This window comes from Gymnoscopelus braueri (genome assembly GCF_963280865.1).
Source record: "Gymnoscopelus braueri genome assembly, chromosome: 23".
In the NCBI taxonomy this organism is placed as follows: Eukaryota; Metazoa; Chordata; class Actinopteri; order Myctophiformes; family Myctophidae; genus Gymnoscopelus; species Gymnoscopelus braueri.
In genome coordinates, this window is record NC_137625.1 from 10,989,846 (window position 1) to 11,061,934 (window position 72,089).

The following is a 72,089-nucleotide window of genomic DNA, read 5'->3' on the forward strand; positions in this document are numbered from 1 at the left end:
CACCTATATCACTGTCAATGCCCTTTCTCCTCAGGTTTGTCATGCGTAGCCGTTCTTCCGCCGCGTCGCGGGTCCTTCTACGTGGAGAGTGGCATGGGCATGTCGGTTGGCAGCGTGTTGGCGTTCTGGTGCCGCGAGGGATACCAGCTGGTCGGCAGTGACAAGATCTACTGCAGCATCAGGAACGGCAAGCCGCAGTGGAGCAACTACCTGCCCGTCTGTGAAGGTAAATTCCAGCTTATAGCTGAGGATTTTACTGCAGAGGTCCTCCAATCCTGTGCCATGGAGGCTCCGGGGGGGGGGGGGATGCAGGCCTTTGGTCCAACCCAACAGTCCTCATCTTCTCCAGGTGATTTCCAGTGGTATAGACAAAGTACTCAACCCCAGTACTTGAGTCAGTTCCATTTTGTACACACTCTGAGTTAACGTAACACTGAAGATTTTACTGGGGGGTTCAGAGATAAGAAAGAAAAATGGCGGGTCTGTGGCCTAATGCATATGAAATTGGGATTCCACATTTTGTGGTGTGAGTGTCACAAAGTTTGAGTGTAGATCGGCACAAAGTCAGTAAAAACCATGTGGCTGTAGTATAGTATAGTAAAGTCTATCTTGGGGTAATCATCGCTTACATTATGTGGTGAAAGAGCTTGGTATTTACTCTCATACCTAAAAAGGACCTTGATACACACTTGCTTGATAATAATTGTCCTTACTTTTCTCATGTTGGATTTTTACTCAAGTGAATGACACAACCAAATAAACCAGATTTCAAGGAAAACATTCCAATCACAATGATTCCATAAGAACACCTGAGTTGGACAAGAATAACCTAGCCGACCTGATTGTAGCTGCCACTTCAAAAGTGACTGCAATTTTCTCATGAATATAAGCATTTCATTCACAACAACGGCCAGCTTGTACAGTATGTAAGCATACTTGGTGAACTTGTACAACCCAGTACTGCTCAGGAACATTCCTAGTTGGTCAAATGTCAGGTGAGATCAGCGTCTTGCTGTCTGGAGAGTTTACACATGACGTTTCCACTGTATTCAAGAAGGCCAGGTACAAATAAACTATTGATCCTGCTACTTAGTTTTTCCGTTTGTTGAAAGATGTTTTTTTTTCATCATTTAAATCTAAAGATACTGTACATCAAAAGAACTACTCGCTCCATTAGAAATTAAAACTTCTATATTAAAACGGACACATTGGTGCTCCATGGATCACTGGATGAAGACACATACAGGGCTCACGAGTTTATCCAGCCCATGTCATAGTAGGCCTACATCACATGTCATGTCCACTAGTCACTCTTCAATGTACAGTATCCAATAAATCACATAGCAGAAACACCATACTGTAGGATAAAAGACACATTATGTTTTAAGAACTCCCTTATTCTTTTTGTCTTTTCCGCTGACCCATCACTCCCACTCCTGCCATAGCCATCCCCAGGCCAGAGGACAGGGGTCTGCGCGTGGCGGTGTTGGCCTCGGTGGTCAGCGGAATCGTCATCTTGGCCATGTCCTTGTCCTTCCTCATCTGCTGTCTTCAGGAACGCAATGGCCGAGATCGTGCCAAGAGAGAGGGACGGACCAGGTGGGGATTGACCGTGTTCACACGGTGGCCATTTTGCTCTTACAGTATGTCACCCTCAGGGGATCGGGGGTGGGGTTTCCGGCCCAGAGTGTGACGGAACAGCACAATGTCTACTGTGTGCTTTTGTTCAATGCACAAAGTAGAAATCAAGCTGTAACAAGGATCTTGTCATGTCTGCTGATATTGTTTTATTTATATTTATTTATTTTTGCTGTATAGAGCATCTTGATATAGGCTACTGTTTGTTTGTTTGATTGATTGATTGAATACTTTATTAATAGTTGCTACTATTAATACTTTATTAAATACAGAGGTACAGTTATACAATAATGCTAAAAGGATAACACTAAAATTCCTGAGTGCTTGTTTCCATTGTGGTCCTGTGTATGTGTTCAAAACATACGGATGGATGACGGATGTTTGTAATTAAGGTATCATGACACACGTGTCTCTCTGGCGTGTGTGTGTGTGTGTGCGTGTGTGTGTGTGTGTGTGTGTGTGTGTGTGTGTGTGTGTGTGTGTGTGTGTGTGTGTGTGTGTGTGTGTGTGTGTGTGTGTGTGTGTGTGTGTGTGTGTGTGTGTGTGCGTGTGCGTGTTTGTTTGTGTGTGTGTGTGTGTGTGTGTGTGTGTCCAGGCGTCGAGAGACGCGGTCAGCCCGGCGTAGTGAGTGTTGGCTGGAGAGGGAGGAGGGGGACTGGGATGCGTTCCCAGCTCCGAAGATCTTCCATCTCTCTCAGCGGATGGACCCTCGGCTGGCCCCTGACTGCCCCCTCTACCTGACTGGAGGACTCACTGGATACGAGAACAGAGGATACCAGAGGTAACCATGAATAGACTGATGCCTACTGTTTGGGGTCTGATGCCAATCCCTGCCAACTGGTTCTCAACCTGTGGGCCGGGGCTCCAAATGGAGTTAAAAGGATATTATATCATGTCTTTCGGTGGCTGAGTGGATGAGACCCCCACATCTGGATGGCTTAGGATTGAATCCCACCACTGCCTTCCTAATGTGTCTTATCCTACACACCTACACTGTCTCCCCCTCAACCTTCTAAACTGTCTTGTACAGTCAAAAATAAGAAATCAAAGAAATTAAATGCTTTGAAATGTGTTGAATAACAACAATCCTTCTGCTCTCTCTCTCACTTCTCTCTTTTCTTCCAGGAGTCAAGAGAGTTTGTTGAAGGCGCCGCTCCCTGGCCTGTACCGCTCGGACTCCCAGCTCTACCCCCACGTTGTCCTGCAGCGAGTACCCACCCCGACAGCACCGTCTGCCCCCTCTGCTCCCATGTACCTCCACCTCCCCTCCGCTTCCACCCCCTCGTCCTCCAACACAGCCGCTCAGCCACAGACGCATATAATGGCGCCCTACCCGGCCTCCAGTTACCCGCCCAATGCTAATGCCTCTGCCGCGCCTCCCTACCCTAACCACGCCCCTGCACCTGTTTACCACAACCCTAACTCAAACCAACAGCGACCATGGCAGTAGGGAGATTGTTCGGCCACTACACACGCCAAGTTGTATTAAAAGTGGACGACGAGGAAGCCTGGTTAACATCGACAGCAGATTTGAGAGACTGTTTTCTTCTTCTGTTTTTTTTAACATTTCTATGCTTTATTTTAAATAGGTCAGAGTAGAGAGACAGGAAACCAAGGGCAGAGAAAGAGAGGAGAAACAAGATGGGGTCGTAATCGAGCCCGGGTCCTTGTGCTCACTTGGAGAATATAGTTGTGCATTTTGCACGTTCACTATAGCTGGCTGAGCCACCAGGCACCCAGAGGGAAGGATTTCTGTCGTTGTGTTATCACACAATCAAGTCAGAGGAGGAAGCACGAGGAACAGCTTGTGAGAAACGTGTCCAGATACTTGGCCTGCTTGGACACTCTGAAAAACACTCTGAGGACATCTTGAGGCATGGTTGGAAGACGTGCAATGTCACTGTGAAGGGGACTTCGATGTCACTGAAGGGGGCTTCGATTACACCTTTGTTGAAACGCGAAGTCTTAATGTTTATTGTAATCCAATGTCTCCCTTGTATGGCGGTGGATATGGTTACTGTAAAAACTGATCCTAGGGCTAGGCTGTGTAATACCTAAAATCCTTCCCATCATTTAAAAAAAAGCAACAGTTGAAGGGAAAGTTGCAAGGAACCGAAAATATATGCGGTTTAATTGGTTTTTTTTATTTCTACTTTTTTTATCAAAGAATCCTTTTTAGCTAACAAATAAACAAGCTAGTCTTCTGAGAGCCTACACAACCTACTGTAGATTTCAAGAAACATTTTTCTTTAACTAGAGACTGACTGCAGGCGGTGGGCAAAAGATTGGTTCTGAAGCTACAGTACAGCTAAAGAGGCTATGTCTGAACTTTAACCCTATATCCCTTTACCGTGCACTACTTTTAAACATAGCCATATGTAATGAAAGATTTATAGAGATGACTCTTGCACTGTACATAGCCGCATCTACCCTGCACTTCTATGTGGGGAAGAGGTTGGCACAGTTAGTGAAAGCACTGTGATTTAACTGCTAATATTGCTGCTAGAGCTACAAGACAAACCACATCAACAGACTGGACAAATGTGTTGTACAGTATATATGGACTCTATAGCAATGGTTCTCAAACCCTCTTAAGGACCAGCGAAGGACCAGTGGTTCTTGAGGGGGTCCCAGGGGGTCCCCGGTGAAATTAGTTAATTATCAATTGTCAAATATAAAAGTTTTGAGAACCACTACTGTAGAGGGGCATTTTATTTATCACTTTTTTATCAGCCTTTCATTCTCGCCAAAACAGCTGTGATAATTCTGTTTCAGAGCTGCACTGTATGGTTTTCGCCTAGTTCCTTCCCTCTGTTTTTGCCAGAACTCATTTTTGTGATGTAATTTTTTCCACAGCTTGTCATACCTTGTTTTGTCTGACATTTTATTGGTCAAACAGTCCAACTTTCAGGACCATATTGTCACTGTCGGGCAGAAACCTTGTATCTTCATAAATGAATGCCCTATTTTGCACAAAAGTAGCAAACTTGAACTACAAGCTCACATAGCTTGTAGAGAAGCTATTTTTTGCTATTTTGGGAAATCTTTGAAATATTTTGACATTTTTTGTAAAGAATTTGAACATTTGGGGAAAACTTTCACCTATAATGACATGGCTAAAATAGAAGACACCTAAAGTGCTTAAGTCTGTCTGTGAAAGTGGTTAAGTCACAGATTCCTTTTTCCATGTCAGTCTTGGACATACAAGGTTTCCACCTGACAGAGGCGATATGTGGGCATATGTGATATTAGTGGCAGCGGTGGCCTAGTGGTTAGAGGGGCGGCCTTGATACCGGAAGGTCCCTAGTTCGATTCCCCAATTCATCACATCAATCATGAATCACCGCTGAATAGCCCTTGAGCAAGGCTTCCATGCAGGGCCTGGCTGTAAATAAGTGTTAACTTAGTCCAACACCCTGGGTAAACAACAAACTTTGCTTTGCTTTGCTTTGCTTTGCTTTGCTTTGGGTGTAGTATACAGTATACGTGGAACATCCACAGTGGGGACACAGATCAGTCATCAAACAGGTGGGGGTTTGCCACATCAGGATAATTCTGATGGCAGATGCTGTACAGTATGTATGACAAAAGAGCGCACTAAATTAACTTTTAACTCTTTAACTGCCAGAGTAGTAGCGTAATAGTGTCACGCCACTGCCAGCGAAAACGAGCGATTTTACTGACCTCTGAAAAATCCTGGAATATCATCTGTGATCACCGTCCTCACGGAGATCACCTGATTAAAGCAGAGAAACATGGACTTTTATAAATCCTATTAAAACTACACCAAACCAGCTTCATGTTGTTGTGATCACGTGATTTCTGGGTGTACTCTTCTTAGGTGATCCTGGGATCCTTCACAGCCATTAATACAATTAATATAATGCAATTAATACAATTAATAATATATTACTTTTTCAGAATTCAAAAAGTATCAAAAGTAGCAGATCTACAAGCTCAATACGCAGTGCACAGAGCTTGTGGATCTGCTATTTTTGGTGCTTTTGCGTGACGCTGTAGTTAGTATGATCAAGTATGGCGCTACTTCAGTCCCTGATTGTAAAGTCCTATGCAGCAAACCAAACCCACCAGGTATGCCAATCAGGTTAAAAAATTATGCTGATTTACTTCCAAATACTGTTTTAACAAGATCTAGCTATCTATTTAGTGAAACTGGTCAAACGATTTGTCATACTGTGCTAAAGATGAATTTGAAAAGGAAATAAGCAAGCACTGTTTCCTATTGAACGTTTCATTTTCTCTTAGCAAGAGAGGACTTGAAATACTGAAACAGCAGCAAGAGATCACTTCTAATTACAAAAAAGAGGATAACTTGTTCTCAAAGACTTTGGAAGTCTGAAATCACTTACAGTATAAATGTACTCTTTGTTTACTAATATTTTTGAATCATTAACTGTGGCGCAATCACTGTTACTATTGTTTTAGATTTGAATGTTTTTTTTTGTTCAATTTGTCTTTTATTGGCTTTAAGAAGCCATCACACTAATAAATCTGCACTTTATGGGCTTTTGGTTGGGTTTACAGTGGCATGGACTTACAGTCCTAACTAGGCCTATTCCTTGCAAAGTGTTTATTGTACAAAAAACGTGACTGCCATGAAAACTGAATAAAGTGATTTTTGTTTATCTGAATGTTTTGACGAGTTTGTCTTTTTCACATATTATTGTTACTGCAACATGGTCTTTTTTCTGTCATGCAGAGTGCTGCTGGATTGGCCAGGCTTTGCGTGACATTTGTGCCACTGTACCAATATAAGTGGTAGCACTCAGCAATATCACTCCATTCTACTACTTTACATTCCTTTGATCTGATGTGCTCCTGCTGTGTGAAATGTTACACTGGACGGTGCATCTGAACATACCGGAGACTAACAGCTATGCTGCTGTGGCAGCGGGGCACAAGATGTACTCCTTTGGAGGGTACAGTCAGGGGCATGAATACAACAAAATTGATCAAATTGATGTGCTTATCTTCAACACAGTGTCTTTATGCTGGATGATGTTGCCCGCAGTGACAACTGAAAGAAGAGAACGTTTCCTTGATGTTCCCCCCATGCGCTACGGCCACAGAGCTGTGCTGATAGAAGATATCGTCTACATCTGGGGAGGGTGTACATGGGATCACCACTTTTGCACCGTGCTTTATGCATTTGATGTCAACTCCCACAGATGGTTCAAGCCCAAGATTTCTGGTACTGTTCCAGAGGGGAGGTGGGGCCACTCAGCCTGTGTCTTGGGGAAGGTTGGATATATTTTTGGAGGATCCTCATCAACTCAACTTAGAGAGAGATGCTTTAATGACATGTACAAGTTGGACCCCACAACAATGGTATGGTCTTTAATTAACACCGGGACTAAAACACCTCCTTCAGCATGTCACTCTGCCACTATCATCAGGAAAAAGATGTTTGTATTCGGGGGCTTAAACTACAACTCCGACACACACAACAGCATCAGAGTGTTTGACACAGAGACCAACTGCTGGCTGAGCATTCCTTCTGCACAGATTCCAGAAGGACGCAAGCGTGAGGGTCATTCAGCCTTTGCCTACAATGGAGAGCTATACATATTTGGTATTTGGGAAAACTTTGATGATCTGTGGAAATTCAATCCAGAGACCTTCTCCTGGAAGAAGATTGAGGCCAAGGGGAAAGGCCCATGTTGGAGGATGTGCTGTTGCATGGTGGGAGATCGTATCATTGTCTTTGGAGAATCCAGACCCAATGACCTGTACATCTTAGACTTAAGTCCTAGTCTGAAGACGTTATGCAAGCTACTAGTTATTAAGTATGGTTTGGATCATCAGTCGGGACTCCCACACGACATCAGGTGGGAACTGGTAGCCATGACTACCAACAGCAATCCAGGCTCGCTTCATCTACACAGGAATGTGATCAGTGATACCAACCAAAGTGATGGCATGGCTGCAAAGGAGATTATCTCTAAGAATAGAAACTTCTAGAATAGAAACTGTTCCAGTTGATCTCCAGCCGGAATGAATCTTGAAACAAAGAAATGCTTTGGGAAAAGCTATGGACAGTTTGTGAAACGTGTTAAGAACTGGGAGTAGGAGAGGAAAATAGCCGCAAAGGTGAAGGAGACCTTTGTGTTTTTTTTATTGTCACAGCTGTATTGTGAGTTTTTTCTTGTTGCCCGTTCTCTGAATATTTTTTTTTACCCCTCTGTCATGTTGGAGGCAGTATTAAGCAAGCAGTATATAAGGGGTTCTCTAACGTTTTGATTTCAAAGACGCCGTAACTCTGAGAGGGTACAAATTATCTCAGAGTTACAGAGTAGACCTGTAAGGGTCTATTTGGAACCCCCTCCTCAAGGAACCCTTAGGTTCCCTGGAGCCCCGCTTTGAGAACCACAGTAGATGATGCTGCATTTATTAACTATGCCCCTAATCTGTGGAATACATGACATCCAAAAATCAGCGATGCAACATCTTTAAGCGCCACTTGAATACCCATCACTTCAATCTAGCTTTTAATTAGTATCTTATAAGGGGATTTATTTGTGATTAACAATTATGTTTTACTTTTAATTTTTGGTTTAGTCCTCCTTTTTTATCTATTATTCTGCACTGTATTGTATAGCACTTTGCAGGTGTTTTTGTTTTTAATCTGTAATTTTTCTTTCTTTTTTTCTGTAGCACCTTGAGCTGCATTTTTATGTATGAAAAGTGCTACAGTTCATATCGTTATCAAATTCATTTTATAGTTAGGCGGGAAACTGAGAAAATTGTTCAGTTGGTGATACAAGCATGAAATTTGGCACAGATAACCTATTTACCAACCTAATTGATAATCAATCTCGGGCTACGCAGAATTCCTCCACTTTTTCAAGATGGCAGCCAGTTTTCAAAATATATATACATAAATAAATGTAACTTGACTTGACTTGTGAACAGTGACATACGCACGGTGTACTTTTGGCTCCGCCCTCTAGGCTGCTGCATTCACTAGAATGGGGAATCTCACTTCCAGCTGAAACAGACATACCGCTCTATTCTGTGCCAAGCTATACCCGTACCCGTTAACCATTACCCGCGATTTCCTACCCATTACCCGTGAAATACGGATAATGGAGCTGGCGCTGTCCCTAAACGCTATTCTGCACCTGCTATACCCGTTCTCCATTATGCCGATCCCGTTATTTGCGGGTGGAGGCGTGCCCGTGGGTGTGTTGTTGCTATATCCCCAAAATTGCTATTCTGCCCACACACCTTTGGGACAGCGCACAGCGGATTCTAAAACCACCCACAAAAGCACACAGACTGCAATGGATTCGTGGAGACGGCCAGGGCACACAGCGCGCACCTCTCTCTACTAGGCTATTATTGTCAACAAATCTCTGTGATTCTAATCAATCAGCAGAGGGGAGGGTGTCAATTCCTTGTGTCAATTGTGTTTATATAAGATGATAGTCTATTTAAAGAATACAATTTGTGCATCCCGCAATGCAATGCTCCAATTTACACACGTCAGTTTTATTAATCGATTACACAGGAAATAATGAAAAAATATATAAAATTCTCTCTAATCAGTAACATGTAGGTGCACCATGTAAAATCTCCACAGTGCGGCTGCAGAGTTGTTGCCAGAATTTGTGAGAAATAAGCAACCAGGTCTATGAAAACAAGGCCAAAAGAAGCGACTATAATAGGCCACATGAGCACTTCAAACCTATGTATGTCGTCCATTAAACAATGTGCATATTTATATATGATCTACAAGCTCACAACCGTTCTAGCATTATTTACAAGCAACTTCAGAAAAAGAAAAAGCCCAATGTGGCTTATAAAATAATCATACCAGGCAACAATGCAGACAGGCAGGTAGCTTCAGCCTTTACAGACTGAAATCTATCAAACAGGTAGTTATAAAACAACTCTAAAGCTACATTATTACAACCAACATCATTATACTGGTCTGCCCATCGTCCTCCATCACAGCAGACATGTGCAACACGTGTTGGCGGCGTTGGTCCCAACAGCAGTGTTCTACCTACCGGTCATGCTGCTCATCCAACTCTTTCAGAATGTGCACTACAATGACAAGACCTGGTGCCATGTCAACATCTTGGAGTGCATCGAGTTCTTATCTAATTGTGGCTTGTTGGCTTGTAGGACCCATGTTCTACCTTGCCAGTGCTATGCAGACATCATGCCTCTGGGGAAAAGGTACGAAGACAGGGAGGCATTATTTTCAGAAAACCATAGCTATAGCCTACCATTGATATAGTGACTTCATCGCCGTTCTCAATTAATAAGTTAACATTAAACACAAAGCTATCCATGATAATAAAAAGGATTTCAATAAAACTTAGATACAAATATTGTCAGCTGTCTGACTCAGCTAGTCCCGTTTGTGACCTCCCCCTCAGGCTCTAGCTCTGGAGCAACAGCGCAGGGAGAGGGCACAAATGGGGCTATATGACTCAGCCATGTCTCTCTCTCTCTCTCTCTCTCTCTCTCTCTCTCTCTCTCTCTCTCTCTCTCTCTCTCTCTCTCTCTATATATGTATATAGTTGTAGCTGTAGTTGATCATCTATTACGCAATCGGTGTAGATTAGTGGTGGTCAATCGCCATGGCATTGCCATTCTCCAGTATTGTCATGAAAGCTTGCTAAAAGTTTTTTAAAGATAGGGGGAAAAAAGGAACACATCCCATGTAAAATGTAAAACAACTTTTACTTTCAAAGACCTTTATCTTCCTTTCCTGAAGTACAGCAGATGAGAACAATTTGCACATAGAAACGTTACATGAATCATCTGTTGACTAAAATCACAGAGTACATCCAGTACAGTTTTCTGACACACTAGATGCAATAATAAATATCCCAAACTGTATTACAGTTTGTCAGTTAGGGCCAAAGTAAGCACAAAACAACTGCTTTGTTGTTTCCCATTTAAAGGATGCAAAATCACATTATGCATTCAAGACAAGAGGAACCATTGGTAACCAGAGTTAACACATGTGGTGTTGGATGGAAATGTTCTCAAATACATCCATTTCCCTGGAGTTCAGTGTAGATTACCTTCACAAAGAGTTATGTAACGTGATATGTGAACATACAGCATAGGCATACCATGGCTCGGTCCTTTAGTGCACATTCATCATGAAAAACAGAAAGTCTATTTCACACATTCAAGCATCATGGATACATAAAATTTAAAAAAGAAAATGTAAAAAAAAAGAAAAAAGAAAACAATCAAACCATGTGAGAAAGACATGGTAGAAGTCATGGGACGACATCCGACACCGGCTATCTCAGCTTTACAAACATCAACAGAGTTTATACAGCCTCTTCAAGAAGCAGGGAACATTGGAGTTAGGAATGCTTCCGCAGGCAGACCTAGGCTGTTCACTGATTAAAATCCTCACAATTAATTTAATTATTTTTTGCATTAACCCACCGCAAATAAAACATGGAGTGGGTATGCCTTTGGTACTATCTACATGGTTCCAATGTGCCAAGCAAGGTTGTTTAGCCACAGAAGAGTAAACCGAACCAGCTTGTAGTGTACTCAACCAAATTCCTCGAGAAAACACTGAAGCAAGAGTGTGGGAGTATGAAGAGCCAATGCGTTCCCTAAAGAGGCCAGCTAATATCATCGAAGTCTACTGTTTGACCCAGGTTGGCGTCCGTCTCCAGCAAGCTCATGATAACAGCCATGGCCGCCTCATCGCTGGTGAAGTTGGCCAAGCCTGGCACCACCATGCTGTCTAAGTCCAACTGGGATGCCTCACCTGGATGAAACAAGAGCATGAAAAAATAAGACTTGGTGGTATAGAATATAAACACAATGTATGATACATGTATATCACATGACTCCAGATCCACATGCCTAGAATGTGACACAAAATAAAATGTCATGACACACCTGTCATTGCTGCAGGGCTTTTGCTGTTAGTGGGTGCTGCTGATCCAGACGAAGGTTCAGCTTCTTTACTGGCCACCTAGAATCATTCATATTAGCCAGGTAACAAAACAATATGCCATTGCTCAGTCTGTAATATGCATTGTGTATGCATTTTCTCTGAGGTATGTGCACTGAGGTATGTTAACACTGATAATGATGATCACTCACAGTCCTACTAGTTCGTGGGGGTGCTAATGGAGATTTATCTTGGATAGGGGCGAAGGGGCTGGCAGCTCCGCTTGATGGAGAGGAATTCAGTCTGCTTAGACACAGAGGGAAACAGAAGCCACAATAAATGTTTTTGTTGTTCTTTCTTCACTCCCTTGTTGATTATGATGGCAATTTATGCACTGTGGTGTGCCTTTTAGGCTTAGAATACTGTACTAACAAACAAAACACACCTGTTGGAGTCAATTAATTCATTTGCGATTTGGGTCCCAATGCTGCCAGCATAGATCATTGTATCTGACTCACTGGAGATTCCTGGAATTATGGGCGGAACCCATTTAGTGTCATCTAGGAAGAGATATTGAGAATATGACCATAAAATAAGTCAACAGCAAGTCCAAATGTAAAAAAACTAAACAAAAACATAACATAGACATCTCTTCTTACCCTGTAAGGCTTTTGAAATGCCAGACTGTTCGCTTTCCTCTGTGTGACTGGGCCCCCTACTGGTAGGATGTAGAAATCACGTTACCATACTCAAATATGTTACTGCTGTGATCCAATAGCATTATATGAAGTCATATGGCATGCATTAAACATTGGATATCTTATTAACAATTTATATACAGTATATATAGCAGTTTCCAAACACATTTAAAAATCACATCCAGTGTGAAGTGAGCGTGTTATTTAGAAACAACAGTGGTCATCACAGTGATGGAAGCTCACTTCAAAAAATATTTTTTTTGAAGTGCGTGGTGCTATTTATAGGTTTATAGGTTATTATTATGCGTCTCGCTAGCCAATCAAAGCAAAGGGTCTGAATAGAGTCAGCCAATCACGGTACGGCGAAAAGGGTGTGAATAGAGTCAGCCAATCACAGTACAGGGAAAGACAAATTCCCAACCCCACTTATACTGTAGGAGCGGCTACACCGCTCAAAAAGTAATTTATTTAGTATTTTTCTCCCCAATCTTTATGTCAATGAATTCCTCCCCACACAAATGTCTGTGTGTTGTCACCTACTGGCTAGTGAGGAGCCCCCACCGGAAGTCCTACTCTTCCAGCCCAACACTCCCTGCTGACAGGTGCCTCCCAGCCCGTAGGTGTACGTGTAGTGACAAATATGACCCTCCCCGCCCAGCTTCCCTCCCCCGAACACAGGCCAATTGTGTTGGTATAGACGCTCGACAAAGCCGGATGCACCATGGTGGATTAAAACCCCAGACTCTGCAGTGGTGGGCAGGTACTTAACCACTGCGCCACCGAGCACTATTTTAAAGAAAGATCTTTTAAAGTAATTTATAGACAACAAAACAATAAAAAACCAACCAGGTCAAGCAATAATAAAGATAAACACTATCAAACATATAATATTTGATGAAATATTATGTGAGTGTTATGAGAATTATAAGAAACAATACTTACGAGATAACTCTGTTTATTGACACGATAAACTCAACATCTTTGGTCCATGGATTTATAAAACTAAACCACTGACTCTGGAGAGAAACGTAGGAGCCATATTTTGTTTTGAACTTGTAGCAGTTGGTTTCAAACTTCTCTTTGCTTCGAAGAACTGTCAAGAGATATCAAACAACAGTATTGTCATCACAAAGTGTAAGTGAAGAGTTTGATACTAAAATGCTTTATATTACTTTATATTATTCTGTTTTTGTTTTCTTTTATTAAGAAGTCTTCATGGTATTAGTCTTCAAGGAAAGACTGCTTTCATGTATTATGCTCCACACAAATGGAACAAACTTCAGGACTCTCTGAAACTGGTGCGATTGGTCTCATTTAGAGACATTCAGGGTGCTTCTTGAGGACACACTACATAGTGACTGCACCTGTTTCATGTAACACTGTGTTTATTTGCATCTGTGACATTGTAATGTGATTCAAATGTTTGTTATTGTTTCTCATTATGTATGTATTTTATATGTTGTTATCAGGGCGTCCTTGAAAAAGAGAGCTTGCTCTCAATGGGCTTCCCTGAATAAATAAAGGAAAAAGAAAGACAGAAAGATTTCAGCTTTACGGTGATAAATGGTATGGGTCACATGATGACAGGTTTTCGCTCGACAAAAATGACCAATTTTCAACCGAAAACAGTTGTGAAAATACCTAATTTCAGTTGAATCAAGTTGAATCACAAGTAAGGGTTGGCAGTGACAGGGACTGCATGGGGGAATTGGATATTGGCATAACGACTAAATTGGAAGAAAATGAAAAAATGGTAACGTGATAATGGGAAAATATGTCATTTTTGTGGTGCGAGTAAGTATAAATTAGCCTTTAAAGCTCATGAATAAAAAGACTGACTCTGATCCATCACCTTGCCTGTGTTTTTCAGCCAGATACTGTAGATCATCCCGGTGGAAGTACTCGTAACACGATGTGCCAAGAAGTTCTTGTGGTAGATAACCTGTGATTGTTGTGGCTCTGGTGGAGAAAAAAAGGACATAAAAAAAACAAAGAACACTATTTACTTTCTCTCTTACTCTGCTTTTATCTTTTCATCTTATTGAGGTTTGGTACCACCACAGTCATACTTTGAGTTCACTTCAATTCAAGTGTACCACTGTAATGGAATGCTTTCTTGCATGCTTCTCCCAGACATATTAATTAAGAAAGGCTAGATGTGACTTTTAAAAGAGACAAATTAAAACAAACATGCACAGAACACTGCCTTGTGTAACATTCATCAGGAAAATTCATGTAAAATTCGATTGGGTTACGCACTATGCTCGTGGCATGTGATGTCATCAAGAGATGCACCATTCCTTTTGAGAAACAATGGCAAAGACAGAAAACGTTACGTCAAACGACAGTGAAGTGATGAAACTACTGAACTCCTGGTTGTATTCTCACAAACAATTTCAATGCCATTTTTCCCCCAATGGAACAGTGTGTTGAGAAATGACAAATTCAGCCGTTAATCATAAACAGGACAACAGGGTAGAGCAAATAACAAAACTCACTGTTGGTCTACGAAAGTGAACTTGCCGTCGATGCCGCAGCGTGTGACAAATTGAGTGGGCTTGGCGTTGACCTCTGTGGAAGGTGGCTGGGGAGTATGGGGATGGACGCGGCACATGGTCACCAAGCAGGTGAGATGAGAGGTCCCTTTCTCTGCTTCACACTGTATATCCAGCAGGCTGGTGGGCAAACTCCTCATGTATCCAGTGCAGTGAACAGTACAGTATCTGTAAGAATCTATAGACACATGGAGAACACAAATTAAATGTGTGTACTGTGTATGTATTATGTGTGCGAGTGTACAACAATATAGGCTACACCCCAACAACTTTACCGCAACCAATGTAGCAACCATATAATGCTGCTGTATTTTAAGTGTATGTGACAATAAACACCTTGAACCTGTCAAGTTGCCCTTGAACTAGTGCAGTGTTCAAGGCCGGGGCGCCAAAGATCACAGGGGCATTGTCTCATTTGGAGGTAGTACAACATTTTAAACACGTTGCATAACATGATAGCTAATTCCAACGTGTAAAATCATTGTGGAATACACTAACATTGTTAAAAACATGTTTCAAAATGGTTAAAAAATAGCAAAAATAGATAGAAACACTGCTGTCTGGAGACAGATCTTGAACCTAAAATTAAGGTCCTTACACACCGGGGCGAATTCTTCATGTGAATAAATACGTTTTTTTTTAAAGTCAATGCAAGCGTCCACATCAGTTTCGCGAAGCGAAAAAGCGTCTTTTAATTATTCGGAACAAGTCCGAATTTTGCGTATATTCGCATATTCGCCGGTGTGTAAGGACCTTTATGGTTGCGTATTTCAACTCTGGCTCCAGATGTGAACCATGTTGTGCCACCCCACGCACATAACCACACAATCCATAGCTCAGTAAGTAACTCAACTAGGAACGGGCGGGTATACTGCAAAAAGTGGTCATAATTTATTGTGATCTGAAATGGGGCAGAGTACAGTATATATGCAGCTGTAGAAAAACACTAAACATTAGAAAAGAATCTCCAGTATTTTGAATTGAACATAATGTTTTTTTCATGAACCTCTAGTCTTAATTAAAAACTGAATGTTCATCAATCTTTCAATCTATCTACAAGCTCACAACGCGTCTCATTGCGACACATTGTGAGATTGTAGAATGGCTATTTTTGCTATTCGTCATACGGGTAATAGGGCTCAAGTGGTTAAAATGTTAGAAAAACACAAGTGTGCGTGTGTGCGCACGTGTGGGGGGTCTCAGCTTTGTCAAATGTAAGAAGGGGGGCTCCAAGGAAAAAGGTTGGGAACCACTGAGCTAAGGTACTTTAATACTAACGATTGCTGCTCTTTGTCCAACAGTACAACAGTACAACACAGTGGTAGTACTGGGCTGCTCCCAGTTCAATGTGCATACATACTATATGTACTGTAGTAACCCTACCTCCCCATACAGTTTGAGTTTGTTACAGGTGTTATACTGTACGTATGGTTAAGAGCGTAGTCAGTCAATTTACCTGAGTCGGCTGCTTTGTCCTGTGGACAGTTTGATCAGTAGTGAAAACTCACTACTATCTCACAGCCAGAGGAAAAAGAGAACAGAATGTGAATGAGATTACAAGTCTTGATTTCACAGAGACAGACCCATATCCATTGCCAATAGGGCAGGTATTGTATCAGGCTTTTTATCAGTATTGATATTAAGATATATTCATTTTTAAATACAGTAGTCTTCAACATTAACAATGGCTCACTCTGCCCTATTTGGAATGCTGTTAAAATAGATGCATTCATGGAGTCAGAGTAATATTAGTTCACCATCACATGTCAACAATAATTGTGATCTTGGGTATGTAAAGTTCTATCACAGTGGTTTTAAGATACTGAGGTTCAACGTTTTCCTATTCGGTGATTAGGATATAATAGATACAACCCATTGAACAGTGCCCTACAGTATAAACATATTAACATTAACATTTTTTTTGTCAAAGATATCAGTACTAAATATCAGAACTGTACATATCGCATAATGTTACTGTTCACACTGAAAGATTATAACATTTATTTCCCTTGTAAAATTACCATTTGGTACAAATCATAAACTTGACCTCACAGCCTTTTTAAGTTTCTAAGAAAGCATTCCATTGATTCATTAAATCAGTGCACTTGCTAAGCTGTACCTCTGAAGGGCGCCAAAGCTCAATTTCTTTGTACAAACTGTGTAAGTGCTAAGTGGTTTGAGCTATCTATCATTTTATCAAACTGACCCACTTCCCAGACTGAGATACAAAGACTTTTTTTGACAGACATTTTTTTATTTTATTTATTCTGGACACATTTGATTTAGCAATAAATGATATGGTCACAAAGACAAATGTTAATACTTTGTATTGCATCATGAACTGGAATTTCAACCTACGTATGCAGCTTTTCTAAATTGAGGCAAACTGGTGACACTGTAACCTTCCATTGAGTCGGATTAGGAATAAATATCTCTTTATGAATCAGAAGTTGCATTGACAGCTTTTTTTATTTTATTTTTACGGTGCCTGAGGATGTTTTTTATGGTCATTAGTGACACTAAAAAGTTGTGTGGGAGAGATCATGTGGGAGTGGTCATGTCTCTCCCATCTACCCACAATCATCCACTTTAAAGGCTCTCCTTTGTCAGACAATTGACTGCGTTAGCATAATTTATATAGGTCGGAAATATACTTTAAACATTTTTGTTTGTTTTCCCTCTGTTGGCCAAAAACACTGCTGTCTGGAGACATCATCAAGTCTAATGGTTGTGTATTTCAACTCTGGCTCCAGATGTGAACCATGTTGTGCCACCCCACGCACATAACCACACAATCGCTCAGTAAGTAACTCAACTAGGAACGGGCGGGTAATGGGTATACTGCAAAAAGTGGTCATAATTTATTGTGATCTGAAATGGGGCAGAGTACAGTATATATGCAGCTGTAGAAAAACACTAAATGTTACCAAGGCGACGATCACGACGGGCAATCGTCCCGATTAAGGACGTAGCGTCAGCATGACGCCACCCTAAGATCATACGACACCATGTCCCACCTATTAAGCACAGCGGCAGGCGTGAGCGGGCGCCAGACCAGCTGTTGAGTAAGAACTGAAGAGTATCTGGAGACTTGGGATAAGACAAGGTAAGACCATACCTAGTATCCCACAGTCCGCTGAGCCGCTTTGAGCCTCAGCCCCAGCTTATATACTGCGACAGTCATAATAGAGCCCATAGCGCCTATAAGAATACAGTCCTTAACGCATATCGAAGAAGTAACAGTACCTCTGTTACACTAAACATTAAAAAATAATCTCCAGTATTTTTAATTGAACATAATGTTTTCATGAACCTCTAGTCTTAATTAAAAACTGAATGTTCATCAATCTTTCAACAATGACTGTAACAATGAAAAGCTGACAAAAGTTAATATGACCTTGGCCACACATACTGCCTTCTACTGTAAATGTACCTACACTTTCTTCTAAATGTACCTACACTTTCTTCTACTGTAAATGTACCTACACTTTCTTCTAAATGTACCCACACTTTCTTCTACTGTAAATGTACCTACACTTTATTCTACCTGTACCTACTCTTTATTCTAACTGTACAGTATACTACCTACCCTTTCTTCTACTTGTACCTACCTACCTACCTACCCTTTATTCTAACTGTACAGTACCTACCCTTTCTTTTGGATGTAGAAGGCAGTGCATGTTTGTCCTCAGGCTTCCCTTGGACTCTGCTGTGCTTCATGCGACAGAAGAAGGATCGCCGCGCACCAGTAGACAAGTGGGGCGCTCCGACTGGGGAATCTGTCTGCATCTGTAACCCAGCTAGCAAAAAAGAAAAAAAAGAACACAGGGCATCTATCTAATCCAACAAAATCCTCAGTGTTAATTTAACTCTGAGATTGTGACTCTAGAGTCAAATTATTATTCCAATGTGCTACTGTCCTTTGCTATATAAAGCAGCAGTAAAATGGGCTTTTAATTCAATGCAAATTACATATAAAATATAAACTTGTATCATTACAATGTAACTTCAAAAATAATGTATTATGATTTTAACTGTATAAAAATCGCTTGTATAAACACAGCTGAAATGTATCGAGTAAGCTCAATTGAACCCTAAATTTGACCGTGTGACTTACTTGTGGCATCTATGAGGCGTTCATGGGGGTTCTCGTAGGGAGAGAGCTGCTCTTTGACCTTACTGATGTCTTTATGGTGAATGTAATCAAAGACGCTCTGACCAATGAGCTCCAGCTGTAAACATTTGAAACTAATTAACAAACAGAATGTATACCGTAAAAGGTTAAAGGTAGGGTAAGTGATATTGTTTTGTTAAAATAGGTGTTAATTGATATTCTGATAGTACTCATTGATATAGAGTATTTGTTCAGTAACCTCCCCGTCTCTCCTGCTCTTTAGTAAACAGAAAATGCATTTTCAGGTCGGGATACCCATTTTATCCAATCAGGAGATAGAACTGGCAAAGAATACAGATTAAACAAGTGAAATTGGAAGTGATGGCACTAAGAAATGAGCTGTTGAACTGTAGATGCTAGGTACTGTAGCTACAATGTGGAAGTCCTACTCACCCGGTTGAAGTTCAGGATCTTTGAGACTGACTCTGAGATGAAAATGATCTTCCCTCGATCACAGCTCACTACTAAGAGGAAACCATCCGCAGCCTGTTAATGGAGATAGAGAGAGAGCGGGAGAGAAGAGAACGATTTTATACAATAAAACTGAATATTTTAAATTAAAAAACGGAAACAAACCGGTGAACTGGATTTTAGTTCTTGTTTTGTCTAATTTTGCTTGCCTGAATCAAGTACTACTGTGTAACGTTTTCAATTAAACAAACGTTATTTTTTATATAATCTTTCACTGGTATATTTTTCACAATAACCATTCCACATAAATGTTTTTTGAAAACTTCTATAAACACAATTGTTTGCCTTTGCTGCATGTCACTCCCCATCTCTCTCTCCCCATTTCCTGTCAGCCTACTGTCCTGTCAATAACAGGCATAAAAGCCACAAAGGAAATCATAGGCCAATGCATACAGGCTTACCCTGAGTACAAGTTTTTTTAGGTCATCGTCAGACAGAAATGAAAGCTTGTAGGTGCTGTCAGGGAAGATGCTGCTTGTCCCTGCTGAGTGAGGAGACACAGAACACGTGTGAGCTGTTTCCTGCTGGGTCACCTTCTGTGTCAACACCATCATCAACATGTCAACATCAATATTTCAAGAGATGTTTTCCATTTGGAACTAAGTGACACCTGTGCTAACTAAATAATTAAAAGCAAAAACTCATTGACATGCTATAAAGAACATAACATAAGCCCTAGTTCAGAAAATAACAGTTTATACAGAGTGAACACTATGTATAGATACAGACACATGAACCACTGCCAAGGAAAAACATGAGACTAAACGTTTAAAGGCCTGCTAGCATCCCCTAAGAGGCTGTGCTGTTTCTTACAAGTGTGGCACTAGCTAGCTTGTTTCTGGTGATTTGACCTTTGGATGGCTAAAACCTATTCAGGGGGTGACAGAAATTGACCCCAGCCCTGAATAAACACTTGTTGTTATGGGAATATAGAACTATTTAACACAAAATAATCACCGACAGCACCTTTAAAAAAGGGTGATTAAGGAGCCCTGTTGGGAAAACTAAACAAAATCTGAAATGCTAGCAAGTTTGACATTGACAGCGAATAGGCCTACCTTTAAGAGCTTTCAGGTGTTGCACTGCCTTTCGTAGCACGGTGAGTTTATCAAGTTTCCTCGACATCGGGATACAGGCAGGGATCATGGCTGAAAGCTCATCTATCAGATTGTTCATTTTATCCCTCCGTCGTTTCTCAATCTGGCTGTGGGGCGCCCTGTATGTTGACACATTTTCCAATAAATAACAAAAATGAATATTCAAATATGAATATTTTCCAAATGTATATGTCAAATTGTTTTCTGTGTTTTAGAAAATAAACTAAATTAACATCAACATTATGGACTTTGTAAGAGAGATTTTAATAACCTGAAGCATTTCATTTTAGGGTGCCCATCATCATCTTCAGATCTAGAACAAAGAATTACAAAACATCAAAATTACTATTACATTAAAATGTTCCCTGCAAAATGAAAAAAAAAAAATCTCACAATTCAATTCCCAAATGTCCCTTGTACTGTAGTCCCTTGTCACTGCTGACCAATACTGGGTGGTTTGTTAGTGAGGGTATAAAGGTGAAGACAACCATATGTCTCCTCAGTGACAGTGAGGAGTTATACAGGGAGGACATAATGTATGCGGAGGAACAAAGTATCCCTCCCAGTGCCACAGTGCCCCAAACAACCAGTCTCAGCGGTGGTGGGCAGGAACTTTACCCGTTAGCTTGCTTGCGTGCATTGCTTTTTACCTGCAGAGGTCATCGTCCATTTCTACTTCAAGACTTTGCCTGCAAAATTAAACAGACAGAAATGAATGCCCTCTCATATACATATTTACTTGAACGCAATGCATTTATTATTTCCTAACAGTCTGACCTGTCCTCTTTGTCTCCTTTACGTTTCCTTGGCAGGTCTGAAGGTGGGGGAAGGTGAGCAGAGGGCATCACTTCAGGCAGAGTGCTGGCAGCTGATGCTTCTAGAACTGGAAATAAAATGACATCTTCAATCAGTACACAACGACAGACAAAGGTCTTCCAAAACTATCTTTACTGAACCTGATGGTTATTAAATGTCCAATCAGTAATACAAATATAAACAAATAGGGAGCCCTACCACCAAAAAGAAGAAGAAAATACCAGTGGAGACATGTTTTTATTCTCTAGGTGATTGACTCAGCTCTTGATAGAGGGACTTTAGACACTATAGACAACACATAAATGGCTTACTACTAAACTGTATGTTCTGTATTAGGGGGCTGTAATAGGTTTGTTTATGGCCGTAATCTTTGTAAATATTGGAGTGTAATAGATATATATATTTCAATGTATGATGGGCTAATTAATTTACATCTTCCATCTACAAACTCTTTAATACTGTAATGTATGTGAATATAATCCTAATGTTTATGTTCAAAACAATCCTGGATTAAGCCTTTAAATGTTTCAGCACCACAAGTATGATCATTAGCGCTTGTCTGGAAAATCAGCAAAGTGGAAATCCACCAAATGAAAAGAACTTGAGCATGATTGGGCATTAGATTATATTAGATTAGATGTCCTTAAATACATTTTGCTCAGGTGGGTCAGTACACTACATACAGATAAGACAAGACAATAAATACATAAATAGGTTGTAGCTGATGTTAACTGTTGAGACTGCCCAGTTCCCACCTCTCTGGCAAAAGTGGACATGTGGGTGCAATTATTAACCAGAAGCCAACATGACATAGCCATAGGGAAACGTTCCACTGTTTTGACACCTGGGAATCAGTGCACCTGCAAAAGCTTGTCAGAGTGGGGCGCCAATTCTCAGACTATGTTTTGGATTTTCTCTGGAAGCATGCACGTGCCCACGTGAGGTTAAAGGCTTATGTAATGCTGTAACACTGACCTACTTCCTACACTGACTGGACCAGACTTTTTCAGATGTGATTCAGAATTTGTGGGAGAAAAACAGAATGGGATGGTAAAGTGATGGGTGCTTTCCAGAATGAACATTATGAATGACCCACATTGTCCTGTTGCCCACCTACATTTTCAAGTAAGGAGCAAATGGCATTGTCAAAAACATGAAAGAGAAACACGTGCAAAACCTGATGAAAGTGAATGAAGCACATTGCAATGCACCATCAGAAGGTCAAATCTAGGCTGTAACATTTCATTCATCATTTAGCTTGTGTTGGTGACATTTTATAACTGCGAATAAAAACATGGTGTTTTCTTTAGGCATGAGCAAGTTAGATACAGCAGCAATTGGAGATACAACACAGCTGACAATTCAAGCCACAAACCGAAAAAAAAAAAAATTTAAGTCACAAAATCCTAATAATTCTCTGAAACGGTCTCCATACAAATCAGTGTGTAAGTAAAACAAACAAACATCAAATCAAAACCTAAATCTTGTCTGAGAAGCGACAAGCTGTTTTTCAAGGGGATATTATCAATCCTGTGTTTTGGGGTATTTCTCACAAACTCCCTAAATCCACATTTAATCAAGGGCATAATATCAATCCTTAGCATTTGTTATGAATTGCTTTGCTCATATTGCAAAGCCACTGGCTCCACAGGAAAGAAAAAAAGTTAAAACCTCTTTTGTCCCATGGTTATTGAGGTCATGCTCTGGCACAGGCACAAAGGTTTAACGGGGTCAAGTACTGTACTGTGTGTACGGAACAGTATGTACTCTATGGACATAAAATGTTTTTGTACATCCACTCTGAGAGGATTTATGGGTCATCTATGATGCTATGTAACAAGTGGCCTCTAATGTCACACAATTACCTGTGCCTTATTGGTCATAAAATGTACTCATTATTAACCCTAAGCCTTCATGCAAGATAACCAAACAATCTGTTGTCTAGACTCATAGGCGATAACACACACTTACTCTTATTACATACATGCAGTACTAATCTAACTTGAAAATTGAGGTGCTAGATCCTAAAAGTACAAAAAAAATGTGGCAAGGATATCACTCCAAATTGACCATTGCCATATGTACGTTTCGGGCAAGATGCCCTTCCCCAGCATGTACATTGAGCAATTTCACAAACAATAGACCCAAGTGGGTGAAGGGCAATTATAGATGCAACAGGATTGATTGATTGATTGAAAAATCTAAAATAATTGCTCCATTGATTAGATCGATAATTTAAAAAAAAAAGCTCCTCATTGACTTACATTGCACGGTGAAACCGGTCTGGAGGCTCTCTTTTAGCCCGTAAACAAACACAAACAAAGGTGATTCTGACAATATATAACATCACAAAATGTGTAGTGAGTAGATGTTGGCACATATTGGAAAGTGACCCTCAAATTGCAAGTGCATTTCAAACTCTGCATAGATACTTTTATAAGTGATCTTCCAACTTACTTTGATGTCCTAGTGAAAGTGTTCCATTCCTAATCATGATGATAAATCAATCGGTAGCTACGCATTTTTAGTCATAACCACAGCTTGAGTGAACTTCATTAAATGGACATTGAAATAGTCAATATGCCACAGAGAGGTGACAAATAGGGACAGGGCCAATCTCCAGAGGGAGGCATATTGGATACAAAGGGAATGTAATTGTGTGATGTTAGTAACCTACATTAAGCGATCATTGCTTCCCCTGTGGGGTTACACCTGTTGTGCTAGTTGGGAACATCTATAATTACCCATGACCCACCTGGGTCTATTGTGAAATTGCCAATGCACACACTGAGGAAGGGCATCTTACCTGAAACATCAGTGAGGCAATAAATGGTACATTTGGAATGCCATCCTTGCCTTATTTCTAATCAATATTAACTACTTTATGGAACCAGCACCCAGTTTTCAAGTTAGAATCGCAAGTTGAGCGCATTGTATCTAATTGTATACATACATTAACAATATGTAGTCTCTACTACAAGCTCCTTCGCTGTGACTGACTTTACTGCGGAAAAGTGGGATGAAGCATTCTCAGTTAATGACCTATTCTAATGAAGACATAATAAAGATGAGGTCTACAACAGTGCCTTTGAAGAGCAAATACATCAAACAGTTAAAAGTGCAGAGATGTAATGTAGGCTCTCATCCAGCATTAGCTGGATGAGAGCCCACGTAAACAGTATGTGAATGGTTTCTCTTAAGTGAGAGTCATTCAACTGTAAATGGTAAATGGTGCATTTATATAGCGCTTTTATCCAAAGCGCTTTACATAGATCGTGCATTACATTCACCCATTCACACACACATTCATACACCGATGGCGGAGGAAACCATGCAAGGCACCAACCTGCTCATCAGGAGCAATTAGGGGTTCAGCGTCTTCCTCAAGGACACTTTGACACTAACTCTGGAGGAGCCCGGGATCATCCGGACGCTCTACCGGCTACTCTACCCCTGAGACACTGCCTCAGAAACACCCCTTACAAATGCCATAAATACATGCTTTTTTTCTTTTTATGGTCACATTTCCAAATAAATCCAAATAGAAAAACAAAATATTAAATATATTTCACAAGTAGTAGATCTGCAGTGAACATTTCTGATCATAATAACCAATCAATGGCAACAGTGAGCTTAAAAAGTGTTTAAAATGATTTAACAATTAATGAATCTGGATAAAGTAACTACTAAGTAAGGTAAATTGTCTCTATCCTAATACACCAACGTTTTCATAGTTACTATATAATAATAACCATTTAAGTAAAAAATTGAGGTATAAGATGTTTGGACACCAGACAACAATAACATTATTACACACACTATTGTATGTGGTTGTTCATATTTTTCATTTTAGAATAATTACCTGATTTCTGATAAATCCACTTTAAAATTGATTGATTTGCTTCTGTGGTGCCTAGTGGCTCGGCCAGAAAACGTACAGAGCATATTCTATATCCTAGTGTGTGAGAACCCGGATTTGAATCCAACCCATCTGATGTTGCACATCATTCCTCCCTCTTATTCAGTCTCTGCAAGCTGACTTTCATACCATACAGAAAGTAATGGAAAACAATGACTTCCTGAAAGACAGGAAAATCTAAAAACTGTGGCATACTATGTAAAATTGTCTGTAGTAATGTATAACAAAATACACTGGTATGGTCCTTTTGAAATGCAAAGTGCTTTGGCAGCAAATAAGTGAAAGCATCGTTATTATCCAGAAAGAACATGAACAAAAACTGGGGCACAAAACTTACTTTTTCTTTCAGGTTGGCCTCTCTATGTCAGATTTTCTCCAGACAATTTCATTTCCTAACATCCAAAGTACTTACACTAGAAAAAAACTGATTGAAAACAAGCTGTCGACCTACCATAGGAGAAGAGAATACAGCCCCAATTCATATATTCCATTCATATATTGTCACTGGAAGATAAAAGGCAATGTGTGTGTGAATCACTGTAGCCTACTTCTTTATCTCCTGCTTCCTACAGTATGTCCTCATGTGAACAATAAAGGAAAGCATTGAGCTACAAATTCCGGACAGTGTGACAGTCTAGTAAAGTTGAATGCAGTTTTTTTTTTCTTACTTATACATGAGACAACTCTGCTTCCAACTGGCATTTACAAAAAGTAGGCTACTCTTTTTCATTTTCAAGAGTTCTCCACTACTCCCTCATCAGTGAGTAATCAATCATAGATAAATTATAGGGTTTTTTTTGTTTGTTTTCACCATCCATATGGACAAAATGTCACAGCAAGTACACAACTCTCTGTCAACATTGCTGCAAACAACCTATGGCAGTGGTTCTCAAAGTGGGGTCCGGGGACCCCCAGGGGTCCTTGGGGGGTTTCCAGGGGGTCCCCAGCAAAAGTAGCTAATATAGCATCACAATCATTTTAACCACTTTATCCATTTATATGTTGGCTATTAAAAAATAGCAGATCTACAAGCTCACAGTGCGTCAAGTTGTTCTGTGCTGCAAGCTTGTACATCTGCTCGATGTACAAGCTTGTACATCTTCTCTTCTGGGGCCCCTGGCACAAAACATTTTTAGATGGGGTCTGTGGCCAAATACATATCAATTGGGGGGGGGGGGGGTTGTTTGAGAACCACTGACCTATAGCATGCAAGAATGAAGGGCTTGAAAATCATCTGGGGCCGACGCCAACATTTATTGTACTGTAAATGCTGGCATCTAAGGTTCTGTAATATGCAATGCATATAATTATTACACTTATAATTCAGCTAAACACTTTCATCATAAGGGTGGGTGGAATTGTTGAATCATATCTCTCTAGGTGCCCTGGAATGGATTGGCTATACTAAATTTAAACTTCATCCACTTTTCCTTATGCTAAGAATATTTGATTGGATTATTCTAAACTGTGAAGACTGTAGGATAACTAATCTATGATGTTATCATATCCTGTAGTGAGACATTGATCAATTTGTGAAGATAGAAAACCTATGAACTTTCTGTATATTGATCATACTACTAAACCATTCCTTATGAATGATAATAGGATAAACAGATCATAATTATGAAACATGGCTCACTCAAGTCTTAATTAACTGAGGTATTACTATTAATTATAAATGAATTAATTGTATTATAATTAATTAAACACTGGAATTTATATACAGTATTTATTTATTTTTCTATTTAAGAGGAAAGTATCCCATGCATTTTGTAATTTGTAAATTTTTCTTGGTTAATGTAGCTACTAAACTGATGTCAGTTTCAATGCCCATTTTCGACAGGGCTATCAAAATGTGCTCTTTGCCATAGCCCTAACATTAGGCTACTAGGCTAAAACAAGACATGACAAGACTATACTATACCACTACAGTACGTCCCCTATTTGAGCCAACTGAAAATGCTCTAAAAGACTGACATTTACAACCTGAAACAGAAGTACTTAAAGTCAGTGATGTAAAGTACATTTACTTAAGTACTGTACTTAAAGGACGACTTCACCCATTTTCAACCTATCTTCATATAATAGATCCTCACTAATGCTCCTGATAAAATTGTGTCATTTTTTTCTACTCAGTCTGTATCTCATAGGAGGGCTGTGGACACTTCAGAAACCTGTCTACCAGTGACATCATGGTAAGGACGTTTTTTTTCTCCTTCAATATTTACATTTTATTTTATTTGTATTAACGCGAGAGCAATGGCTTCCATTATAGCATGCTAACTTTCCAGGAATAGAAAGCCTGTAGTTTCTATTAGCTTGGATTCCCCATCGATGATGTCACTGGTAGACGGGTTTCTGAACTTTCCACAGCCCTCCTCTGAGACACAGACCAAGTGGACAAAAATGGTACCATATTATCATGAGCATTAGTGAGGACCAATTATTTGAACACAGGTTGAAAATGGGTGAAGTCGTCCTTTAAATACAATTTTTTCAATTTGCAATACTTTTTCTACCCCACTACATCTCAGAGGAAAATATTGTACTTTTACTCCACTACAATTATTTGAAAACGTTAGTTACTAGTTACTTTGTAGATTTTAATTATTATTACAAAAACACATTAACCACTTCTATCTACACTCTATATACATTTCGGCCATTTGAAAATAAATATTTTCAAAATACTTTTTATACATTTACAGAGGATGCTGGGGCTCGCTGCTATGCTCCCGGCCTGAGCAGAGGGAGCTGTTTCGGCGTTTGGGACACATTTTGGCTTCTTCGAGATTAGGTCAGTAGATCAGTGGAGCAATGCAGCCTCTCTCACTCTCCAAGTCTCTTTTCCCGGTGTTTGGCCCGGATACAGTACATCAGGATAGGTGGGCACTAGGGACATCTGGGCACCTCGATGTAAAGTTGGCTATTTTGTCCAAAATGTAAAAAAGTAATGTAAAGTACACATGATGTAAACATGCACGGTACATCATTATTAGACTTAAAGGGATAGTTCACCCCAAAAAGTACAGTTTTTCTATCGATTAGTCACCCCATGGATATTTTTTAGTTTTTGTCGAAGGTAAGGAGACTCTTTGTGTCTCCTACCGTTCAAATTATTGGCTTAGGGATGCGACAAAAACTAAAACATATCCAGGAATTCAAGTCTCCATGGGGTGACTAATCGATAGGGAAAAAAAATAATCATTTTGGGGGTGATCTATCCCTTTAATTTTATCCTTCAACTTCTTGTTTATGCTCCAAAATGACTGGATATAGAGGTTTTGTAGCAATTTGTAGCAATTGTATAAATATCAGACCTTAAATGTCGAATGTTTAACCATGTTAAACACCATGTTTCTAATCATGTATTCTTTACTTTAAAAAAAAGAAATACAAATATTTTATTTTTTAACATTTTGGACTAAATAGACAATTTTACATCGAGGTGCCCAGATGTCCCTAGTGCCAACCTATCCTGTTAACTTTCGCCCAGGTCGACGTGGTTTTGAGCAGTGCTGGAAAGTAACTAAGTACATTTACTCAAACTGTACAATTTTGAGGTATTTTTACTTCAGTGGAGGATTTCCAATTTTCTATAGCCTACTTTTACGTCTCCACTACGGGTGCGTTCGGAAATACAGCACTGAGCGCACTGGCCAATACAAACTAATAGGCGAGTGCGCTCCGGTGTGCAATATCCGAACGCACCCTACATCTCTAAGGAAAATATTGTACTTTTACTTCAATACAATTATTTGAAAACTTTAGTTACTAGTTACTTTTTAGATTTAGATTTTTATTACTAAACATGCATTAACCACTTAATATATTTTGGCTATTTGAAAATCTACAAGGTTACAACACATCCATCTTGCAGATCTGCTATTTTCAAAAGATGTTTATTCATTTTGAAAACTTGAAATGGGACATTCTGAATGAGTACTTTTACTTTTGGTACTTACTACATACTACATACTAAGTATATTTTGATGCCAATACTTTTGTACTTCTACTAAAGTACATTCTGAATACCAGACTTTTACTTGTAACAGAGTATTTCTACATGGTGGTATTGATACTTTTACTTAAGTAAAAAAAATTAGTAATTGTATGTTCCACCACTGGTTTTGAGGTTCAGACAAGGCGTTGAGCAGTAACTTCGTTGGGCAAAGCTGGGCGACACACCAATGAAAGAGGGAGTCCCCCCCGTGCCGGCCGGTGCCTTCACTATCATCATGCGATGCATTTTTGAATAATGCTCTCCAGTCTCCAATGTCTCCAATCTTTCATTAGGTTTCAATTACACATAAACGTTCACATTTCAAATATAAAGTGATTACCCCGTGGCCACGGATGTTACAATTATGTACGGGCCCTCAGAAGTACTCGTATCTTCCGTATTGTTAAAAAAAAAAGCATTTTAATCCGATCGGTGGCCATTTTCTACGAATTTCTTCCATATGCTTTCAACTGCGCAACCCTATCGGTTGGGAGGTGTACTGCACTCTGATATATTATAACTCTATGAGAAAATGGCCACCAATCGGATTCAAATGCTTTTTATTGAACAATACGGAAGATACGGGTACTTCTGCGGGCCCGAACAGAATTATAACATCCGTGGCCATGGGGTAAGCACTTTATATTTGAAATCTGAACGTTCATGTAGATGTACAGGCCAAAAAGAGAGAAGGTGCAAACACCAGGTTGAAGTTCATCCATGACTGTCGTGACAGACGACCGTCGTGTGATCCATGGCGAGGTCTCAAGCTAAAAAGTTTGGGAACCTGTGATTTAAATCATAAATGTGTCCGGGGGTCTCCTCCTCTCCTTACCTGGAGGAGGTGGGTCCTCCGCTGTCCCGTCAGTGGCACCGTGACCGGCCGCTGCAGAGTGAGAGTCGTCCAGCGACATGCCTCCTGGAGGAGCCGGTCTGGAGCATGTGGAGCCGGGAGGAGGAGGAGGTGGTTGTAGTAGTAGTACTAGTGCCGTCCGGAGAGGAGAGAGAGCAGGAGGAGCATACATTCTATAGACGTTGCATAATTGACTTCATTATTCTTACCCCCCCCCCCCCTCACGTTTAACAAAGGCGGGGGAGTGGGGGGGAGGCAGAAACGTGCACATAGGACAGTGTGTAAAATGAGGACACAACTTCTGCGGGGGTGGGGAGGGGGGTACTACTCTTCTAGCCTGTGTACACTACGGGAGTAGACTATCCCATTCAGTGGTGTAAAGTAAATAAAGTACATGTGCTCAAGTACTGTACTTAAGTACTTTTACTTTGCCTGGAGTATTTCCAATTTTCAGTACTTCTAGCAGTAGCACTACATCTCAGAGGCAAATCTTGTACTTTTACTCCACTACAATAATTTGAAAACTTTAGTTAGTTACTTTGTAGATTTTGATTATTATTACATACATTAACCAATTCAGCCCCATTTCGGCCATTTGAGGGGGGGGGGGGTTACTAGCCTGTACACTAAAGTAGGCTATCCCATTATAGGTTATAGCTTCTACTATCCGCTCCATTCATGCATTAGCCTACTGCTGGACTGGACAAGATGTTCCCGTGGATGAATCATGAATGGCATTTCACAACACTAGTATCTCTGGCCATCACAAACTCATTTTATACAGGCTTTATTTGTTGTCAAGAACTGTGTGTCATCCAATTGATTGATCACATCCAAATTGTGATTCAGTTTATGTTGGATTTAAAACTAACTAAATCCAGCCCAATTAAATAAAATACCCCGACATCCTGAGCATGCAGAAGCAGTAGCTGTAGAATACAACTCTCGTAGACGTATTTATGATTCTGACGTTTTAAATCTACGAGAGTTGTAGGGTTCACCCCCCATGGACACAGGGACTTTCAGCACTACCCGTAAACACTCCAAACATGTACAAATTGAAAATAAAGGTGCTTACCCCTACGCCCCAAATGTTAACTCTCGCTACGGGGTAGTAGTTTAATGTAATAATCCATATCTTTCAATAAAGAAGTGTTTTAATGCCGTCTGTGGCCGAACGCCATTTTTTCACCCTCGTTTACTTCCTGTTTACATTGAGTGTAATTCCGGGTTTCACCAGATGGGCGCGTAACTACCGCCCATTGGGAACTTCCGACAGAATCGGCCACAGACGGCATTAAAACACTTATTTATTGAAAAATATGGATTATTACATTAAACTACTACCCCGTAGCGAGAGTTAACATTTGGAGCGTGGGGGTAATCACCTTTATTTTTTATTTGTACATGTTTGGAGTGTCTACGGGGTATAGTGCTGAAAGTCCCTGTGTCCATGGGGGGTGAACCCTACAACTCTCGTAGATTGAAAACGTCAGAATCATAAATACGTCTACGAGAGTTGTATTCTACAGCTACAGAAGCAGTGGTGGAAAATGTACTCTCACATGTTTTACTTAAGCAAAAGTATCTGCCATGTAGAAATAGTGTGTTAAAAGTAAAAGTCCGGGAACATTTGCCTCTGAGAAGTAAAACTACAGAAAATTGGAAATACAATAAAGTAAAAATTGTAGGCTACTTGAGTAAATGTACTTAGTTACTTTACACCACTGACCAGAAGTTATTTTATGTAATTATTTTCGTAGTGCAATTTGCTGACCTGACGTCACGGTTCTGAATCACCTACGCAGTGTAATTCGAGACGTTTGGCACGAGATTTTTACGTAAGGGGAGACTGCACGTGCCATTCAGAAACGTGTTGACCCATATATTATATAACTTAACCGTCACGTGCAGCTCTGACCGGCTCATTAACCCATTTAACATTAATTCATTCACCAGCAGAAAGTGAGAGTGGTTGAGTCAGTGTTTGGTGTAAAAAAAAAAAAAAAAATGTAATTAAAATATATTTTATTAGCCATGCATGTCTGTCTTTGAATTGCCATGGATTAAAAAAAATAACAATAATAACAAAATGTTTGATTATTGTACGACATAGCCTACGAAAAGTAGGTTACCTTAGACGATCAATAAATAATTGCTTTGCAGTTGGCAAGCACAAGCAGTCTTTCAATCAGCCTAATCATCAATCATGCAGCCAACATAGATGGAGAAATGGCACAGCTATGTAATGCCATGCACTGTGTGTAACACATTGAGCAAGGAAATGCTCAATGTGTTACACCCGGAAAACGGTTGAGGATGGTCAATGTAAAGGTTGCAGTGGACCAGACCATTTGGCACGTTGAAAAGATTTTGTGCCAGGGAAAATAAATAGATCTAAAAGATGGGTCTTGTTGTGAGATCATAGATCTGCTATTATCGAATTAGGGCTTAAAGGGACATTTCACTTTAAAACAAAAATTGGGTCATTTTATCATCTACTCAGTATTTTGTGAGCCCCAGACAGTTTTTAAGTTGCTTGATTCAGTATTCAGATATTTGAGATTCATTTTATCAGACACGCCCCTTCCTATACAGACCCATTGTAACTTCAAACTCCATTTTTAACATTAGCGTTAGATTCATCAAAAACACCCGTCCTTAGTTCTGGTGACTCATCCTGCCCTCCTAATAGTGAGAAGGACAATATCAGTCACCAGAACCAAGGACGGGTGTTTCCGATGAATCTAACATGGTTAAAATGGAGTTTGAAGTTACGGTTTTGTTTAGGAAGGGGGTGTGTCTGATCAAATAACAAATATCTAAATACTGAATCAAGCAACTTAAAAACTGTCTGGGGGGCTGAAAAAAGCCTGAGTAGACGATAAAATTACCCCTTCCCAAAAAAAAAAGTGAAATATCCCTTTAAGTGTTTATATGGTTACTCATTTTACTGGGTACTCCCCTGGAACCCCCCAAGGTCCCATAGGGGTCCCTGGACCCCACTTTGAGAACCATGCTGTGCCATAAGAAGTGAATACGAATGCTTCGACTTGATTGATTTTCCGAGTTCTCTGCTTAATTTGCTTATCGATTATTTCATTTTTTTCAAGTAGGCTACATAATGACAATATTAGGAAACGTTTATTCACAACGCCCATCGCAAGTTGATGCCAATTGTCCATGTGCGGTCCAGCCTTAAGGAATGTTATGTTGCATGTCCTAATAAAAAACTACTTAAAGGTAAGGTAGGTATATAGTCCACCCAAAAAATGACATTTTTTTACTTTTGTACTTATACTCAAGTACATTTTAAATTTTACTTGTAACAGGGTATTTCTACATTGCAGTATTGATACTTTTACTTAAGTAAAACATTTGAGCACTTTTTCCACCACTGTGTCTAACCATGAACATAAGCCTACTAATCGCCTGTCTAAATTTTGTATAATTTTATAGTCGCATGTATTTGAATCCGTTCATGTTATTTTAAGGAAACAGATTAAAAGGTCAGGCTCTTTGCGTCATCAGTGTGGCATAAGCCCACCCGAGGGGAATTTCATATAGGCTACCGAGGTTGTTACGGAGGAATTTTTGGGTTCATAGGGTTCATATTCAGCATGAAGCAGCAGCCCTTAGAGAGGCAGGGTTGTGAAGAACAGACAGTGGTGGAAAAAGTACTCACGTTTCTTACTTAAGTAAAAGTATCAATACTGCAATATTTACTTGAGTAAAAGTACAAAAGTATTGGTAGCAAAATGTACTTACACCAAAAGTAGAAAGTATAAAAAACTTTAGAAAATAGCAAATCTACAAGCACACAATGTGTCGAGCTTGTAGATCGGCTATTTTCAAATGGCCAAAATGTATAGGGCTTGTTACACCCCGGCCAAGGGGAACCTTAGGCGCAACACAAAAAGTGGGAGCCCCCTCTTTCCAGCTCCCAAGAACCACCAGCAACAAGGGTTTACATCCTTTTTATGGGTTTTTATTAAAAAGCCAGTGACTTCAGGGTGGGCGTTAAGTCAAAACAATAAACCAAAGAAACCTCCATAAGAACCTGAAAAAAAGAACTTGAACTAACCTACCAAATCAAAAGAAACCCAAATTACAAATAACCTAACACATAATCAAAACAGAAGAAACTCAGATCAAAGTAAAGACTACCCTACACCCAAGGCTGTTAAAATCATCAATCACTCCTAAAAATATTTCTACATAGTACAGGTTGGCTGGCAGTCTTGCTGGAACTGAAGAGAGGCGAGCTCTCACACACACACACACACACACACACACACACACACACACACACACACACACACACACACACACACACACACACACACACACACACACACACACACACACACAATACCTTATGACACCTCCCCCTTTAAAACACACTCACCGCCAAAGGGGAGAATTCTCCCCTTTTCAGTCAATGGTGTTTACCGCCAAAGGGGAGAATTATCCCCTTTTAATTTTTTTTTTTTATTCTGTTTTTGAATTCCTAAAATGTTTCTCAATTTTTTTAGTATAAATTTATAACCCTAACCCTAACGAATTAGGAGATAAAATAAATTTTAAAAAATCCATTCACTTCAATGTTAAAAAATAAACGGACAAATAATTCACAGTTTTTCTATAAAAAAATGATTAAAAACCCTGGCAGTGGGTGATTTTATTATGAATAAACTTTGGCGGTGAGATCAAACATTTGTCCCCAACAAAAAACAAATGTTTGATTCCACATATCACTGAAACAAAACAAATCACGAAACATTCTTTCTTTTGCTCCTTCCTCCTATCTCCCCACCAAAAAACATCTCTAAATCTCTAAACCCTAAATGTCCCCACTGAGACCTCACTCTGTCTCCACTGAGACTCCTTCCTTTCCTAGTGTCTCCACTGACCTCACTCAAGTATCCCCTATGGTGGCAGAAATGTATAGATTGCCAAGTCTAAGTCTAGTGGATTGTGTATTTGTTGGCCTTGTATTTGGGACATAGAATGGTAGCCACACAGCAGGGGTCTTTTCACAGCTCCTGTCCCTGTCATTCAACAACTGCTACAAATGTCTATTTCAGCATATTCTCTATGTCAGCATGTAATCTGTCCTAAATTATACTACACATGGTCATTGCTAATGTAACCAGTCAGCTGTATTATATATGGGGCTGTCTCTTAGTATAGCCTATTTGCATTTATCTCCATGTGGGGAGAGCATCTTTGTGTATAAAGGGTGTCCCATATGACACTTCAGGAGGCTTCTGCCCCACAGGGCCCAAGCAATCAGTCTGGCCATGGAGGCCAGAGCCTGAGTCTGCTGTCTCTCTGCCTGAATCTTCCTAATCAATGATCAAAACTTCACCGACTGGTTTCTATAATACCCCTCACTCCTAACACCTCCACCGAGACCTCACTCTCGAATAGCTGAACTACTTGCATGAAAACCACATTTAGGGCGCGCTCCCACCGCACTTTTATTTTACCTCTGGGGCAGAATCTGCCAATGCTTTGTCAATGTAAATGCGTGGATTCACGCAAGAGCGGATCTTTCGGCCTTTCGCGCAGACCGTGCGTTTATCTGCTTTACACGACTTGTCCATTTGAAGCAGAAAACTGCTGGAGGCAGGAGCTGATTTTCCCCCTCTGTCCAATTGGGTGAGTCGAAGGCGGACCGTCCCAAGACTCAGGAAGCACCATGGTGCTCAAGGCAGAAGGCGTGCGGGCTACGGGGAGGGTCCTGAAAGTGAGTGACAGGCGCGACACTCCCGTTTTTTAGAATCCGCTGGCTGCAAAAAACTGTGGCCGCGCACAACCTGCGTTTAACGCTAGCCGACCATGTTTTGGTGGGAGCGCGCCCTCACAGAATATTCACAAAACAAGAGTCACTTGAATGTCCACAGAAAGCTACGAAAAACTACAAAGATTCTGAAACTACAGACAAAAACAAAATGCACAGAACTTCACCATCTCCACATTTTTCTGGTTGATATTCTCACACACACACACACACACACACACACACACACACACACACACACACACACACACACACACACACACACACACACACACACACACACACACACACACACACACACACACACACACACACACACACACACACACAGTCTTAATAACAAGTAAGACGCGCGAACGCTGGAAGCGAACGCAGCTCGAAAATATTGTGTATTTACGGACTTGTAATCCGTGTTATTTCACCGTGATGGGGAGAGAACGTTGACAGCGTGTGTGTGTGTGTGTGTGTGTGTTGCAGGCTGTTGTGCATTTTAATCAGAGCATTGTCTACATTCCTGCACTCTGGCGCACTCTGGCGGCTGCACACAGGCAGTGCACGCACACAGAGATACAGACACACACACACACAACCCGAGCACGGTTTCATAGTAAGCTGCACTTGGGCGGACGCCGCGCCTCCTTCCACGTTCGCAATGAAGAATGTAATTTGTTTGCGCACAATTAAGCTGTCATGGGGATCATGCTGGGTTTTTGGTGTGACCTGCAATGACTGCAGAGCAAAATTAGGGGGACAAACCAGCTCTTAAGCCGTCACTCCAAAGTGCAAGGGCCCCCGTCTCCCCATTCTTCACCTCCATTTCCCTGACAGTCAGCAAACATCCCTTGGTGTATAGAGAGGACTTTTGGGAGTAGATGCACTAGAGGCACTATAAACAGGGGCCAGGGCACTGGGCAGGCAACAAGCTCCCACCAGCTTTTTTATCATGAGCACTCTTAACTTTAACAACATTCAATGCCACTTGCATATTAACCCATTTAGACTGGGAACCCCTATACGTAACTATACCTTTCAATCCGGGAACCCCTTTTGGGGTTGTTGTTGCCATGTACATACATTTTTTGTATGTTAAAGTTCCCTCTCCCAAGGCTGGACACACACACACACACACACACACACACACACACACACACACACACACACACACACACACACACACACACAGGCATAAAATACAGGGCTGAAGTGGTTAATGTATGTTTTGTAATAATAATCAAAATCTACAAAGTAACTCAAGTTTTCAAATTATTGTAGTGGAGTACAAGTACAATATTTGCCTCTTAGATGTAGTGGAGTAGAAGTAAAAGTACTGGAAATTGGAAATACTCAAGTTAAGTACAGATACCTCAAAATGTACTTTACCCCACACTACTGTAGCTACTACAGGAATGTACTCCACTGTAGTTTTGTCTAACCATGAATATGTAGCCTACTAATTGCCCGTCTAATTTAGCATCATTTTATAGTTCCCATATTATGTTTGAATCCGTTCATGTCATTCTAAGGAAACAGATTAAAACGTCAGGCTCTTTGCGTTTTGGCTCAGTGGCATAAAATAAGCCCATAGAGTTATACGTATCTCAGATAAACCTTGCCATGTCCGCTTATTATAAGCGACTTTGGGCTTGTCTTTCTGTAAAGTTGCTTGTAAATATTGGTAGTTGTGGGTTGCGGTTTTTTGGGCTTGTTTCTAAAGTGTAGTTGCTAAACATTTTGATTGATTGATTGATGTAGTTTATTTAGTAAGACATGAGAATAGTACATGACAGTACATAACAGTACATGGAAGTACAAATTCACAATACAAGGTCTACTAAACTGGAACTCTCATTAAGCACTAAGCTTGTTTAAGATGAGAACCCCATGCACACAAATCATGATGATATATAAGAGGCAGACAGATATACACACTACTAAACAGAATGTCATACAAATCAGCTTTCAGGTTACTGGTATGAAGAGAGAAAAATATATATATATACAAAAGAGGAAAATGAAGGAGGGGGGGGGGGTAGGTTAGGTTAAGACTTGGACAGGGGCCATTTTCGAATTGCAGCCTCCTGAAGGTGTATCTTTAGGGCAGTTTTGAAAGTGAGTAGGGTTTTACACTCCTTTACTCCTTTTGGTAGGGCATTCCACATTTTTGATGAATAGCATGAGAACGAGTTCATTCCCTTAGTTGAGCCAAATCTGGGTTGAACATGATTTGTGGAGCTGCCTCTGGTGTTATGATCATGGACTTCATTAACATTTTGGAAGTATTTTGACAAATACAGGGGGATCCCAATGTTGTGGTGTATCTTGAAGACCAGGCCCATAGCAAGTTGCTGTACTCTGTCCTCAACCCTAAGCCATCCAATCCTAGCAAAATGAGCAGGGGTTAGATGGGTTTTGTGATTGAGGCCAAGAAGTAGCCTTACAAGTTTGTTTTGGGATGTTTGGAGCCTTGTTTTTAAGGCCTTGGAGGTGTTGTGATACCATGAAGTGCATGCATAATCATAATGACCTTGAATGAGGGCCCCTGCAAGAATCTTCAGAGTATTCTTACTGACTAGACGATCAATCCTCCACAAATAGCGTGTTGTTTGGTTTCACTGTTTTTGTTTCGGCGTTTTTGTTGCATGTCATGCACCGCAAAATTAATTATGTTATTGTCCCCAAACCCCCATATGAAAATGTTTTGTGCCAAGGAGCCGTTTTGTGTTGTTAGAATGTTTGAAAAAGTCTTCCAAATATTCCACATTTTATTTCACGATTTAAATAGCTAATCAGCAAAATAGCTGATCTACAAGCGCATTGTGAGCTTGTAGATCGGCTATTTTCAATGTATGCAGTAGGTTTAAAGTGCTAATGTGGTGCCCTAGTTGCTTCTTTTGGGCTTGTTTTCCTAGACCTGGTTGCTTTTTTCTTTTACCCAATCTGGCAACACTGGTACCGTGGTTGTGATACGGAGGAATTCCTCTGAGTTCATAGGGTTCGTAATTCAGCACGAATCAGCAGTCGTTAGAGAGGCAGCAGGCAGGGTTGTGAACAGTGGTGGAAAAATACTCACATTGTTTACTTAAGTAAAAGTATCAATACTGCAATGTAGAAATACTGTTACAAGCAAAAGTCAAGAATTCTAAATGTAGGCCTACTTAAAGTACCAAAAGTTGAAAGTAGTACTCATCCTGCAGAATCAGAATGTACCATTTCACAAGTCAAATGTATACACATCTTTAGAAAATAGCAGATCTACAAGCTCACTTGTAGATGAGCTTGTAGATCGGCTACGTTTTAATAGTACCAAAAGTAAAAAGTACTCATTATGCATAATGTCCCATTTCACAAGTTTTTCAAAGGGTATACAAATCTTTTGAAAATATCAGATCTACAAGCTCACAGTGCCTCGCATCCTGGCACATTGTGAGCTTGTAGATCGGCTATTTTCAAATGGCCGAAATTTATATAGGGCTGAAGTGGGTATGTGTTTTGTAATAATGTAAAAAATCTACAAAGTCGATTTTTTTTAAACTTAAGTACAGTAGCCTACTTGAGTACATCATGTATTGTACATTTTTGTTTGTCCACCTCTGCCTTTTAATGATTACATCTCAATCGCTAAAAGAAACAACTGGTTCTGGTAAAGCTACTGGACCTACGAATTTGACGGTGAAATCTTTAGCTTTTGATTTATTGATAAAAACGCACTGGGGATCACTGCTTTTTTCTTGCTCAATAGCACCCTCTTGTGGTATTTACAAATCACATCACTATCTGTTTAAACTAAGGGCTGAGTGCATTATGCATACAAATCTATACATTATAGGGTTATTCAATATTAGTCACTCATACATAATAGGAGCGTGCATTATGATGACAATCATTTTGCATGTGGAATAGAGACAAGACTGCATATTGCTATGTATAGTCACTGATGATTGTACATATTACATATTATACCCACTGTGTAAGCTGGCTGACACTGTATCAGCATGCCTCATAACTGTAGACAGACAGACAGACCGAAAGATATGGGATCAATACAAGTCTATCAATGGTGATATAGCTTGAAATAGACATAAATACCTTATACATACCATAGGAGGTCATTTCTAATAGGGCATGACACTGCTGTCACTAACATGCAATAGAATTCACATTACTCTTGTACAGTGTCCGTAGCTGAGGGGGTAGAGAAGCCGTTGTGGAATCGTAAGGTTTCCGGTTCGACCCTCGACGCTGTCGAAGTGTGCTCGAGCAAGCCACATAACCCGTGCACTCATCTGAGCCACCTGAGAAGCCATCTGCTGGGTTAAGCAATCAATTAAATAACTTCCAGAAAATACTACCTTTCCCTGATCTCAGACAATTCAGTAGCAAGTCACTCTCAAAAGTCTGCAAAGAAACATGAGCCCCATAGACTTTTAATCAGTTTTATTTCATTTTTTACCATTTTATCAACATAAAAAGTCAATAACGTGAATATATTAATGACCACTTCTGTCATCCCATCCTAACCTGTTCCCTTCAAATGTCCACTACAGTATGTACACATCATTACACAAAATACATTAACAGCATCATACTGGCCAGTGAACAATTTTACTCTTGAGATGGGGGTCTTGTTATAAACACTGAAGCAAGAAATGCTGACTAAACAACATACTAATTAGTAGCCTGTAGCACAGAGGGAAAGGATTTTTAAGGGCATGGTTTGCATACTAGCCAAGTCTGACAGTTTTTAATGGGGCCTTGGGTCGTCTGAGGCTAAGTAAGTATTAATTGAATTGACTAAAGACAGACTATTTTGTTGCAAAGTATTTGAAAGGTATTCTCAGTGCTTTATATCGTGTCTAAGCCAGAGATCTATCATCTGCATCAAGAATGGGTTGAGTCAAACTGGTTTGATATCCATGTACCAAGTAGGTCTTTTGCAGAATTACGCAGACATATTATTGATTGCAACTTTTAGCTGCACAATCCGCAAAGAGTTTGGTCCGGAGATAAAGTACTTAGATTTTTGTATTCAGGGAACATATCTAGCTTGGTTTTTGAATATATGATGTTAAGGTCAAGCAAATGACCTTCTTAGGTTGACATGTTCCTCCACCTCCTGAGAGTGTTAATTAGTCGTCTCCATTATTAATTTCGGAACTCGTTTTGACCCTACAGGGCCCGGAGGAGCGTCAAATTATACTTTAGACCCATTTAAAGTGACACAGCAAAGGATTTCAAGTTATTTTCATATATATATATTTAGCATGTGGATCCCAAATATCTGTCTTCCATCACCTTGTATCTTCGACTGTCATTCTATTGAAAGAATTGAGTCCTGAGATTTCTCTAGAACAATCAACAGAACATACATTACACACAGTACATTTTGAATGTTGATTTAACTCTATATATCTATTTGGGGATTAAATTAACCACTTAAACCCTATACTTAGTTGACCGGAGTCCCCCAGGGGCCTGTACTTGGCCACCTAAATTTTTCGCCCCAAAATAGCATATCTACAGGCTCACAAGGACCACAATCGACACAAGCCCTCAGGGCTTTTTTGTCCTTTTAGCATAGCTTGCGTAAGTATACTTGCTGTACTGTTTGCAATTTGTTAATAAAGTATTCAATCAATGAATCAAACATTTGTTTTTGATTCATTGTTGTGAGCTTGTAGATCTGCTATTTTTGCAGAATATTTGCCCCCAGAATAGGGATGCTAGGGTACATGTGGTTAACACTCTGGATTTTAGGTGAGAGGTGACGCATAACCTCACAATATAGATTTAATGCGGTCTACTGCTTGGTTTAAATGTGTGTAAAATTTTAAGCACACATGGATTCGCGTGCACACGCACACAAAAACATACACACACCTACTCTCCCAATCTGGGTTAAATGAACATTCTAGAGTGTTTGACAGTGAAACAAGACAGTCTAAACGTAGCTAGACTTAGTTTGTAATGCTTTTTAAGCATGTTCCAGTGAATGACCAATGCCAACAGCGAGAAAGAACAGACACATCAAGGGAAGATTTAGTCTCAAATATGAATACAAAAGCTACCACTTACATCAAGTCTTTTCTTCTGCTCCCCTCCCAATATGTACAATATTTATAACCCTTTTTTCCCCTTTGAAATACCCAACACACTAGTCTGCACATTGTCTTCACATAAGGTAGGATTAGGATCAGTATATATAAGCAAGCAAGGCTCTCCCACTGACAATCAGGTATACACTTTCTTAAAGGTAGTTAAAGAAGCTATATGACAGATGATTAAGCCTGATTTATGACAGATGATTAAGCCTGATGTATGCTTCATTAAAGAACCTATGCCTGAAGATTAAAGATTAAAGTACTTCCAGAGAAACACATGCTTCTCCTGGCCGAAGCAGATGACAACATCAAAAGTGATTGGTCAGAAATTCATATTCCATACTGTATGGGCAGGGGACTTAACTTATGCAACACTCAAAGCGAAACCCTATCGAGTATAAAAATAAATTCTGTCTGCAGACTCACAGAGAACTTCTTCAGTTTCGGCAAGCCAAAAATCAGTCGACTCCTGGGTGTCTGGGGGATGTAGTGGTAAAGTTCCTGCCCACCACCGCGGAGACTAGGAGTTTGAATCCTCGGGTGCATCCGGCTTGGCCGGGTGCTCCAGAGAACACAGTTGGCCATGTTTGAGGGTGGGAAAGTGGGGAGGGCGTGCAATCTTTGTTGTTGCACTATCGACTCCAACAGGATGGTCAAGTAGCCTGTTCAGCAGGGAGTTTAACTAGAAGGGATAGCGCGTTCCTCCGCATGCATTATGTCCACCCAGGGGGACACTCCTCACTGTCAGGTGAAAAGAAGCGGACTGGCGACATCACGCGTATCGGAGGACGTACATGCTTTTCAACATATTCCCTAACAAACCAACCAACCAGTAGGGGTCAGCAGTGATAAGGGACTGAAGTACATGGTAAAACTGGGAATTGCATAATGACTAAATAGGGAGAAAAACTGAAAACTTCATTGATTTATTATTATTTTTTGTAATTTTTTAAGTATGCTGCCAGCTTAAGCCAAATCTATGCTTCAGTTAAAGAAGCTATGACTGATGATTAACATTGAAACCGGGAAAGAATCTGTGTCATTTTAGATTTTAGTGTTGGCTATTCAAAAATAGAAGATATACAAGCTCACGCTGCGAGCTTGTATATCTGCTATTTTCCACAGATGTACATCGGCTGATTTATGCTTCAGTGACAGTGTTGTGTGAAGTGTCGTTCAGAAACACATTGGTAGGATGCAGGTGCCTTCTTCCTCATCACTGTCTCACAACATCATCATCTGTCCTGAAATGTAGCCTATGTCTTTTAAATAAAGTGAAGCTGGATTTTTTTTTTACATGTGACATTCTTTCTATGGTCACAGTAAGCCTAGGGTCCACTAGTATCGTCGCATATCAAAGAGGACAACCCTGTTGCTGTAACTCGAGGAGACAGACTGTTATACCGAGATCCTGCTGATATTTGAGCGGTTGGAAGACAGTGCTTTCTTCTTTAGTATTTTGCTGGGAGCAAGTTCTCATTTGTCCCTATGTGTGAAAAATGCTAAATGTTTAAAGATCTTTGGTTACTACTTTTAGCACTCATTTTAGTCACATATGGGGCTGCAGAAACTAAACAATAGGTGGGTGCAGACAAAAGTTCAATATCAAGACTTAAAAGTTGCTTATTTATCTGTGATATTTTAGACAACTATCCAAAGTTGGCTAAGCAGTTTATATTGACTGTCCTCTGCTTTTAAGAAGAGCCTGGTAACTAAAGAAATTAAAAGGAAAACATAATTCAAACTTAACTTGGGTATGATTTCAGTGTTTCAATATAAAAAGCAACAATTCATATGTGTTGAGTTACATTTGGTACATTTGGGACAGGAATGGGACAGGAATGGGACAGGAATGTTCAAAATGCTATTTTTGATAGATATTGATGAATAATTTCATATACCGTAACTCTTTGTGTTGTTTTCCAAATGGTATATCACAATTTGACCTAACTGGAGCTTTTGGAATGCTATACTGATTAATTTGGGAGTGTTAAGTTCAGTTAAAACATTTAGCTTACCTTTTGCTCAACAGATGCCTGCTTCATAGCCATCTAATGTTTACTTCATCTAACAGATAAGTTTCTGATTTTATAATTTTATTCAGATCATCTTTTTTTGTGTAAATCAAACTCTAACAAAATATCTCCTTGAATATTTTTTATAGACTATATAAAGGCACTTTGTAACCAGGGAAGAAAACGATTGGCTCTTAGACTGATAACTGCAATGCTGGAAAAATATGGATCATTGAGGCATTATATTTGAAAATAACCTAAATATTATATTGGCAATAGTCTTTTGACCCATGTCATCTACACAGCATAGCTTATTTAGCCACTAATATTGTTACCAGCGTTACAATGTTTAAACAGTGACTCATTATGAAGCCTTATTCCCATGAACGGTGAATGTCCTCCCCAGAGGAATTATGCAGTCAAACATGCGATTATGCATATTTAGTGCCCTAGCAGCTCACTGGCCTGAGACCTAAGTGTAAAGATGGTAGGTGTGTAATATATAAACAACCGAGGTATTGTGTTAATGCTCCTCAACCCAGAGTTGTTGGTTTTCTCAAAGAAGTAGCCAAGCAGCAGACCTAAAAAGCATGTGGCATGGGTTACATTTAGTTGGTAATCCGTGCTGATATTAACCACTTAAGCCATATTTTAAAAAAAACTAAAATAGCCTATCTACAAGATGCAACACATTGTGAGCTTGTAGAACGGCTATTTAATTCATTTTTTAAGTGGTTAATTACTTGCTCAGCACCAGCGGGGCTTGGAAGCCAGACCCTGTGTCCGTAAAAATGTCTCTTCTTGAGGCAGTCCAGTTTGGCACTTCAGGCCTTCCCTGCTTTAATGTAGCTGGGGATGGTGCCTCGTTGAGTCAGCCCTTCAAAGCGTTTGTACGTGTAGTTGAGGAACACCCAGTCCTTCGACTTGAAGTCTGGCTCTGTAACATTGGCAGCTGAAAACAAAAGGCAGTTTCATTCCTCTCATGGTCACTAGAGGGCAATGGCATCCATGCAAATGACCCATGATCCTCCAGGCCAACATTACTACAACATTACTGTATGTAGCAGCTAGTGGGATGGCATCAGGGATGTGATACCCTTTAAAATATACTAGCATTCAGGAAGATTTGAGGGAAAATGCCACTCATAAACATTCTCTTCTTTGAATGGATAAAATAATTGATGGTAGCACTAACAGAAGTAAGAACATTCATGACTATGTTCAGTATGTAGTATCACAGCAACTAACCCTAACGCTGAGAGTGTCTTTATTTGTATGTTTCAAAAACTGATATACTGAAGAAATAATTGATAAATCATATATTTTTAAATATCGTTATTGTTAGTTTCTTGCTATGGTACTGCAGTAAATCTTAGTTTGTGACAAACCTGGTGCAAGTATGTCTGATTCAGGGAAGTCATCAAAGTTCGATGTGTCGTCGATGCTTTTGATCTCAATGGAGATGGCGGCCGGTCGTTCCCTATGGAAGTAACACAGATGGAAACATTTTGTTCCATGACACATTCCTGAACGTCAGCTTTGACCAATGTTTTTCCCATACAACAGGGGTTTCCAAACCTTTTCAGCTCGCAATCCAAAACAGAAATATCCAAGTAAACCCCTCCCCGTTGTAAACAGAACAAATACCAGGTAAATTCTGTCTTTTGTCCTAGTAGGAGAAGATAAAAACATCTACACATCTCAAAATATTTTGTTCCAGGGACGCCCAGAAGCAAAGATTTGAGTACATGTATATAAATATTGATATATACATGTATGTTTGCATGATGAAGACCTAAAAGGGTTGAAACGTTGCGCCAGTAAATAAAAGTACGTTTTTGGAGCTTAAAAACAGTGTGCGGATTGTTTTTTTCTTCTTGATTCTCGCCTTGATGCCTTGATGTCCAGCACCTGCCTAGATACAGGCATAAGATGTGCACACAATCTTCTCTGTGAACTTTTTGTCCTAGTAGTCCATTCAATCTAAATAAAAAAGGTATAAATCAAAGAGTCTCCTACCGGAGTCTCTGCGGGTCATCAAAATATTGGCTTGGGAATACGACAAAAACAAAACAATCCAAGAATTCAAGGCTTCATGGGGTGTGTCATTGATAGAAAGCAAGTCATTTTTTGGGTGAACTACTCCTTTAAAGCTGAAAAAAAAAATTGACCTTTTTTGTAAACTTACCTGATGTGTTCCCAGTCCACCGGTTCAAAGAACGGGTGGCTCTTGATTTCCTCCACGCTCACAGCTCCGATCCTGTTCTCTGCATCAGTACAGTACCTGCAAAGGATGAAATCTTCTGTCGTTCATAATCCATGGACACCCTTAAATTCAAATCATTTTAAATTTTACCCAAGACCTGAGGCCGTTCTAAAAATATCTTCTAAATCCTAACAGTTTTCTGAAATCTCAAAATATTTTGTTCCAGGGACCCCCAGAAGATTCGAGTTAAAAATGTTCGCTATAAAAATATATATATTCAAAGATTTCCGCCAATTTTCCCAAAATAGCAGATCTACAAGTTCATAGCACGGCATATCTGCTATTTTTGAATAGCCAAAGATAAAATAATGGTTAAAGTGGTTAAAATATAGCTAAAATCGAAAATGACAGATGCTTTCCCGGTTTTAATGGGTTAACAGATGGTGTCAATTTGAATGATACAGTGAAGGCAGTCATGGACATACAAAAACATGGACATTGTCACATAGACACGCTATGTGGTGCCACATTATGGCTGTCAAATAAATAATCGACCCTTGAATAATCATGATGCAGGATTTAAGCGACGTGATAACACATTGAATGCCAATCGTGTAGATCTACGCAAACCTATTTAAAGCCGCAGCGTGCCAGTCGCGTAGATCTACGCGAACCGCCGATTCGCGTTGAAAATTTTCCAGGTGCACTTTCGGAATTTTTTGATCCATTTCCGGTTCCGGTTTGAAGACCGGAAACAGAATTATTTGGGATCCGGTTTTGCGGATCACGTCGGCCCCCATTCTAAAGCGCACACTGAAACTCAATTCTCTTCCTGTAGTTTTTTCTCCTCGCATATCACTGTTTAACGTAATCCGCTCTAACTACAATCATGGAGATCTGTTTTACATGCGGTTTTCACTGGTAGATACAGTGAGATGTCGCGGATGTAAACAGACCGTGTACGGCTCAATCTTAAGGATTTTAACAAGATCTATGGCAACATGAAAAAAACAAAAAAACAACAATAACACGTTGGCACTGGTGAGTACATTATGAGATTAAAAAAGCCGGACAAGCATGAGGTATTTTGGTGGAAAAACTACTGGTGAATTTAACTGACTTTGGACAGGTGGACAACTGAGGTGTTTAACCAAGTTGTTGTATTAAATTATTATAATAATCGAAAATAATAAAGAAAAACAATGTTTAAGACTGAAAGTCGAATGTAATTTCTGAGCTCAGTTGACAGCCCTATGACACATGACCACACACATACACACCTCAGTATTAAGTCTTTGGCCCTCTCCGAGATAGGTACTTCAGGTGGGAAAACCAGGGTTTCCTTCCAGTTCATGACCTTTCTGTAAGTCTCCTGTGGAGTCTCTGAACAGAATGGAGGGTAACCTGAAAAACAAACAGTACATAGTTAAATCCTCAGTTCAGGTTCAATCCCACTAAATTAACACGTCACTGAGGATTGAATGACATTCACTTCCTCTGTGTCTCTGCCTATTTTGCACATGTTCACACACACACACACACATGACAAAAAAAATTACGCCTCGGGATCTCCATAATGAAGTAGCTAATGTGGCCCGGGAAAGGGCTATTTGGGATACTCTGCTGGAACTGTTACCACCCAATTATGAAGGGTTAAAGTAGTTAAGAGTAATGTGTTAGTGTATTTACCTATTAGCATCTCATACATGATGACCCCTAGAGACCACCAGTCACAGAGCTTGTTGTATCCTGTCTGCATGAAGACCTCAGGGGCAATGTAATCTGGTGTCCCCACTGTGGAATAGGCCTGGAATAGGTGATGGTAAATGCTCATTAGTTATCTGAACTCAAACAGCTTTATATTGCTTAATATGTTTATCCAGCAGTCAAAAAGCGTGACACTTTACATTTGGACTTTTCTGACGACTCATTGTTTATTCAATGATAATTCAACATTACAACTTGATTTAACTAGACCAATTAACCACTTAAGCCCTATGTACTTCATCATTATGACAAATAGCAAAAATAGCCGATCTACAATCTCACAATGCATTGTGACACTTTGTGAGCTTGTAGATCTGCTTGTAGATCTGCTATTTTTGCACTTCGTCATATGACAAATATCAAAAACAGCCGATCTACAAGCTCACAATGTATTGTGACACTTGTAGATCTACTATCTTTGAAATAAAAAATCAAAAAAGAAATTTGAAAACTTTGAAGAATTTAGAACATTTGCCCAAAATACAGTAGGCCGCCACGGTTAAAGTGGCAATGATTAACTAAGAACACATTCTTATTAATAGAAAAGTCCTGGAGGAACAGTTGCAGGGGGGTGTAACCAGGTGTAATTTATTTTCCGTAACTCACTTACCAGCTGCCGTCGGTTCTTCTTCCATGTCTCTGCTTTCCTTTTGGAGTTCATGTTTTGAAAGGCTGCAGATTGCATGAAAAGAACCAAATAAGAGAAATAAAGGTTAACAAAAAGTGCTGAAAAACATACGATGACTCAAAGAGCACCCTTTAGGGCCGTAACAAATAATAATTACATTCATAATCACATAATCTTTCTACTATGTTTTTCAATTATTCTATGGGATAAATTTAGACGGAAAAGGTGCGCTCAGTAGAGCACAATTCTCTGCCTGGAGGCATGCCTGAATAATAATAATAGTAATGTATGAGGTTACCTTTCTACCTACAGCCATGAAACTAGGACAAATCAAAAGTTACAATGCTATATAGCCTAATACATTGCAATATGTATTAGGCTATAGCCTATAACCCTGGAGGGAAGATTGCTCTGTTATTATGAATTAACAAAAATGACGCAGAGACAGTTGTCGTTGACAGATGCTCTGTGTGTATGCGTACACACACACACACACACACACACACACACACACACACACACACACACACACACACACACACACACACACACACACACACACACACACACACACAGAGTTAGTGGTAGGGAAATGGGTGATTACAAAGTGCATTATTAAGCATCTTGATCTTACAGAACATTTAGATGCATTTACAAAACAATCACAGGCCAAATGTTCCTTTTTGTTCCATACTGTAACTCACAGAAGTCACTGGGAGGATTGTGTGTCAGATTCCTGTAGAACTCTGTACGGTGTGCCTTTTTTAGTCCTGTGCACAGTCCAAAATCTGACAATTTGACGTGTCCCTGGGAGGAAATCAGACATAAAATATAATTACTTGTGAGAGAGTGTGCGTGTGTACCTAATAGTCAGGAAATGTAGAGAAGACAGAGATAATTGTGTGTGTGCAGTGCAACAGTGAGATCGGTTCTGACATGCAGCAAAATAGTGAGTGTTAATTTAAGGGTCAATTTCTACACTCTCCGGGTTAAATTCACAATCAGGATTTTATGTCTTTGTTGTGTACCGCACATTCTTTGTCAGGATTTTACTGTGTATGTATGTACAGCAGTGATTCTGAACCCTTTTAATTTCAAGGAACGACTGATGTTTTGTATGCATGGATTAAAGCAAAATAAAACCTCACAACAAAAAAATGTTGTTAGGCAAAGTCCTAATATCTACAAGGCAAGCTTATAGATTTTTATTTTTCAGTGCATGGCATGCTTCCATTGAAGACATGCTGACTTCTATGGAATCCCAAATGACAGAAATCAGTCGTGGCGATTGAGAACTTTAATCCAAGTGTATGTATGTACAGGTATGTGTATGTATACATTTGGTAAGATCATATTGCAAGGCTGCTCACCCTGGAGTCCAGCAGCAGATTGTCTGGCTTGATGTCTCTGTGAATGAAGCCTAACTGATGGATGGAGTCGATGGCCAGGACTGTCTCTGCTATGTAGAACTGGGTGGCCTCCTCGGACAGAGTGTCCTTCTTCATCAGCAGAGTCATCATATCACCTGACAACAACAACAACAACAACGCCGCTATAGGTGTCGCACGCTGGAAATAGAGGATACTACAACACGTCGCCGCTTGTAGATCGGCCATTTTCATCGGACAACGAAGTATAAATAAGGCTTAACCACTTTGGATTCCCTATTTTGGGCATACCAGGCAAACGTTTTCACTTTCTTTTTGTTGTTTTCAAACATTGTCAGAAATAGTGAAAGTAGCAGATTTACAACCTCAAGCTAATGCAATGTGAACTTGTAGATCGGCTATTTTTCACTATTTGTGGTACAACAAAGTATAGGGCTTAAGTGGTTAGTCATTCAAGCCACTGCTGTGTTAACACAGATTGCTGCCCAATTCCCTCCTAGACACCAGCCTCCTCCTGCTAATATTTTTACATGCATGCCGTGTGGGCTGTTTCTGAATTATGTCCGGTTACATGCTATGGTTTCATATTTACAGAATCTCTCAATAAAAGATCAAAAATTATTTGACGGAAGTGTTTCAGACTTTTCTTCTGCAAGTGCCAACGGTAATACAACTACAACAAACACTACTGCTACTTCTGCTTAATTTGAACAGTTTACTCTTACTTGTTTACTCTTCTGCTCTCTACTGTCATCAAGCAATACTTCCCAAACTCGACTCCCCGGTATAGAAAATACACATTTCAAAACCAAGTAGCAACAGCTTGCGTGCGTGCGTGCGTGCGTGCGTGCGTGCGTGCGTGCGTGCGTGCGTGCTTGCGTGCGTGCGTGCGTGCGTGTAACGAAGAAGGGATAAATGTCAGCTGAGGGTGCCAAACCTCCAGGAAGAAACTCCATGATAAGGTAGAGGTTTCTCTTGTCCTGGAAGCTGTAGAACATCTTTACCACCCAGGCTCCATCTGCCTCCACCAGAATGTCCCTCTCTGCCCGGATATGAGCCACCTGAAAGAGAAATGATACCACATCACAACACAACGGCAGACAATGCAATGTCCATAACGGTAGGATGCGCCACATCTATATATCTATATATACATTTGCAGAGTGCTTGAACTTCCGGGGGTCATTGGTAGCCTTTTGGTTTCTGCTGTCCTCTAGCAGACCACATGTTCAATTGCAGACATATTTTGCCTAAAAATCAATGATGACTGTCGCCTTTGGTTAGTCTACTTTTAATTGTTCAGTATGTATTCCTTCTTTGCCCCAACTTTTTTTATAAACAACATAACACAGCGTCGCTCAGTCGAGCTTCCAATCTGCGATTGGCTAGGGATGATCACGTGGCGGACATTCATCCTTCCTTCCTTCTACAACAGTTACACCATATTTTGTACGAATTCACGTCCTGTTGCTTTGCGTCACGCTGATTTCGGCCAGTAGAGGGCGGCCCCCTACAGCCCAAGATTGTATGTCTGCATTTGGTGCCATGTCTCTCTGTGAATCACAACAGGTGAAGCTGCCCCCCCTGATTTAGGGTAAAAGAACAATATACATTTCCATATGGACACATAAGACTGGAATGCAACTCACCTGTTCCTTCTCCAACATGTCTGCTTTCCTCAAGATCTTCATGGCGTAGATGTGTCCTGTGTCTTTCTTCTGTACCAAGCGAACCTGTGGATAACATAAAACTGAATATAAAACAGCCCGATTGTCTGCTTGTCTACATCAGTGGTTCCCAAACTTTTTAGCTCGAGACCCAAAACAGAAATGTTTTTCTTTACAAAATATATTGTATTTAAATTTTAGACAGACAGATAGATATGTACAAAATATTGCCTCTGCTGGTATAAAGACCTCACTGCAGGACTAATCACGGAAGAAGTAGGCTATACAGCAAATGTCCTGACTGGTCTGTTCTTTCTTTTTTAGAAAAATATACTGTACCTCTCCAAAGGCCCCTCGACCTATGACCTTGAGGGATTCAAAGTCTTCAAGGCCGAGCCTTGTCCTCTTCAGTCTCAGGAACTCCGTCTCCTTACGAGCGTGCTGAGAACGCCGCATTACTTTCTGTACAGCACAACACACACAACGCATTACTTTCTGCACAGCACAAGACACACACAACGTATTACTACACACACACACACACACACACACACACACACACACACACACACACACACACACACACACACACACACACACACACACACACACACACACACACACACACACACACACACACACACACACACACACACACACACACACACACACAGTCAGTGTGGTAACTGTGGTTACAGTTCAGTTCAAAATTCTGTGAAAAGCCAAAATACCTACATTTACCCATCATTCACTGGGGTCAACTGCCAAAAGTAAATTTCTGCCCTAATGCAAATTGGTAATTTTAAAAAGGAATTTGTTATTGCTGTTGAAAAGTAGATAATAATCTAATCTCAGTTCCTCTTGATCTGTCCGTAGTGACTTGTCCTGCATTTGTAAAGTCCCCAGATCTAGCCATTTTTTGTTAGCCATCAGGCCCTAATATATATTCATATATATATTATGATTCTACCATCATGTACCATGATGATAAAACCAGCATCTTGGACAAACAAATATCTACAGGAGGATGTAGATTTTCCTTTTTAAACGTTATAGTTGTGTGCCCCAGTTAGCGTGCTATCTTTCCTCTGACTCTGCGTAAAAAATTTACCCATGAGGAAAAACAAGTTTACTTTGCCAACTAAACTAAAAACTAGAGTTTTCACATGGCTGAATCCATTTTCATTAGGGACATCGGTCCTGAACAATTCTCACACTCGTTCCAAACATACTGTGATGCGAGCAAGCCAATTAGCGAACACTGAACTTCCAGTACTCTCAATCAATCTGTCCGAACCAGCCATTAGGCTTGCTTGAAAAATGCGTTGATTCATCAGTGTTTTTGCTACGTTTTGTGAACATGGGGTTGCTGAAATAGAAAGGGGTTGAAATACAGGGTTTTCAAGCAGCGCAGTTGGACCTGGGAGGCTGACAGCACAGCTCCTTCAAGAGTAAATAGTGACCTCCTTGAGTCATTCAATATTGAATGACTTCGGAGCAATTAACCCAACCTGAACTTAAATACTTTTCCTCATTGATGGACATTTAAAGTTCACTTTGTCATTTGCACACTGTTAGTTACGGTGTCATCGTGCAGTCATTGTCCTCTATGTTATGAATTGTTATTGTCCCATTCATGTGGCACCTTAACCGGTACTAATTCCTGTACTGTCTACACTCTAGCAATAAAGTGATTCTGAGCTCTAACTATTCAGTTATGGACAGGAGTCCCTACAATGGATTCACCTGGAGACTGTCTAGTTGTCTCCGTCTGTGTGTTAAGGAAAAGGTAAAGAACTAAACACAAACACTGATGATGTAGTATCTTCCTTATTTGGGTGTAAACATCTATTGTCAGCCTTTGGTACCTCTTCATCCAGCAAGCCTTCATCATCCATGACTTTTTCAAGCTTCTTCTGCCTGGGAGCAGAAAAGACATGACACAAAACACTGTCAAACATAATGAGAGATGGGTGGGGTGGGAGGATTAGAGTCAAGTGACTAGCTCAAGAACAGTGAGGAAGGGACAGCATAATTCAGCTTTACCAACCAGAGTTTGCCAGCCGGTGTGGGAATTCAAATGGCAACCTTCCTGTTACACATACCCACTTCTCAAACATTGACATCCCTGTCATTCACTGGAAATTTACATTTAGCTGATGCTCTTATCCTGAGCCACTTACGAAATCCAGCCTAAGCTTTACTAGGTTCATATGATTTCCATGACACAGAAAACACTAAATATAGAATTTTTATATTTGGGAGATGATAATTCTCTGTTTAATAACGAGTTAGAGAGATGGGGAGATCCCTGTTACTGAACAACTAAAGGGGACACAATTATCTTAACAAATAATAAGAATATATTATTATTATGATGAATGAATTATTATTATTATCATCATTATTATTATATCTGTCTGTCCATGTCCCTTTTATGTCCATTATGGAGATCCCTGAAGTCATCAGTATATCACATATGGGTATTATCAATTGGATCGGCGGTTCTGGACAACCGGATCTCGAGATATACCCAGAACTCAACTCGAATACTGGTCAAATATTACTCAAGTGAAAGTTGCTCAGTCAAATTTGTACTTGAGTTGAAAAGGTTTGTGCACTGCTTTAACCAATATTAATGCCTGCAAGATTACATTTGTAAATGTTCCTGTGATCAGAGAAACAGCTTAAGGGAAGAAGTTACGTGGGTTTTTTGTGAGTGTTTTAAGTCTGAGAGTGTAAGTGTACAAATAGACCTGAAAGGGTCCATTTGCACGCTCTGAGTTTAATTAACACTCTGCATTTTATGGTGTAGTACACACAGTGTTATTGCTGGGAATTGAATCCCTCGGGCAAAATACGGAGCAAACGTATTGAGGCGGCTGACTTAAGGTCAACTTCTGACAATACCTCCTTTCTCAGGTAACATGGACTAGAATTTGAGATATACGCCTTTGTTGTCATCACTGGAGGTTTTCTAAAACCCACAATTTTCAACAACGAGCGGTCGGGTGTTTTTTCAGTGGTTCTTAAAGTTTGCGGGTGGACAGAATCATACAGATGTGTGAATGACCTCATCTCACGCTCCTCGTGTTGCGTGAGCAGTTGGCTGTAGAAGTTTTCCAGGGTCAGCTTGGCGACGGTCACCCTCTCTCGGGTGTGGTTGCTCATGGGAAGGGTGGCTGCAGTCCCTCCCGTCATGGCCATGCTATCCTGGAGGTCAAAGAAATAAATAGAACATATTCACCTAGCATTACATTTCATCAACCTATGTGATTATTCGTCCAATATGAACAGTTCAGACGATGGATGAATCACATTTTTGTTTAGATAGCACCTGTCATCAATTGCAGCTCAAAGTGTTGTTTACAATTGTAGTGTAAAAAATAAAGTAAAAGAATAATGAATACATATTTCTTAAAGGAAAATACTAAATAGAAAGAAGATGAGAGATAAACTTCCATTGCCTTTTTTGCTTTTATTTTATATCAAAGCAATATTTTGTATTTTTGCTCTCTAAAGCACTTTGAGCTGCATTTCATGTCATGAAAGGTGCTATACAAATAAAGTTTATCATTATTATTAATAATAATGATTCATTAGTATACAGTTGTACCCTGGCTTTGACTTTATATGCTGTTTACTGACATGACAAGAAAGTAGGGCTTAAAACTAGGAAAAGACAACACTTATGTCATATCACGAGATTATGACATACAAAATCCCAGGTGATATCATCTCAAATCACTATATTTATATATTATTGATGATTTGTCCATGCAGCCCTACTGCATCAGTTCTGCACAGCACCTGATCAGAAAACAGCTCCATATATAACATCACCAGGGACCGAAAGCATGAAGCTGTATCATTAGTTCATTGAACGATAAGAGTTCTGCAGACCACAGATAGGAGGCCTGTTTCGTCTACTAGCCGGGCCTTTTTCCTTCCCACTCCCAGAAAGCTTTCAACAACAACACACTTCCTGACTTCTGACAAATCACTCACTTGCCACTGTGACCAGCTTGCTTTGGGACATTTCTGTTGAATGGAAAACAAGAGGGCTCAGGGCTCGGACTGGGTGCATTCAGTTAATGAACATACACAGAGCGAGAGAGTTAATTTAACTCTCAGAGTGTAAAAATTTACTAAGTTTAGGCATTAAGTTAAAAATGGTTGTGTTTAGGCATCAGGCTAGAGATGGATATGTTTAGGTATGGGTTTGGTGTGATTAAGAAGGGTAAACTAAGGATCTGGTGGGGCGGTTAGTCAATGAGGTTGCGTGACCTCAAACCCCCGGCTTTGGAGCTTGTAGAAATTGGCTACCGCCACAACCTTAATATAATTAGTTCAGTGAACAAAGAAAACTCAAATGTCTAAAAACATAATTAATTACATTGAAGGCTGAGACAAAAAATCAATTCAAGGGTTTTTGCTATAATGTTATTATAAATGGGTTCTAACAGCTGCCACTTTGTCCAGCTTTAGAAAAAATGTAGCCAGAGCAGGAAATTAACATGGAGCTGATTCCAAAATCCACAAATAATTTCAATTTTTGCATTTATTCCAATATGCATTTATTGCAGATGATAAATCACTATAGTATGGTTGGTTACCTGCCAAAGCGGCTGGCAGAGTACAAAGACTTACAGTCAAAGGCAGACAACATTTACCGGCACTTGGGTGGGGACTGGTGTCCCACCCAGGTGGCAACTGGGAAGGCTTGATTCACAGTGTTACAAGCAACAAGCAACAACCTCCAACCTGCCAGCCACGCTTTATAGGATAACTCAGACTGATGCAATTCAGCTTGTGTTTAACTACCCCAGAACCAGCCCACAGCTAAGCAAACAAGCCCGTTACAAGGGGAGGCTTTATAAAAAGGAAGCCATCTAGAACAGGACATCTCAAAGTTGGGCCTCTAGACCAAAAATGGCCCGACATTACATTTTTTTTTGGCATTTGGATAGTTTGCAGATAGAACAAAATATTTGGTCATAGTACCATTCAAATGTGCGATTAACTGAGGAATTTTGACTTTTGGAATATTAAGCATAACTTCAGAAGCCAATGCATAATTGTTATTCCAATAAATATTTTAGTATCCGATGGTGTTTATTTTTATACAACAATCCTCAAACAGTTTTTCATTATCCTAATGGTTGGCTTACTGCCCTTATTGTTTAAGTGAACAGTGAGTGTGTAATGATGTTCTAACTTTTAAGTTTTAATGACCTAATGTCAGAGCTGTATAATTTAAAGTGTATAGACAGATGTGTGTGTGTCCAAAATCAGTAGCCACACGCACAAACGCAGCCACACGAGCACGCACACACAACTCCACCCTGCGAATAAGCAGTGGACAGGAAACAACACCCCTTCTGAATGACATGCCTCAGTCCTGAGGCCAAACTGGGCACAATCACAATCCAAATCTATATAATCCAATCTAGTATTCCAAGCTCAATGTCAATTAAGTGCCAGCCAGGTAAATGAGAACCAGGCTAACCACTAAGGCTATAGTATATGTTGTCTGGAAGACACAGTTCCTCACAAAGTGAACCATAACACTAATTGAGGGGGAAAAGGGCTTAAAATGTTGAGGAAATTATACATATTTTATCCCACGGTCTGTTGCCAAAAATAATAATAAAAAAATCTAATAAATAAATAATTGTACACACATGTAAATACATAATTACTGTACAAACTACAATGTCTCCAATGATGCAGGATATGGGGAATCACAACTAGGAGGACAGGCTGGGGGGAAGCAGAACAGGAATTGACAGAATGACAGAACAATGCTAGCCCTAGAATGTCTGTGATCTTACATACATTTCAAGTATTCCAAATACACAGTCATAGATCTCTCTCGGTCCGCCACTGTGTAGTGCCCATCTGCGCGGCCATAAAAGTGCTCTAAACTCCGTCTGTACTCACCCAATAATTAATTCCTAAGACGTCTAGTCATATTTTGTCCTCTAGTTTCATATCCATGTGAAAGTTCTGCCAGAAAACGTGTGTTTAGTCAAATATCTCCACTTTTTCACGAGCTGCACACGGACGAGTTCTGTGCGACGCGAGGGGCCAGGAATGATTGCAGCACTGAATATACGTAACTTCCATAAGGACGCACAAATGTTTGGGACACACAATTGACAGGTGCTTGTGATTGGTGCGGGGTAATGAATCATCACCTGCCAATTGTGTGTCCCAAACATTTGTGCGTCCTTATGGAAGTTACGTATATTCAGTGCTGCAATCATTCCTGGCCCCTCGCGTCGCACAGAACTCGTCCGTGTGCAGCTCGTGAATAAGTGGAGATATTTGACTAAACACACGTTTTCTGGCAGAACTTTCACATGGATATGAAACTAGAGGACAAAATATGACTAGACGTCTTAGGAATTAATTATTGGGTGAGTACAGACGGAGTTTAGAGCACTTTTATGGCCGCGCAGATGGGCACTACACAGTGGCGGACCGAGAGAGATCTATGACTGTGTATTTGGAATACTTGAAATGTATGTAAGATCACAGACATTCTAGGGCTAGAACAATGCATGAAAACTGCAGATCAGACACAGACAAACCATGAGGCTCGACGGGTTCTGGAAAAAAATGCAATGAATGTGTGACGTCTGTCTGTGGCTCTTTGGCCCCTGTCTGAAATGGCATCATGATGTCAATCTCTGGACGTCAGAGTTTTTTTTTTTTTTTTTGTACAAATAAGAGTCAATTTGGTTCCATTCGTATAATAACTATCTGAGTTAAATATATCCAACCACTGCAAAGCATGTCAACATTCCACGACATTAGCAAGCCATCGTCATCTTGACACTATTGGTGTGTTGCTATGAGGTTTTGACTGACTCCGACTCTAGGATCAGCATAGCTCTGGTCCATAGCGAAGAAGGAGTTATGTTACGCTATGTTACTCTCGAGCCGTTGCCCGCACAGCTTCTCGTCTGTAGTAAAAAATAAAAAATACACTTTCGCTACTCACCAAAACAAAGACAGTTTTGAGATGTTGAAATACTACTTTCCCTAGTGGGAACACTCGGAGCCCCCCATCTCACGTCTAAAATACACATTTTGGCCAGAAAATAAAATATTTCACCTGAAGGAAAACATTTTGTCAATAGAAGAATTCCATTGACTAGATCTGTAGGGGGCGCAGTGGAGTAACAAAATAAATGTTCCTTCCGGTGAAATATTTTCTTTTCTGGCTAAAAGGTGTATTTTAGACGTGAGGTGGGGGGCTTCGAGTGTCCCCACTAAGGAAAGTAGGCTATCAACATCTCAAAACCGTCTTTGTTTTGGGTGAGTAGCGAAAGTGTATTTATCATTTTTACTAGAGAAGAGAGGCTGCGCAGCCTGCGCTACCGAAGGGTGTGCGGGAAACGACAGGAAAGTAACATAGCGTTAAGGAGAACTCCTTCTGACGCTATGGACCAGAGCTAGGATCAGCATCTTGTTGAGATTCTCTCTGCGTCTCTTGACAGATGCCTGCCTGGCAGCAGCGCTGCAACAACACAACCACAAAAAACACAACAACCAACCAACCTACCTCCGTGTCCTGCTCCAGAGTAAATTATTGGCGTGCCGCCAGCACACCTCCAAATTGAAATAAATATTGTTTCTCTGCCTAATTTCTTTTTTGTGGTGGGGGGGGGATCCAGCAGTCAGTCACCTCCTCCTGTGGGCGATCATCAGTCTAGCTGCAGACAGTAAACATGCTCTATATTAGCCTGTGGAAGCGACGATTATTTCTGACGCGGACAGCCGAGTTCACCTAAAATAAATGGCCAGTCATTTGCCGACTTTCCGTCTCCATTCGTAATCTATTCCCCCCTGACCTCGAAACCCGAGGCTTCTCTCTCTATAATAACAGCATCTCCGCTTCTTCCTGGGATGGATGGATGCTCCTCAGTGTTGCCAGATCGTGCGAGAGAAACAAGCAACCAGGTCTATGAAAACAAGCCCAAAAGAAGCGACTAGGCCACATGAGACCTTTAAACCACCAGTCCACCACTTGCAATAAAATGTGGAATATGTTTTTGAAACATTCTAACCAAATCTGGCACGGGGCTCCCTGGCGCAAAACATTTCCAGATCCGGGGTTAGGGACAAATATATATTAATTTGGGGGTTAATTTGGGGGTATCAAATATACCCCGGTCCATGACATGAAAATATTTGGAAAAAATTTGGAAGCAAGCCCAAATAAACAACTACACTTTAGTAACAAGCCCAAAATAAATAAGCAACTACATTTTAGAAACAAGCTCAAATAAGCAACTACACTTTAGAAATAAGACCAAAATAAATAAGCAGACTTTAGAAACAAGCCCAAATAAGCAACTACAAGAAACAAGCCCCAAAAAAACGCAACCAGCCACCGCAACAACCAATATTTACAAGTGACTTTACAGAAAAACAAGCCCAATGTCGCTTATAATAAGTGGACATGGCAACCCTGATGGATGCTCCTCAGAGCCTTAAAGAGAGTTCTGACACTAGCGTCGACTCCCATTGTAAGAATGGAATGCGGAAGTGCTCTGTCTATCTCAATGAGATAGTTCCAATGTTTGGAACTATAGCCCATAGGAGCCCGCTTTGCGGCGAGATCAAAGCGTGTCGTTACTCTCTTTTCTACACTCTGATGCTCCTGCCACGCAAAGCTTGCTGTTTCTATTGGCATTGGGGCGAGCCAATCACCAAGGAGGACATCTAAACGGATGTTTCCTTTGACCAACCGGTGTTGAAACACAGTTTGGGGGCGTGAACAAGTCTTTGGGCCAATCAAAGGGATTACATTCAAGGTTGCGTCCCCAAACGATAGCCTCCCATAGCCCCGGGCGACGGCCTGTCGCGCTGTGATTGGTTGGTGTGTCGTGTTGTTAATGCAGCCGCTTGTTTACAGTGAATCTACTACACAACGTGTTTTGTGTTTTTGTTTGTTTGTTTTACCATAGTTCCTTACATCTCTCACACACTACAAATCACACAGATAAAATGTAAAATGTAAGTTTAAAGGGATATTTCACTTTCAAATGAAATAAACACTTAAAAAGGTAATGGAATGGTATTTATAAATGAAATATCCCTTTGATGTTGGAGTTATAGGAAAACAAACAAACTCCCTCATTGCTGTCCACAATTCATACAACATGGACAACGTTTTATGTATGAATCCCACGCATTTATACCATAGAGGTATGATTTATACAGGTGTGCTGTCCCTCCGGACTATGGGATCCACAAGGTTAATCCTGTCAGAATGTTTTAAGTAAAAGTGTCAATACTGCAATGTAGAAATACTCTGTAGTAAAAGTCCAGAATTAAACAAATTACCTGATTAAATGTACAAAAGTATTGGTTTAAAAATGTACTTAAAGTACCAAAAGTAGAAAGTACTCATTATGCAGAATGTCCAATTTCACAATTTCAATATGTATTACAAAATCTTTTGAAATTAGAAGAAGCAATAAAGCCACACTAGGACACCTGTCCCCAGTGATGGAAAGTAACTAAGTAAATGTACTCAAGTACTTAAGTACAATTTGGAGGTATTTTTGACTTTACTGGAGTATTTCCAATTTTCAATACTTTTACTTCTACTCCAGTACATCTTAGAGGCAAATATTGTACTTTTACTCCACTACAATTATTTGAAAACTTTAGTTACTAGTTACTTTGTACATTTTTATTATTATTACAAAACATACATTAACCACTTCAGCCCTTTTAAACTTTGGCTATTTGAAAATAACCACTCGTTCAGCTATTTTCAAAAGATTTTAATACATTTCATACACCTTGTGATACTTTTGTAGGCTACTTTAAGTATAATTTGATGCCAATACTTTTGCACTTTTACTCAAGTAAATTTTGATTATCGGACTTTTCTTGTAACAGAGTATTTCTACATTGCAGTATTGATACTTTAAGTACAAAATGTTAGTACTTTTTCAGACCAGGCAAGTAAAGTTAAGTAGCCTAATGGATTTTCATATCCGCCTGTATTTTCAGGTGAAATGTGATTGATTTATATTCCATTGATTGATAGTTTGTTTGTTTGTTTGTTTGTTTGTTTGATTGAATACTTTATCAACAGTTTGCAAAAAAAAAGCACAGAAAGTACAGTTTAATACAAATAGGCCTACAATGCTAAAAGGTGCTAATCAAAAAGAAAAATGATGTAAGGCGTTCATGGAGCAACACACGCCACATCATCATCATACAATCCTCAAAGCAAAAATATAGCCTATAGGCTATATCTCAAATCAAAAACAAGTAATTTATTTTTTGGAAGTGTGTTCTATTTAGATAACATCATTGTCCATTGTCTTCATTATAGGACATGTAATGAGTGAATCTTGAAAATGTTTTAATTGAAAACGAGCTATATTGAAAGATGAAACCCTAACCCAAAATTATATTTTAAATAGTGTTTACATGGATATTATGAATGCATAAAAAGACAGCTATTGATTTTTGGAGTATTTGGTTTTTTTCACGGGTCAAATTTGACCCGCTAACACCAAAAGTGTCAGCAGGTTTCTAACACAATGCAAGGGACCCACGGGTTAGGTAAAAAAAAATTAGTAACATTCTGCATAATGGGTACTTTCTACTTTTGGTACTTTAAGTACATTTTTATACCAATACTTTTGGTACTTTTACCCAAGTAAATTTTTTATTCTGGACTTTTACTTAGTATTTCTACATCGCAGTATTGATACCTTTAAACAATGTGAGTACCTTTTCCACCACTGGGAGTGGGTGGGTGCCACACAACGGTCCTTATTTGGACCGTTACAATGCTTTCCCAGTTTGAAGGATGACGTCAACGTTGCTTTGGTGGGTGTACCCTGCTTTCACGTCTGGGTGTGGCACTGGTGGTGCCCGTTAGACAAGGCTGTTTTTATATTGCTCAAATCAATAGGGCACTCGCTTAAAAGTGTGACACAGTGTTCAGCTATATTTAGATTTGGGCTGTAAACATGGAGCCCTGGCTGAGCCTTCAATTCAGTTTTGTTCCAGATGTTTGTGTCAGCTGAGAGCGCTTCACAACAAAGTTCTTTGGGGCCCAGGCGTGTTCTTTTGAATTAATGAAATGTATTAATATTCAGAAATAATATTGAACATAAAATGTTACTTATTGTATTACATATTGCAGTATTTTGACTTATTTCAGAGGGAGAGATACAGAGAGAGAGAGAAAGTGAGTGAGAGAGTACACATGCTGTCCTTGAGATTTAATGGAAAGTGCAGGAAATATTGTGCCTGTGTGTGTGTGTGTGTACGTGTGTGTGTGTACAAGTGAGATCACCATGTTTGAATTTAGACTTTATTTTCAAAAGACAGACTTTGTGTTGCACTGACTACATTAAACTGTTGAAGCACTACGGAACTCAAAGAGTTTTTTTTTCTTTCTTAACAGGATTTTTAAACCATATTTTTCACAATATGTACAAAAGAACTTGAGACTGTACATTTTAAGTATACGTTTTTTAAATGCATCATCAACATAGCGTACAAAAATTCCAAGACCAGAACATGCATTTCACCTACTTACAACTATGGTCCGTCTTGCCAAAACAAATATAGCTCCAACGGAAGTCATGGAACTCCATTGTTGTCCATTAAAGCATTAAAAGCATGTCCCAGAGCTGTACCATTGCTTTGGTCAATGTAATTCATCATTGTGATGAAGTCAGGGCATTGTCATTTTTCCTGGAAGAATGTCATAGGCTTTTTTCAACCTTCGGTGAGAAATGACAATACTGGTGCTAATCGCATTGGTGAATTATGTTGACCAAAACACCAGTATGGCTCTGGAACTTGTTCTAACAAGGTTTTGGACAACAATGGAGTTATATGACTTCCGGATTTGATCCAAGGCTTATCTAGAATCGCAATGGTGTTAAATAAAAAGTACAGTGAACGTTAATGACAAGAGCAGTGCACCATTCTAGGCCAAAGGCACCATCAGTGGACCAACCCCCAGGATTAAGCACAGCTATGATAAAAGATGCTAATTAGTGATTGACACCATCAAAAGAAACCTCTTGGCCCATTCAATCCGGGAAAGCATCCGAGTCATTTTTTCAATGTTGCTATATACACCGTATATAGCAACTCAAGTTTCAGAAAATTGTTAGGATTGAGGCGTTTTTAGAATATGACTCAGGTCTAAATGGGTTAATCTCTCAGAAACTTCTTAATGAATGAAGATTGTGTTAACTCATTCCCTGCCTAGAACGACTAAAACGACTTCTGTCCTTTAAGCCCCCTCTGCCAAGAACGACTAAAACGACTTTTAATTTTTTCAAAAAAAAAAAAAATCCTTTTTTTTTTTTCTTATTTATTTATTTGTTTTTTAACCCAAAGACCAAGGAGATATGATTTGTTGAAGATCTAGACTCCCATCCACTTCCTTGTTAACTTAAAACTTAAACATTTTGTATCTCGGCTCCTGAGTACTTTTTTTTTTAAATTAAAGATCTCTGGCAGTGGGCAAACACAAAAAAAAAAAGTTCTGGCAGTGAATGAGTTAATGGACATTTGATTAATGTTGCCGCTCATCACAAAGTCCTCATTGTCCGTTGAGCAATTTGTCTCAGAATGTGTTAGTATGGCATCATACACACAAAAAAAGCGTGATGCGTACACCGTGAATTTTCTAGCAAGACAGAACATACTTGCATGCATTTTCCACTCGTTTTTTTTTATATACGACATGTTGACGATACGGAAAAACTAAACTTTCGCCAGCATGAACTTCCAAAAAGCATCGGAACAAAAGTTATCGATTCACATAAGTTCAAAAAGTAGAAATGGCAGGATGTGACCACTGATCCTGTCTCACTCACATAACATTAGTCTTGCATATAATACACAGATGAAAGGGAATAGCGCTTACATCTGGATGCTATTTTTTTTTAATATCTTATTTATTTTACAATATGTCATTTTCTTTCAGCGGGTCTCTAGGACTGATTTACTTTGCATTAACACCGCCCCACACACATTTCAGAGAAGCATCACCAGGCTCCAGAATAACATTGGTATCCTAGAAATCTGTGGAAAAGGTCAAACTCGTCTCCAAGCATGAGTAAAAACGCAACCTCGGCATGGAGTTGGCACACAGTTGACTTGAAGTAATTTGCCCAGTGTGTGGCAAAGGTCGGATTCTTTGCCACTCAATATCACCGTCCATAAAGGAACGAGAAACAAAAACAAAAACCACCCCATGACATTCAAAACTGGAAGGAGAACCTTCAGAGAAACTCGAGACCTATACAGGATCCAGCCCAGTCGATCGGGCAAAATTCTAGCATTTCTCACTCACTCAGACACATTGTGGGTGTGTGTGTTTGTGCGTTTTGTTTGTGTTCACATATTGAGGCTAGCGGTGGGTGTGTGAGGTTAAAATAGTTATGTTCAGATATCAAAAGGCCTCTTGTCCACCAGCCATGTATTTATGTGTGTGTGAATGTGGGGGGGGTGGGTCAAGATTCTGCCAGTGAGGGCTGGTGGCTGGGCGCTCCATTCCGTGTACGGAGCTGTGACTGGGCTATATCCGCCAGGGCACTCTGGATCTTCTCCAGTAGCATGTCCCCGCGGTAAACCACCTCTTCTAGGCGAGCCGCAGCGTCATGGTTCTCCTCCTCTAGCTGTCGTAGACTAGCTGCCTGGTGACAACAGAAGAAAGCTTATTTTTAAACAGTTTTCCACATTTCCTTGGTGGCCAGCACGTTTTATGTCATAACTGAGGAATCACATTCCATTTCTCTTGACTTTAGTGCATGTTGGCATAAAAGGGTTTATAAACAAGTGTGGAGAGACTAAATTGGTAGACTGCAGAAATGTTAAAACACAATATGACAAAAAATGTTTGATGAAGTACAAGAATGGAAGAGCGATAAAGACATTTCTGACACAATTTCTGAGGTGGTGTCCAAATCACTTTGGGCATAATCATTGTGCACCAACTTAAAAGTAGGCAAAGTCTAAATACTTTTAATGCTCTCAATACATTAACCCATTAAGACCTGGAACGCATCGGTGTCACTTTTTGATTTGAGCTAAAAAGCATTATTTTACACTTTGGCTATTCAAAAATAGCAGATATACAAGCTCATAGCGCGGCACTCGGTGCCGCGCTACGAGCTTGATTCGGTCAAATGTATATTTATATTATTTTAAAGCGAACATTTTTAACTCAAATCTTTGCTTCTGGGGGTCCCTGGAACTAGCCTGGTAAACCCCCCTCCCTCCGGAAATCTCATTTGCATTTGATTTCAGGAAGGAGGTCTGGGATCGCTCAGGGAGTAAAGCTGCGCGTTAGAACCAATCAGCGGCTGCTAGGGGCGGGATCATCCAATCACCTGCCAAGTAGCTTGAAAAAATTATGTCATCGATTCTGCTTCAGGAGTCTCAGATGGAAGTAGGCTGTGAAACAAAATGTGTGTCGCAAGCTTCTTCCATTTGACAGAGTCAGGTTACCCTGGAACAAAATATTTTGAGACGTGGGTCGGCAGCCAAATACATATAATTTTGGGGGTCCTTGACATGAAAAAGTTTGAGAACCACTGATATAGAAAAATGAGTTTTTTCAGAATACAGTTGGGATTTTGGAGACATTTGTAGAATCGGCTTCAGGTCTCAATGGGTTAATGATGGTTATTGATCTGTGTGTAGGCAACAAAAAGTGTGATATGAACAGTCAGTTTGTCATCTTCAGATTGACATGGCATGACATGTAACAACAGTGTCCCTAAAAATGTTGAGTGACTGTCGACTCCCAGTTCAAACACAGACAGAGGGATGTTTACTTTGGAATAATCCCTCAAGCTACTGTACGTTAGGTACTATTCATACCCAAGAAGACCCTGTGCCAAGACCCATGCTTGTTTTAGCAGCCTGCATGTTAATAAAAGTCAGACTCAGATTACAGCAAAAATAATTATAGATATCTGCCAGCCGTTTCTTCATATAGCCTAGCCCAGGGATGTCAAACTCATTTGAGTCACGAGACAGATTCGGTCAAATGTGACTTCCTACGGGACAGACCAGTTGTGCACGCTTGTGCGGTTTTTCTCAATTGTTTAGGAAATAGTTTTTCTCAAGTGTTTCTGCCTGGTCAAGCCTCCTGTATTTTTGTCAGTGCCACCGTTCCCAAGCCATACAGCATAGCTCTATTACCGTCTTATACACCTTCCCTTTCACTCTGGTACCCTTCCCTTCAGTCAGAAATCACCACTGACATTTTACTACATCCAGTCCACCTACTGCACTCTCTTCTTCACCTCTCTTCAGCATTCACCAATACTTTAACAGTTGACCCCCCGGACAGGATCCCCTGGAACTCCCTCAAGGACCCCTGGGGGTCCCCGGACCCCACTTTGAGAACCAATGCCATAGGGTACTGAATAGTAACTTTTCGAATATCCCCATGGTTCTCCCTGTTTGACGGATGTAAAGCCACTTGGCTCCCCCTGTTGGATGAACAGTAGAAATAAGAGGGCAGCTTGCTTACTTGCAGTTGTGCAGTGGACTCCTCACTGGGTAAAGAATCAATAAGGACATCAACATCCTTTGCTGTTCGGGCAATCAGTGCCGCAAATAGCTGGGCGTATTCTGGGTGAAGAAAAGTACCATGTTTAAATGTAATTGTTAAATAATTGCAAGAAATATGATTCCATTGATAAACAAACAAGACAAAACAAGCAAGCTACCTTCTGTAGGATTTGATGGCTGGTCCTTGTTGATGGCCGTCTGAATGTTGTTAAATGATGCAGGTGGCGCACATTGTTGCAGGACCCCAATGGCATTGCAAAACTGATCTGCCAGCTGCATACACAAACGGTACAAGTTTATATTTGTGACAGACAGTAACAAACATTGGTGGTAAAAGTACTCACATTTGTTACTTAAGTAAAAGTATCAGTACACAAGTATTGGTATCAAAATGTACTTTAAGTACCAAAATGGGTGGGCTGAAGTGGGTAATGTATGTTTTGTAACAATAATCAAAATCTACCAAGTAACTAGTAACTAAAGTTTTCAAATAATTGTAGAGGAGTAAAAGTACAATATTTGCTTCTGAGATGTAGTGGAGTAGTAAAAGTTTTGAAAATTAGAAATACTCAAGTAAAGTAAAAAATCACACCCTGTGTGAAGTGGGCGGTGTCTTGCTAGCTAATCACAATACTGAATGGAGTCGATCAATCATGTACAAAGGATAAATACATTTATTGAAACACTCTTTATGATGGACAAAACCATAACTTGAAAAAAACAAAGTTTGGTTTTTTTCAAGTTATGGTTGCTTATATAGGGCTATGCACATGTGTCATGTGACACTGGCCAATCACAGTCCTGAATAGGCTGTGATTGGCCAATCACAGCGCAGGATAATTCTACTAATTTCCTGGGCCCAGATCACAGCGCAGGAGTTAGTACATTTTTCCAAATCTCACTTATAGGGGCGGTTTCACCGCCCAAAAATACCTCAAAATCGTACTTAAGTACAGTACTTGAGTAAATGTACTTGTTACTTTACACCACTGGTAACAAACATTAAAAAAATGTGTGCTGTACATTACTAACCAGAAATGGCAGTTGTCTTGTCACTATAATACGAAGAACAATGGACTATTTATTTAGCACAAACCAGCAGTGGCGGAAAGTAACATGTAAGTACTGTTAGATAAACACAGTTGAACCTTCACACCATAAATAAGCAAGGTACTTGGTTCAGTGGTTCTATAGAGTGAGGGGGTACCCCTTAAATAAGAGTCGCTACACAGGTGAATTACAAATGTGGTTGAATCCAAATTTTATTACCCTTTAATCTAAGTTTACAATTATTTATGAGCCTAAGAAACTATCAGAATGAATTATCAAACAAACATAAAAAGATACAATACCAATCAATAGTACATCAATCAGCGCGCTGGATACAAAAATCTCTCCCTATCACAGAGTAGATGCTCCAGACAAGGCGATATTTTTGCACTAAAGCATCCTCACCCTATCCCAGCGATATATACATTCTCATAAAACATTATCAATAGATGTCACTGTTGGTTGCAGAGGATGGTTGATCAGGCTTCCTGCTGTTCTCACGCTGGACCGTAGCCTTGGCTTTTCCAGCCTCCCGTCAAAGGCATCTGGATATGGCTATACTCCCTAACTTTTGGGTGCTGATAAGCTTCTATGAGACTATTGTCTAAACTAAGTTGGCCAATAATTTGGCATTTTTTTGTTTCTATTTCCTGGGAACTAACACCCTGAATTCTGCTGTGTTTTTTATGGCATATTGATATCCATTTAAAGCTATTAGTATATTACTAGTTAGTATTACAATAAGAGTATACGAAACAACATTACTATCTTTATGACCTAATATTAATTTTGAGGCACAACTAGTGCCTGTATTTTCAGTGAGACATTCCTTTAAAAAAGGAAAAACATCATCTCCTGATACTACACAGAGCCTGCTGCTCAAATGAACAGGATAGCTGAGCTCAAAGCAGTTTAAATATATATATATGATTCTGACAGCCCTATAGAATTTCCTTTCAGTACATGTACTCAAGTACAATTTTGAGGTACTTTTACTTTACTGGACTATTTCCAATTTGCAATACTTTTACATCTACTCCCCTACATCTCAGTCAGAAATTAACTTCAGTTACTTTGTAGACATAGATTATTATTACAAGACATACATAAACCACTTCAGTCCTATTTAAACTTTGGCTATTTTCAAAGGATTTTTATACATTTGAAAAACTTGAGGAGTGCTTTCACTTTTGGCACTTAAAGTACTTACATTACATTTTGATACCAATACTTTTGTACTTTTCCCACCACTGCAAACCAGTCGCCCATTCTTCACAGATTCATCACACAAAATAAGCAAATGAGCATTACGCTAGCGTTAGCAGCATGATCGCTCGCTCTTTCAGTGTTTACTGACATTTTGCTTTACATTACCACGTTTAAATTATATAGCCAGAGACACCACTGTTACACGAGTCGGTGGTCACAAGGGAATTGTTTTATAAACATTATAAAAGAGGTAAAATTGTACATTTGCCATACATACCGAGTTGACTGCATCTTGAAGTTGCGTTAGCCTGTCTGCCATGTTTATTATCTGGAGTGCGACTAGTGTTGCCAGGTATTGTGAGAGAATCAAGCAACTAGGTCTAGGAAAACAAGCCCAAAAAGAAGCAACATGAGATTTGAAAATAGCCAAGCTACAAGCTCACAACACGTCACGATGCGACGAGTTGTGAGCTTGTAGATCTGCTATTTTCAAAAACTCCTGAAATAAAATGTGGAATATTTTTTGAAACATTCTAACACAAATAGACACAGTAGACTACATATATAAATTTGGGGGTACATGACACGAAAATATTTTAGAACTATTCGGAGACTGGGCTAAAGACAACAGACATATTGTAGTTAAGTTTGCAATGTAATAATTTGTAACCCTTCAGATCACACGTCTCCGCGCGTCCGTTGAATTTGTGAAATTAAGAGCAGACAAGACTGTTAAAAATTAAGTGTATTTAATAATAAAGCAGTAAGTTAAAATAATTACAGATTGAATATAGAAATGTACTTAACAGAGATCTCTGGGCTCCCACTAACTAACTGTCCTTAGACCTTAGCGGCAACAAGTTGCTTCGAGTTCAGTTCATCAGGTCTGAGCCCCGCTACCTCTCCCTGGAGCCTTTTTATAATATCCTATACATGTTATAATAAAAGTTATCAGAAGAAGTCGCTGTTGGCCCACCAGGGTTTCTTCATCAGGGTGGGCAAGTGGCCCCCCCCTGGCTGATTTACGGGTTTGAATGACGACCTTGGATCCCACGGACCGAGTGCCTCGCACCTATGGAATGCAGCACATCCTCCCTACAGATAACAGTCTGAGCATCTACTGTCTCAAATCAATTAGTTAGGGAATTTTAGCAAAATATTTGGACCATCTGTGAAAAAATTTACTACCAATAGCTTTCTTCACCAATGTGTTCTTATAGGTGTCTAGAATCACCTCTCAAAAAGTGCAACCCCAAATCCTCGTGGAAAATCCTGGAGAGCCAATCAAAGTTAAGGAGCCCAGAGGGCTTGGGTGAAAAATATGAAAAGAAATAAAAGTCTTGTGAGGTGTCTAACTAGGGGTTTTCAGGGGTGCTGAATCCATTCCAACCATTATTTTTGAGTAAAAATGTCTCCCTGGCCATCTAATATTGGTATATTGGTTATTGTTAGTGTATAATCAGTGTATAATCAATGGTAGGGGATTGGGGTGTTGTTGAATTGATTCTATTTTGAAAAATAAAATAAGAAAATATTGCTAAACACTTGATAAGAGTGTACACCTACTGTGCACATGCTCAGTGGGATACACTGTCTGCATGTGGGGAAGGAGCGGGAGTGTTGCATCCTGGCAAATATGTCTGGACGATTTTAAGGTACGGTAGTTTATCTACTTTTTGGCATTTATTTTCCTCTGCTGGCAAAACTTTTGATTACTGTGAACACTTGTCTTTTAGTAGACAACATGGAAGAGGATTCTGTAGCTTGTGGCTTAAGGTGCTTCATCTGTGGTGGTCCTGAGACTGAGATTCAAAAGCTCTCAAAAGTCACCCAAAAAGGCTATGCACAGATGTTGTCTTATTCTGAGAGTGTGGATGATGCAGCATTAATCAGAAGACTACATGAGGACTGGAAAAACTGAGATGACCCCAAACTAAGATACCATTTGGAATGCAAAACCGAGCTATACAGTCGTGCAAGAGGTATATCCACTGGAAATCGTACGTTTTTTTCAATGTGATGAAAGTTGCCACTTGCAGATTTCAATCCTATTCTATGTTGTGAGCGACATCATAATTTAATAAAAACTTTAAACATAATCTATTCTTTAGAGCAAGATGAGCAAGACCAACGGCCAGACAGGAAGAAAAGACGCAGGGCATTGTCTGGGTCAAGTAGTTCAAGTGCTAGCTGGCACACTTGATCTACCATAATGCTTGCATCCTTTGCAATGAAGGTATCAATGCTGGCACATTGAAAAGAAACCCTGGTAAGTCTTTTGTATGTAAGATTCAAATGAATTTTGATAATAGTTTTTCTTGCTCCTCATTGTAGGCTTCCACTCAAAGTAGAATAATTTAATCATGCACATACTGTATGTGGCTACCTTTTATCCAGACAGAGCTCGGCAGTTGTATCGTGCACCTGATAATGTCTACCAGGACCAACTGAAAAGGAGTTTGATGCAGAAAGCAAAGCGACGAGGTGATGACTGGGGACGTGAAGTCGCTGGTCGCCTGTCTGGTATTATAGA

At 40.0% G+C, this 72,089-nt stretch overlaps 4 protein-coding genes across 4 annotated transcripts in view; 1 reads left to right on the forward strand and 3 right to left on the reverse strand.

Annotated features, from left to right (window-relative positions):
• The window catches only part of LOC308079533 (uncharacterized protein), a gene marked incomplete at both ends in the record, with an annotated part of 31,124 nt that extends 28,036 nt beyond the window's left edge, over positions 1 to 3,088 (forward strand). Inside the window, 4 exons of the mRNA XM_080421083.1 lie at positions 35 to 226; positions 1,446 to 1,599; positions 2,234 to 2,419; positions 2,764 to 3,088. Coding sequence (XP_080277209.1) covers positions 35 to 226; positions 1,446 to 1,599; positions 2,234 to 2,419; positions 2,764 to 3,088 — 857 coding nt within the window. The remainder of the gene's footprint in view (positions 1 to 34; positions 227 to 1,445; positions 1,600 to 2,233; positions 2,420 to 2,763) is intronic.
• A 7,290-nt stretch (positions 3,089 to 10,378) lies between these two features.
• Positions 10,379 to 30,238, reverse strand: LOC308079699 (basic helix-loop-helix ARNT-like protein 2). Its single transcript, XM_080421260.1, has 17 exons — positions 30,111 to 30,238; positions 21,315 to 21,420; positions 21,188 to 21,226; positions 20,809 to 20,850; positions 20,499 to 20,656; positions 19,842 to 19,924; positions 19,363 to 19,455; positions 18,913 to 19,027; positions 18,446 to 18,595; positions 14,739 to 14,973; positions 14,093 to 14,199; positions 13,183 to 13,333; positions 12,202 to 12,260; positions 11,988 to 12,102; positions 11,755 to 11,845; positions 11,548 to 11,623; positions 10,379 to 11,413 (listed from the first exon to the last, which is right to left on the reverse strand). Exons 1-17 carry the CDS (start codon positions 30,187 to 30,189, stop codon positions 11,256 to 11,258), a joined length of 1,857 nt encoding a protein of 618 aa, XP_080277386.1. The 5' UTR covers positions 30,190 to 30,238; the 3' UTR covers positions 10,379 to 11,255.
• Positions 30,239 to 40,353: 10,115 nt separating this feature from the next.
• On the reverse strand, positions 40,354 to 59,611 carry LOC308079418 (serine/threonine-protein kinase 38-like). The gene is made up of 14 exons (XM_080420891.1): positions 59,277 to 59,611; positions 54,777 to 54,916; positions 53,572 to 53,623; positions 52,043 to 52,165; positions 51,686 to 51,769; positions 50,974 to 51,097; positions 50,019 to 50,173; positions 49,353 to 49,455; positions 48,631 to 48,692; positions 47,943 to 48,060; positions 47,534 to 47,657; positions 46,236 to 46,331; positions 45,436 to 45,527; positions 40,354 to 44,999 (listed from the first exon to the last, which is right to left on the reverse strand). Exons 2-14 carry the CDS (start codon positions 54,908 to 54,910, stop codon positions 44,872 to 44,874), a joined length of 1,395 nt encoding a protein of 464 aa, XP_080277017.1. The 5' UTR covers positions 54,911 to 54,916; positions 59,277 to 59,611; the 3' UTR covers positions 40,354 to 44,871.
• A 4,233-nt stretch (positions 59,612 to 63,844) lies between these two features.
• med21 (mediator complex subunit 21) lies at positions 63,845 to 69,965 on the reverse strand. The gene is made up of 4 exons (XM_080420984.1): positions 69,834 to 69,965; positions 67,456 to 67,570; positions 67,257 to 67,357; positions 63,845 to 65,409 (listed from the first exon to the last, which is right to left on the reverse strand). Exons 1-4 carry the CDS (start codon positions 69,873 to 69,875, stop codon positions 65,227 to 65,229), a joined length of 441 nt encoding a protein of 146 aa, XP_080277110.1. The 5' UTR covers positions 69,876 to 69,965; the 3' UTR covers positions 63,845 to 65,226.
• Between the last annotated feature and the right edge of the window lie 2,124 nt (positions 69,966 to 72,089).

What these genes read in the sequence shown, in the direction of transcription:
- LOC308079699 (XM_080421260.1), bottom strand. Translation starts at nt 30,189, where the DNA reads ATGTCGCTGGACGACTCTCACTCTGCAGCGGCCGGTCACGGTGCCACT. An exon ending in AGATCCTGAACTTCAACCGG is followed by an intron (nt 19,028 to 19,362) that starts GTGAGTAGGACT and finishes AAATGTTTACAG; the next exon opens with CTGGAGCTCATTGGTCAGAG. An exon ending in CCCCACGAACTAGTAGGACT is followed by an intron (nt 11,624 to 11,754) that starts GTGAGTGATCAT and finishes GAATGATTCTAG; the next exon opens with GTGGCCAGTAAAGAAGCTGA.
- LOC308079418 (XM_080420891.1), bottom strand. Translation starts at nt 54,910, where the DNA reads ATGGCCATGACGGGAGGGACTGCAGCCACCCTTCCCATGAGCAACCAC. An exon ending in CATGGAGTTTCTTCCTGGAG is followed by an intron (nt 50,174 to 50,973) that starts GTTTGGCACCCT and finishes TGTTGTTGTCAG; the next exon opens with GTGATATGATGACTCTGCTG. An exon ending in ATCTGCTGCTGGACTCCAGG is followed by an intron (nt 49,456 to 50,018) that starts GTGAGCAGCCTT and finishes ATTTCCTCCCAG; the next exon opens with GGACACGTCAAATTGTCAGA.
- med21 (XM_080420984.1), bottom strand. Translation starts at nt 69,875, where the DNA reads ATGGCAGACAGGCTAACGCAACTTCAAGATGCAGTCAACTCG. An exon ending in GCCATCAAATCCTACAGAAG is followed by an intron (nt 67,358 to 67,455) that starts GTAGCTTGCTTG and finishes TTCTTCACCCAG; the next exon opens with AATACGCCCAGCTATTTGCG. An exon ending in AGTCCACTGCACAACTGCAA is followed by an intron (nt 65,410 to 67,256) that starts GTAAGCAAGCTG and finishes TGTTGTCACCAG; the next exon opens with GCAGCTAGTCTACGACAGCT.